The sequence below is a fragment of the Podarcis liolepis genome, assembly GCF_965112155.1.
Source record: "Podarcis liolepis genome assembly, chromosome: 11".
Lineage (NCBI taxonomy): Eukaryota > Metazoa > Chordata > Lepidosauria > Squamata > Lacertidae > Podarcis > Podarcis liolepis.
Window position 1 is genome coordinate 42385380 of NC_139565.1, and position 67443 is coordinate 42452822.

The 67443-nt window shown below is 42.6% G+C and overlaps 1 protein-coding gene across 3 annotated transcripts; it reads right to left on the reverse strand.

Moving 5' to 3' along the window:
• Positions 1-36437: 36437 nt before the first annotated feature.
• GPBP1 (GC-rich promoter binding protein 1) lies at positions 36438-58742 on the reverse strand. Of its 3 annotated transcripts, XM_083465411.1 has the most exons (15): positions 58251-58439; positions 56081-57092; positions 52569-52776; positions 52116-52459; positions 48561-48594; positions 48196-48316; positions 43882-44005; positions 42928-43151; positions 42158-42224; positions 41119-41303; positions 40605-40742; positions 40256-40405; positions 39380-39567; positions 38320-38422; positions 36438-37319 (listed from the first exon to the last, which is right to left on the reverse strand). In XM_083465411.1, the coding sequence occupies exons 6-15, from the start codon at positions 48256-48258 to the stop codon at positions 37161-37163; spliced, it is 1401 nt and encodes a 466-aa protein (XP_083321537.1). In that variant the 5' UTR covers positions 48259-48316; positions 48561-48594; positions 52116-52459; positions 52569-52776; positions 56081-57092; positions 58251-58439; the 3' UTR covers positions 36438-37160. The 3 variants fall into 3 exon arrangements, with proteins under 3 accessions (XP_083321537.1, XP_083321536.1, XP_083321535.1); XM_083465410.1 differs by lacking the exon at positions 52116-52459 and having other exon boundaries at positions 52707-52776; XM_083465409.1 differs by lacking the exons at positions 48561-48594; positions 52116-52459 and having other exon boundaries at positions 52707-52776; positions 58251-58742.
• Between the last annotated feature and the right edge of the window lie 8701 nt (positions 58743-67443).

A 67443-nucleotide genomic window follows, 5' to 3' on the forward strand; every position in this document is an offset into this window, starting at 1 on the left:
AAATAAGTGCTTAATTCAAAATCTCTCACACACACTTCCATTCAATGCCAATCTTCTCTTGCTACCCAGTTCCTTGCTACCCACTGCTGTGACCAACCAGAATGGCCAGGGACATTGAATCCCATTTCTGCTCTTCTGTTAAAGCAGAAATAAATTTCTCTGGGATTGTGAACTCCACAAACCTTAACAGAAATGCGGAAAAGACAGAACTTACAGTTGCAACAATCTTGTTATGTAAAACTAAACTACTCATTTATTTCTTCCATGACGGTAGAATTTAGAAATAATAATAATAGGAAATGCACATTGGAAATGCAGGGTGATCCTTTTACTGGAAACCCAAAATAGCTGAGCCACCTCTTACAGTGGAATCTTTCTTTCTTTCTTTTTGCTAAAGTCATTATTTTTGATTTGTTTATCGATTCTAATTCAAACCTACAATCATGACCATTTCTGAAGTTTTTAAATCCAGGCAAAGTTTCAGATTTGTTTCTGGGTTTGATGGGAATCCCATTGCATCTGTTTCATGTGGGTTGGACATTTATGCAGCATAGGATCTGGACTCTATTTGGGGATCTGGTTGGGTTTCCCCCCCCCCCCAGCACCTTCTCTCTCCACCTACCCATCAGAACAGAAGTGTTTTATTCTATTGTTTAATAACTTAATTGCTCTTCAGTCAGTTAATCTTTGCTCGGAGCACCGCGGAAGGCACTTCCAGGCGGATATTACTCATTTGGAGAGGAAAGAAAAGCAAGGAGAAGCCACTGACTTGCTTCCGCAGAAGGCTTTTATGTTCATGTATCAGAGCAATAAGCCCTTCTGGCTGTTAACTGTCCCCTCTGATTCAGTACACAGGATTAGATGTCAAGATTAAGAAAGACACTTGGTTGCTTTTATTTCAGATTGTTAAACAATAGAGTTAAAGAGCTGCTGCAAGACACACCAAGAACTATTTTTGACCCAACACTGCTCTGCTCTCAGCGTTAAAGAGCCAAGAATCTGGAAAAGAGATGTTAAATACTATCATCCAACATCTCAATCATTTCCATCCACAGCTCTCCTTCTTGTGCTATTCAATGTGAAACTGAAAGCAAAGTGCAACTCGCTTATTCCAAAGCATGGAAAGAGCAAAGCTCCTTCAGCTACAGCACCCCAGTTATGGAATGCCCTGCCTCTAAAGGTCCACCCATTCCCTACATTGCAATCTTTGGGGCAGGGGACAGGCAGGCAAAAGTACTGTTCCTTTCCAGGCATTTTCAACTGCTGGTGATTTCATGGCCTAGTTCGCATGTCACATTAAACCATAGTTAAGCTTAACTATGGTTTAAAGGGGAATGTGTGGCATGCTGGTGCAAGGAATGAAAATCGCAGCCATTCCACTCATCTTTCCACTCTTGCCGCTTCACTGCCAAGAGGTAAGCCCTCATTTGGCTTGCTCTTGTGTCTGAACCTGGAAAGACACAATGAAGGTTTGCTCTTAGAATCCAAAAAAATGGGGTTCTAACTTGAGCAGGAACCTCCAGCAGTAGAAGAGTCTCCCCACTGCGGACATTCACCGTCCAGCTCATGAAGAGCAACAGGCATAGTCATGTGGAGCCTGGAGATGATGCTGCTGAGTTGCTTTTTTCCAAAAAAAAGGTGCACTCAAAGCAACTTACAAAAAGCATCACTAAAAGCAAGTGTAAAAGCAAAAGCAAGAATGGAAACAACCTAAAAGGCTTGCCAATAATATTTGTAAAAGAGCAGGTCCAATTCACCCCTGTTAAAGGCAAGCAGAAAATGAAGAGGAGGAGGAGGAGGAGGAGGAGAAGAAGAAGAAGAAGAAGAAGAAGAAGAAGAAGAGGAGGAGGAGGAGGAGGAGGGGGGGAGGAGGAGTTTGGATTTGATATCCCACTTTATCACTACCCGAAGGAGTCTCAAAGTGGCTAACATTCTCCTTCCCTTCCTCCCCCACAACAAACACTCTGTGAGGTGAGTGAGGCTGAGAGACTTCAGAGAAGTGTGACTGGCCCAAGGTCACCCAGCAGCTGCATGTGGAAGAGTGGGGAATCAAACCCAGTTCACCAGATTACGAGTCCACCGCTCTTAACCACTGGCTCTAGGTGACCAGATAAGTTTTTTCCTGGCATCAAAAAACAGATTGTGTTGGCACCAGGCATGCCTCCCTTACTGAGCTCAGCCTTGCTTGTGCATAGTCTTCACCTTACTGTATGGTCTATTCTATATTATCTTAGAGTGAAATTCTACATGTCCCACATATAAAGGGCATTTGAAGCTAATTGCTCCCACCCACCCCCTGCAGGAATTATGGAAATTGTAATTCGTTAAAGGTGCTGGGAATTGTAGCTCTGTGAAGGGGAAACTACGGTTTCTAGGATCTACCCAGACTGAAGTCATATTGAATTCAGTGGGGCTTGCCCTGAGGTTTGTAAGGTTAGGACTGCAGTCTTAATGTTTCAATCGACATGCTATGATCCTGCTGTTAAGAACATTGCCTGTTGTCTGGTGTGTGTCAATCGTTGCATTGTTCATATTACAGTTTCTCTGATTAGTCCATGTAATGCTGATACTGGAGACATTTGAACTCTTAACTACTCCACTGTCAGTTTCTTATGGAAGCAGAACATCTTGATAAATGGACTCTTGAGCCTCTGGGATGACACCCTGACTAGTTCTGAGTTTGTTCCAAAACAGATAAACAGAAGAGGTTACTTCTGAGGTTCCTTAGTAAGCAGAGGTTACTTCCTAAGGACAAAGACAAATTACTTGGAAATATCAATGGTAGAAGGGCCCAGAGCATTTGACTGGAAGATTTATGAACTTGAGAGGGGGGAGAACATACACTGAGATATCCTTGATTAATAAATCAAGCAACATGCCAGAAATGTGGGCGGCAGCCCTGGCGGAATTTTGTTAGTTGTAGGCTGTGTTTGAAAAAAATGGAGAAAATGATGAGCTGTGAAGTTACTGCATGGTGTTTATTCTGCTCTTGTTCTGCCTTTGTGGATACAAACATGTTCTTTGTGGATGATTGGGTGCTCTTCCTGTTCCTCAATGACAGCGTGCTTTGTTGCAGCTTAGTAAGTTTCTTAGCTGATAAACTAGGATCATTGTGGCTGCTTAACACTTATGGTTGATCGGTACATGTCATCAGTGGCAATGTGCAAATGCCTTCCATATTGTTATGTTCTTGTTTCTTCCTATATAAATGCAAATGTAAGGCTGTTGTCACTCTGCAGTTTATGTGGCAAATGGCAGGCAGGCAGGTGAGCAAACAAGCGGCACAGGTGGCAGGCAGTCTTGGTGGGCCAATCAACATTGTGGAGAGGCGCTTCACAGAGCAGTTTGGCAAAGCACTCTGTGACGTGCCTCCCCCTTCTCTGTTTAATTGGCTGAAAAGAGTGTAATATAAAGTAAGGTGACTTTATAATCTTAGATCCAGAGGGAGAAGCTGAACAGGCTAGCACCACAACAGTGCAGGAAAATGAAAGTAACTACTCCGGCAAGTTGCATGGTGGTGTCTTGGATCTGACCCATAATAGAGACAACACGGGAGACAATATTGAACACTTTACCAATTTTTACATGTGCACCTAGATGTGTTTCAGATCTTCTTGGGGCTGTCAAGAGGGTTTAGGCCTCCAGCTGTTTGGGGACTACAATTCCCATCATCCCTAACCACTTGTCCTGTTAGCTAGGGATGATGGGAGTTGTAGTCTAAAAACAGTTGGAGGGCCGAGTTTGGCCATGCCTGGTTTAGGGCCTCCACAGTCATAAACCATTTTAGATTTCCAAGAGGTTGCAGTGGAATTAGGGTACAGTGGCGGCTGGGGAAAGGGGACAGACAAAAGATTTAGCAAAATCTACCTTTGTTTCCAATCTTCTTCTCCACCTTGGAGGGTCTCCTGGGACTACACCTGGCCTCTGACCTGATCCTATGCAGTTTGGAATGCTGGAGCTGGCTAGTGTTCGCTTATTTAAAATGATCTGTTGCACCAGAGCTTCAAATCCATTCTAATTGTGTGATCTGGATTTGGCAATATTCCACTGAATATCACCACATCAGATGATCACAGCATCAGATGATCACAGGAGGACCCCACATCCAGTGCCTTGAGTTCTATGGAGAAAGGGTGAGATGTACACGTTGTCATTGTAATAGTTGCAGCTCCCAGGCTGCTCCCATCATTCTCCTCCTGCACTTTACCCAATGTAAATCATCTACCACCAACCATAAAGTGTGGATCATATGCATTAAGAGAGTAGGAGCTGGCTCGATTAAATTAATATGTTTCTGTAAAGACAGGAAAATAAGCAGTTCCAGGAATAAAGGGGGGACCACTTTCATTTTTAAAAAAGGAAATAATTAATTATGATGATGCTTTTGTTCAAGGGGTATTTTTAAATCTTTTGGGGGAGACATTTTTAACTGGAGGCTAGCTTTCAGCGTCCCTGCTATGAGCAGACTAGTAACCAAAAGAGTGTTTGTGCCATCTAGCGGTTTGTGAAACAAAGATCATAGTTTCCAAGACTTTCATAGAGTTTATTATTGTTAACAAGTATAACCTGGGCATCCTCCAAGGGGTTAAAGATGGCACAAGGTGGTGGTTCTTCCCCCATTTGCATTTATCTGCACAACAACCCTGACTCAAGGTCACCCAGTGAGCTTTTCCCACCGAAAAGAAAATAAAAAACCTATTGAGCAAAAGCACCTCAAGGTGTTTTCTGCTCTGTTTAGAAGCACTCCAGGAAGTCTTCATGCAATAGGCTTGTTCACACTTTCCATTGAACCCAGGTACAAGTCGTGGGGCTCCAGTCACAGCAGTCCAAAGAATAGTGGGCAAATTCATAGAGGCGAGTTCTATCAATGGCTACTAGCCATGACGGATGGCTCTGCTCTGCATCCATGGTCAGAGGCAGCAACGTTTCTGAAACCCTGCTGCTGGAAACCTGTGGAGGGGAGAGGGCTTGTGGGCTTGGATCTGGGTGGTCACTGCGAGAACAAGATGCTGGACTAGATGGGCCATTAGATGAAGGTGATGGACTGCATGGAATTGGCAGAAATGACTGGCAGAATCCGAGACCAGGGAGAAGAGTTGGTGGAAGAAGATTGGAAGAAATTTAAAGACTATCTACAGAAATATTGTAAAATTAATGAATGTTAGAATGGTGTTGGATAGAAACTAAGTGGTCTTTAGCTGTACTGCTATAAGAGAATACGAGAAAATGGTTATTAATAGGTAAAAATTTAATGTTATAATATTTTAAAATTGAAGTTTAAGATGATTGAAGAGGGGAGGGATTTGCTGAATTAAAAATTTGAATTGGAATACAGAAATGGGAGGCGTGAGGAGGTCTGGGAAATAAGCAAATGAAAATATGTGATGGAAGGATTGAATTGTTTTTAACCATTTTTATTTTGTATTTTCCTTTTTTCTATTTTGTAATTTTTTTGAAAATCTTAATAAACATTTTTTTAAAAAATAGATGGGCCATTGTTCTCTTATGACGGCTCCACCGCCAAGTCCTGCTGTTGCCCACCAAGGCTATGGATTGTGCCATTACCTCTGAGCAGTATTACTCATCTGCATCCTGGCTGCTTTCCCCCTAGCCCACCGGTTGTAGGTAAAGAGTCCTTTTAACCTGCACCATGTTGTACATGTTAAGTATAATTGTTTAATTGACACGGAAATGGAGAATGGCTAGATGTGTATTGCTGATGTTGGGGTTTTCCACGGCAGTATACTAAGCTCTCTGAGCTTTAACTGGTTGATAATTAACTGTTGAATGTTCTTTGCTCTAAACTGAATGTGTGCCTTTGATCATGTGACAAAGGTACAGTGGACGCTTGGGTTGCGAACGTGATCCGTGCGGGATGCATGTTCGCAACCCGCAGTGTCCGCAACCCGCAGTGGCGTGTCGCACTGCGCACGCACAGGTTGTGATTTGACTCTTCTGCACATGTGCAAAGCACGATTTAGCACTTCTGTGCATGTGTGACCTCCGAAACCCAGAAGTAACCCGTTCCGGTACTTCCAGGTTTTGGCGGTCCGTAACCCAAAAAAAACACAACCTGAAGCATCTGTAACCTGAGGTATGACTGTATTTGGTTGCAAATCTGCCATTTTGGAAGAGTGGTGGCTTAGTGGGAGTAAGATGTGTCAAATGAATCTCCTGAAGAGAGACAAAACAGCTACATGCCAATGGAGCCTGTGTGAGAGAGAGCTATGTTTGTCAGCTCTGATTATAATTTATTTTATTTCTTATAAGTTGCTGAGCCTGCGCTGGACATGCTCAATATATTGTACAACGGCTTGGATGTATCATTTACTGTTGTTGTTTTTTTTGTTCTCTTTTGAAGAAAGTTCTGCAAGTAAAGTTTTGAATAATATCTACTGAGCCTAGACAGTGTTTTATTCCAAAAAGAGTCAGTTTTTATGCATTCAGTTGCTTTAAGCTGTGTAGTATTAGTATCTTCAATAGCACATAAATCCTTTTAATATCAAATAAGAATCCCTTCTGAATGTAGAAAGGCTTGAGCACTTCCACCTTTGAGTCAGCAGAATGTGTCAGCCAGTGATTAAATAGTGGGTGACATTCAGAAGAACCTACCGCTGGGCCTGGTTTTATTATTATCTTGGTGGCCTCATCCCGGACCCTAAAATATGTATTTTATCTATTTCAGATCAAGTTAATGCAGATCATACATTTAAACAGATAAGTATATCTTCTGGTAGTCATTCAGTTAGTGATTGCTCAGGGCTGGAAAGACGCTTCCTGCTGTAACCTAGATAACTGGTTCAAGTCAGTGGCGTATGTGTTTTGCTGGTGTCCGGGGCACATGCGTGCACACAAGAGGGCAGGGGGCAGAGGGCTAATGGAGCCCACCGTGCCAGGCCCAGCCCTCACAGCTGACAACACCAGAGCAACACCAGCCCCACAAAGCGGCACAGGGCAACACCTCCCAGAAAAATATGCCTGGGGCCATCACCCCAGCAGCCCCTCCACACTACGCCCCTGCTTCAAGTACATTATGTTCATTGCTGTCTCGGAGAAATTGGCATGTCATATTCAAGCACCTTTTCATTTTACCTCTGTTGGGGGTTTATTTATTAAATATACGATATCACAAGTTACACGGCTGGCAAATCTTTTCAAAATATGGTTCTGTAGGCGGTGTTTTCATACCACATTTAAAATTTCTGAATTGTATCCATTTCATTCACTCCTGATTTTTTTATTAAAAAAATTCTTTTGACTTCATTATCAAAAGCTCCTTGTGTTGAACTTTCCTTATTTTGTTGTTAATATTTGGGTTTTTTTCCTCCTCTTTGTATGCATTGTTTGTTTTCATTGCTCAATAAAAAAATGAAAAAATAAAATAGAGCGTTTGCAATGCAAATAGGCACATTGATCACATCCGATGTCGTGGGCGCTAATTAATTTGTTAGCATGATTTCCTGTGAATGGAGAAAGAGAACTGGAAAAAAAGAGAATAATCATCTGTAGGCATCCTTCCCACATGAAATTCTGATGTTTATGCAGTGTCTCCGGAAGATGAGGTTGCTTTGAATCTTGCCTGAATGCACAGAGGGAATCCACATCAGAAGAGACATATGCTTTCATGGTGACTGGCCTGCTTATGAACTTTCCTGAATATGTAATTACTAGCAGGAAGGTTGTTCCAAAGAGCTTGAAACCCGAAAAGACACAGCTCAAAGCACTGACTGCCTGGGCTTGAACTATATCTGGATTAGCCTTATTGTTTTTGGTTAATTGAAACATTGCACTGATGAAGGCAGAGATAGCCAAGAAGATTACCTCCAGATGTTGTTGGACTACAACTCCCATCATCCCTGACCATAGGCGAAGGTCACAGGGGTCACCACAGCAAATCCAATTAAATGACAATTGGGGGAAAGTTACAGATAGGTAGCCGTGTTGGTCTGCCGTGTTGGTCTTTAAGGTGCTACTGGAAGGAATTTTTTTATTTTGAATTGGGGGAAAGGAAGACAAATAGAGCCTAGAAGAAGTAGTAGAGAGATGAACAAGCTCAATGTAATGCTAATGCTGCGGGTGTAAAAGAAATAAAAAATAAAAACAGCAGGGGCACAATGGGAGTCTAGGGTTTTCCCCAGATACTTCTCCATTGCAAATCAATTGTACCTAACAGTTGTTGTGCAGCTCTGCCTGGAAAATTTGAATCAGATCATTAATGAGCAGCTTTATATAACATTTGGCTTTCTAACTGTTTGATCAGGTAAGATTCCATTTTGCTCCAAGCGAAATGCCTGAGTTCATTTGCAATTCAAACTCACATATTCATTGCCATCAGCAAAGCAGGAAACACCCACTGGGGAACAAGTGCTGGGTTGCAAGAACAGCCACACAACGAAAGAGCAAAGAAACTCCCAATTTGGCACATGTATAACAAATCTGACTGTGAGGCAGTTGCTCAAGGCATGGGGAAGGTTCCTTCTTTACAATGAATGGTTGTCTGCTGCAGTGGTTTTCAGCCAGTGTGCCGTGGCACCCTGGGGTGCCTTGAATGATGGTCAGGGGTGCCACAGGCAACACAGACCTCTGTCCCTCTTTCCTCCCTCTCTCCTCTGTTGCCCTCTTGTGTCTCTGCCTGCCAAAGGCTTGCACAGCTGTTTGTTGCAGCAGCCCTGGGTACAAGCTCCCCAGGCGAATGGTGTCTCTGGGGCTGGCCAGGGGGCGCTGGTTGTCAGGAGCTGAGGTGGCCTCAGAGTAAGCAAGCAAGTGGGTGAGGGAGCCCAGCCAGCCAGTCCTATAGCCCTTGCTGTTGGGCTTGGATAGATACGTCCCAGGCCCCTGTGGGGCAATGGGAGGAGGCACCTCTGTTTGGGACAGGGGAGTGCAACTCAGAGACCAGGGACAACAGCAGCAGTTGCCTGGAGGACTCCCAGAGCCAGTGTGGTGTAGTGGTTAAGAGCGGTAGTCTCGTAATCTGGTGAACTGGGTTCGCGTCTCCACTCCTCCACATGCAGCTGCTGGGTGACCTTGGGCCAGTCGCACTTCTTTGAAGTCTCTCAGCCCCACTCACCTCACAGATTGTTTGTTGTGGGGGAGGAAGGGAAAGGAGAATGTTAGCCACTTTGAGACTCCTTCAGGTAGTGATAAAGCGGGATATCAAATCCAAACTCTTCTCTTCTTCTTCTTCTTCTTCTTCTTCTTCTTCTTCTTCTTCTTCTTCTTCTTCTTAATGCGAGGGGAGAGAAGAGGCTGAGAGAAAACACCACAAGCGAGGTGTTCGAAAAAGTTTGAGAGGCTGCTGGCTCTGCAGGCAAGGGGTGACATAACTGGGCTCCTGAGCCCCGCAAGGGTGCCACAGAAAGATTGTAGCTGGTCAAGGGAGCCATAGACTCAAAAAGGTTGAAAATCTCTGGTCTACTGGAAGGGCTTTCAGTGTTCTATGGAGTCCTCTATTTGCAGGGGTTTCTATTCTAAGTCTGGTTTAAAGATTGCAAACCCTAAGAAGCAAGAATGGGGGAGGGTGTGTGAATAGTCCTACCTTCTGCTCACCAGCCTAAGCAGGCACACAGGAGATCACCTGCTCACAATTTTCCACACTCTGGTGAAATGCAGTATTTGTTTGTTTATTAACAAGGTTGATATAATAATAATAATAATAATAATAATAATAATAATAATAATAATAATAACAACAACAACAACAACAATAATAATAATAATAATAATTTATTTATACCCCGCCCATCTGGCTGAGTTTCCCCAGCCACTCTGGGCGGCACCCAATCAGTGTTAAAAACAGTACAGCGTTACATATTAAAAACTTCCCCGAACAGGGCTGCCTTAAGATGTCTTCTGAATGTCAGGTAATTATTTATCTCTTTGACATCTGATGGGAGGGCATTCCACAGGGCGGGCACCACTACCGAGAAGGCCCTCTGTCTGGTTCCCTGTAGCCTCACTTTTCGCAATGAGGGAACCGCCAGAAGGCCCTCAGCGCTGGATCTCAGTGTCCGGGCTGAATGATGGGGGTGGACCAAGGCCGTTTAGGGCTTTAAAGGTCAGCACCAACACTTTGAATCGTGCTCGGAAACGTACTGGGAGCCAATGCAGATCTCTCAGAACCGGTGTTATGTGGTCCCGGCGGCCACTCCCAGTCACCAGTCTAGCTGCTGCATTCTGGATTAATTGCAGTTTCCGGGTCACCTTCAAAGGTAGCCCCACGTAGAGTGCGTTGCAGTAGTCCAAGCGTGAGATAACTAGAGCATGCACCACTCTGGCGAGACAGTTTGCGGGCAGGTAGGGTCTTAGCCTGCGTACCAGGTGGAGCTGGTAGACAGCTGCCCTGGACACAGAGTTAACCTGCGCCTCCATGGACAGCTGTGAGTCCAAAATGACTCCCAGGCTGTGCACCTGGTCCTTCAGGGGCACAGTTACCCCATTCAAGACCAGGGAATCCCCCACACCAACCCGCTCCCTGTCTCCCAAAAACAGTACTTCTGTCTTGTCAGGATTCAACCTCAATCTGTTAGCCACCATCCATATATATACCACTTACCTTTTTTTAATTAAAAAAAAAACCAACCTCAAGCTCTCAACTCAACTCAAGCTCTATGCAGTATACATAAAGCAATATAAAATAATCATAAAATCCAACTTTAAAAAAGACATAATAATTTTTGGTCAAAATATGCATAGAATCAACAGTTTAAGGAAAACAAATATAAGTAATAAAATGGCACATCTGGGTAGGCTTCACTAAACAAAACAGTGTTTAGCAGGTATCGAAAACTGTACAGAGGTGCCTGCCTCTTATTAATGCATTATTTTCCCATTTAAATTACAGTCATTATTTCTAGATGTGCATCTATGATGTTGTTGGTTTGGTGTGGAGTCAGTCTGGGTGATGCCCTGAGTGCCCTCCAGTTCTTGGAGTCCTGTACCTAGTGAGGTGGGAGAACAATGGAGACTGTTGTGTGTGAGTGAGCTGGGAGATGGCTGGGAGCTGGACAGAGACATGCTTGCTTTGTGCTGGATCCAAAGCTTCACCTAATGAAGAAACAAGATTTGGTTGGTGTGTGTGTGTGTGTGTGTGTGTGTGTGTGTGTGTTGCAGGGTATTAATGCTGTGAAACCTTCCATGTTAGGCTCAGGTTGTATATAAAGGTAAATGGACCCCTGACCATTAGGTCCAGTCGTGGCCGGCTCTGGGGTTGCAGCGCTCATCTCGCTTTATTGGCCGAGGGAGCCGGCATACAGCTTCCGGGTCATGTGGCCAGCATGACTAAGCTGCTTCTGGCGAACCAGAGCAGCACACGGAAACACCGTTTGCCTTCCCGCCGGAGCGGTACCTATTTATCTACTTGCACTTTGACGTGCTTTCGAACTGCTAGGTTGGCAGGAGCAGGGACCGAGCAACGGGAGCTCACCCCGTCACGGGGATTCGAACCGCCGACCTTCTGATCAGCAAGTCCTAGGCTCTGTGGTTTACCCCACAGCACCACCCGCGTCCCCAGGTTGTATATATGTGTGAATAAAACCATATAGCCTGACACAACCACCTCTGCCGACCTTCATTCCAAGAAAAGAGAAGGTAAGCACCTGAAACTTCTGGATTCTTTCACCGCTCAGAGAGTGGGGTGCCACGTAACAATATCTATAAATTAGCACATAAATTTGCAAATTTCATGCAAATCTGTGTATCTCTCTTTCTTTTTTTGTTGCTCTTTTTGAGGAGGGGCACTGCCTAAGCAGCCCCCTAAGGCATGGTCCAAAAGAAACAGAAGAGGCACCCTCCTGTTTGTGGGGTTGGGCATCGGGGTAACAGAGGAACGTTCAGGACTTGAAAGAACAGTTGTAAACAAGATGAAACTCCCTGCAGCTGCTTCTCAGGTTTAATCCACTGCTGGTCTGCAGGCTGCTTTGAGTGGATTTGATGTTTGCCTGTGGAGGGTGCTTGACGTGGGTGTGAGGCAGATAAACACAGCTGACGAATGACATTTGGGTCTGCTTCCCAGCTACACAGGAAGCTCCTCACTCACCGAAACCCAGGCTCCTTTTAAAAAAGCCTACGTATAACTACTATATTTAGATGGGGAGATAGTTTGATTGTAATGTTGTAACAGATGTCTTTTTTTTTGTGCACTCCATTAGGAAGCCCTTGCACTAAGTCAGATGATCGCGCCATCAATCTCAATACTGTCTACATGAATTGCTCTTCAAGTTTCAGGCAGCAGTCCTTCCAAACTATACCTGGAGATGCCAAGGATTGAACCTTCCGCATGCAAGGCAGCGGCTCTGCCACTGAGCTTCAAAGTAAGTCTCTGTCCAGTTTCTGGTGATCCCGCTTCCTCTTCCCTCCCTGTCTCCCTGGACCACAGCCCACCCCATTGAAGAGCAGTGGTGGGGCTGACATACAGAAGGTGCTTTTCTGGGGAAGAAGAGGAGGAGGAGGAGTTCAGATTTGATATCCCACTTTATCACTACCCTAAGGAGTCTCAAAGCGGCTAACATTCTCCTTTCCCTTCCTCCCCCACAACAAACACTCTGTGAGGTGAGTGGGGCTGAGAGACTTCAAAGAAGTGTGACTAGTCCAAGGTCACCCAGCAGCTGCATGCGGAGGAGCAGAGACGCGAACCCGGTCCCCCAGATTACGAGTTCACTGCTCTTAACCACTACACCACACTGGGGACTTACACCAGACCTTCTCTGGATATAAGACCATATGTTTAGAAAAGCATAATTTCTGCTTGAGTACTTTTTTCTGTAAATGGGTTTTCTATTCTGGGTTGTAGTCCCATTCTCAGAGTAGACCTGTTGAAATTTAGGAACATGACTAAAGTAAGACCATTAATTTCAATGGGGCTACTCTGTATAGGACATAGTTGAATACAACCCTTGGTTGTGGCTTAATTTATTGATTGTTAGTTCTAGCTCCATGTATCCTCATTCCTTGATGCTGCTTTTAGTCAGGTGGCTATGTTTTTAATGATGGTTTATTGTCCATTTTATACTTATAAGCAGCTTTGAGCAATCCCTTTGGAGGGGAAAAAGAAGTATACATTTTCATATATTAAGATGAAAATAATTTAACAGAAAATAGGTTTTAAAACACAAATTCAAATATATTTCTAATTGCATATTTTTGTGCAAACTTTTTAAATATGAAAATTGGACAGGACTGGTAGATGAATGAAACATGTGAAAGTGCCATGGAGATGAGAAATGCTAATTTTTCCACATCCTTAGTTGTGTAGTTTAATGCCGCATTATGCCATACATTAAAGAGGTCTGCTTTAAATGAATGGCTTCTCCCAAAGAATAATGGGAGCTGTAGATTGTTAAGGGTGCTGAGCGTTGTTAGGAGACCCCTGTTCCCCTCCCAGAGCTACAATTCCCAGAATTCCCTGTGAAGAGGGATTGATGGTTAAGTCATTCTGAGAATGGTAGTACAACAACAACAACAACAACAACAACAACAACAACAACAACTCCTACTCTGTTATAACAGCATTAAAAGGCCATGGACATTCCCATCTAGCTCAAGGATTCCCTAAAGATGTAAGTGGACTTTGGACCATGTGCAGGAAAGGGAAGATCTCCCAGGTTGGGAAGCTGGGAAACAAAAGGGAAGCTCCCAGGTGAAAGCTTGGAGGATCCACCTCTTTCTGTGTGAGACAAGGGTTAAGATCCACCTGTAGGTTGCATTGCATTGCATTGCACTGCACTGCACTGTATTGTATTGTGAAAAGCCTAATAAAATATTTTTTTAAAAGAAGTAAGTGGGCTTCCACAGATAGTACAGGGTTGCAGTCTGATGCTGTAACCCATTTGTTTTAAAATGTTGCTAACTCTAACAGCTGTAGACCAGCAGCTTAAAATGTGCCTGCAACCAAGTCTTCAGGTTCTAAACCTGAAGAGAAATTGAAAAAAGATCCCAAAATGTCTTCTCGCTGGAGTTGTTAGACCTTTGCAGGGAAAGCCCAGGAAATGAGGGTCACCGCTTAGGGTCAGAACATCTCGCAAAGCTATAACAGGACCCAAACCACAAAGCTCAACCTTTGCCTGATGTGAAAGGCTGTTGCTAATTAAAAGTCCTGTGAACCCTCCAGCATAAAACAACATTAACATTTCAGAAGAACCCCATTATAGGGTGACCCAGCAAGAAAGCCTTGATGACAACTGGCACAAAGGATGAATCAAAGATGTTGAAATCTTCTCGCTCTCTTCTCAGCCTAATGGCATTTCTCTCAGCTAATAAAGATGGTGGGATTTCAAAGTAATAACTTTTCCTGCTAAACAAAACAATATGTCAGATGGCTGTGATTGCTGCTTCCTGCTTCGCTTCTTTTTTACCACTTCAAACGTCACGCTAGATCAGAGTTATTTTGTGGTCTGGAGATATTTATTCACTGCTTTCCTCCCTTAAAATGTTTTAAACTCTTCAGTTAAGTGATAGGAATAATATCCTAGACATAATTCTATAGACCAGGGGAAGCCAATGTGGTGTTCTCTGTATGCTCTTAGGCTACAGTTCCCATTGGCCTCTGACACCATAGCCAATGGTCATAAGAACATAAAAAAAGAGTCTGCTGGATCAGGCCAGTGGTCCAACTCGTCCAGGATCCTGTTCTCACAGTGGCCAACCGTTGATGCCTGTGGGAAACCAACAAGCAAGATTCAGGCACAATAGCATCACTGTGTGCATGATGGGAGTTGTAGTTCAATGACATCTGGAGAGAACCATATTGGCTACTCTTGGTATAAACCATTGGTGGCCAACTGCTTAGGGTCCAGACGCTCCCAGCTAACTTCCAAAAGTCTTGGAAGTTCCGAGGTTTCACTAAGAAGACTCTGGGACCTCAAGCTGAAGAACCTGGCAGGTCTCCTGCCCATCAGAACACCCAAGGTCATCTCTAAAGTCCATCACAGCAGAGGCTTCTAGAGCAAACTCACCAATGAATACTATTTACATTTCCAACCTGGAATAGAGATGAGCTAGATACCATCAGGACAAGGGTCAAATGTTGCCCCTAGGCTGCCAGGAGTTACTGTAGACTAATGTTCTGCCTCCTTTGTTTGAGGCAGTATTCCTCTGAATAAAAAGGTAAAGGTAAAGGACCACTGGACGGTTAAGTCCAGTCAAAGGTGACTATGGGGTTGCGGCACTCATCTCGCTTTCAGGCCGAGGGAGCTGGTGTTTGTCCACAGACAGCTTTCCCGGTCGTGTGGCCAGCATGACTAAACCGCTTCTGGTGCAACAGAACACCATGATGGAAACCAGAGCACACAGAAACGCTGTTTACTTTCCCACCTCAGTGGTACCTATTTATCTACTCACACTGGTGTGCTTTCAAACTGCTAGGTTGGCAGGAGCTGGGACAGAGCAACGGGAGCTCACCCCATTGCGGGGATTCGAACCGCCAACCTTCTGATCTGCAAGCCCAAGAGGCTCAGCGGTTTAGACCACAGCGCCACCCGCATCCCTCATGCCTCTGAATACCAGCTGCTGAAAACCCCAGGAGAGGAGTGTGCTGCTGCAATCAGGTCCTGCTTGCAAGCTTCCCATAGGCATCTGATTGGCCACTTTTAGATGAGGATGCTAGACCAGATGGGCCATGGGGTCTATTCTTTTGTTCATGTGTACATATTGTCGTTATGCTATTCTATCCCATTCATTTCACCACAAAGGAAACACAATGAAAATTGGGGGGGCAGTAATCATATCATTTGCAGACTGAAAGCAACAGCAGCAGCAAATACCAGTCTTATTCCCTAGATTGACTTATGTTCGGGACATGGGATGAATAAGCAAATGTCAGCAATTTCCACCCGTTTCTGTTTTCGTAAAAATTCTCCTTCGTTTTTAATGGTGAGCCATGGGGACTACAGGTCAGAGTATTACTTGGGTAGCAAAAGGTGATTCTTTCCACCCAGGTTGGCCATAAAGGCTTCTTGGTCAGGACCTTGCCTGGACAACAACAATAGTAAGGTAACAGTAAAGGTAAAGGACCCCTGGATGGTGAAGTCCAGTCAAAGGCAACTATGGGGTTGCAGTGCTCATCTAACTTTCAGGCTGAGAGAGCCACCATTTATCCACAGACAGCTTTCCGGGTCATGTGGCCAGCATGACTAAACCACTTCTGGCACAACAGGACACTGTGACAGAAACCAGAGCGCAGGGAAACGCCGTTTACCTTCTCACCGCAGTGGTACCTAGTTATCTATTTGCACTGGCATGCTTTCAAACTGCTAGGTTGGCAGGAGGTAGGAGAAAGCAACGGGAGCTCACCCCATCACAGGGATTCAAACTGCCAAGCTTCTGATCGGCAAGCCCAAGAGGCTCAGTGGTTTAGACCACAGCACCACCAATAGTCACTGCATCTGACCGACTAGCTCCTGGTTGGACTCTACCTATGGCAAGGCCTTTAATGACAGCAAGGGCTTAACAAGTGCAACCACATATTGACTCAAGGCTGGAGATCACAAAGACCACTGATCGTGGGAGTTATGCCATTTTCCACTTCCAGTCAAGACAAATAATGCATACATCAGAAAGCATATGTTAAGTGCTTTGATTATTATTATTTTATTGTACACCACTGTTTTCAGGTTTATAAATGTAACAAATAAAATAAGTCAAATCCTTATCCCCCCCAAAAAAAATCCCCACCTGTTCCTGGCACAAATCTTTTCCAGAAGTTCAGGAAGCAAATGCTTCATCCTTCAGAAAGAAAGTCAATTCCAAAATAAATTTAAAAGATCACATTAAAAGGAGAGGCATAATAAGGTACAGAAATCAATAATGTCATTAATATGTGAAGCACCATCATTGTCTTATTCGCTGCAGAAGTTCACGCTTCATTATCGTTCTGCAGAAGCCTTGGCACACAGTGCTAGCACAATTCCAGATCGCAAGGGTACTTAGCGAGATTAAATTAGAAAGTGCATTATGTAGTGCCCTTTGGGAAGTCTGGCTGAGATATTTCGAACATGATTTAAGGCTGAAACGGTTTCTTCCAGTAACTCACGTGACTCCTTCCCTCATCTGCTTTTTTCTGTGATTCCAAAGGGGAGGGAGGTTCATGTGAACATATGAACTGCCTGATTAGGGAATCAGACTAGCGAAGAACATAAGAAGGTAAGAAGAACCGTGCTGGACTGGACCAGTGGACCATCTAGTCAAGCACCCTGATCTCACAGTGGCCAATGGGAAGCCCAAAAGCAGGACATGAGCACAACAGCATTCTGTCCACGTGTGATTCCCAGCAACTGGCCTTCATAGGCATACTGCCTCCAACAGTGAAGATGCAATCTAGCCATTGTAGCTAGCAGCCACTGACTGCCTTATCACCATGTTATGTGGTGCCATCAGAAAATGCCTTCTCTCCCTTTTAAAGCTGTGCTTGGTTCCAGCTTGGTGCTTCTGCCCTGCTTCCCTTCATCCACACCAATTTTTACTACTGCAGAGCTGTTGAGGAACAAGTGTAATCTTTGTTACTGTTTGGTAACCCTATCCACTGCACAGTATCGGTTGCCAGACCGAATTGGACAGTTGTCAGAATTCTCCATCTGCCCTTTATTGTGTAATTCAGTGGTGTTCTTGACTACTATGGTGTTAAAGATGTGGGAGATTGCAGTCAAACATAATTATGCACAGCTGCTGCTTAGTGCATGAAGGGGTAAAGGACCACAGAGTTGTATTAATAGAGAGACTCAGTTAGGTCACTCCCCCTTCTTCTCCAGAGAGGAAGTAAAGCATTTCTACTTCCTTTTTCTCTCTCTGCATCATGTAATCTACCAAGGAGGACATGTGCAGGCTTGCTCCCAAATTTATAGCATGTGTCTGGGACTTCTTTCTGTATTTTCTACTCAAGAGTATTTTGCCTGCATTATTCTTGGTGCTGAATGGAACAATGCATGCCTGAGATCTTGAATCTGTAAGTAAAACATTTTAAACTTACTTAACTATGTTTTCTGCTCATTACAAGAGGGTTAGTAAGAGGTCAGCTACTATGTTCATTTGAACAGGATAAAAAGGTTTAACAACCTATATTCCTAATGCTGTACTGCTGCACTAGTTGTGAGTTAAACTCTCCTGGGGTTCTCTGTGTGCTAGCCCTGGGTTTTGAATCCAGTCACCCAGCCTATTCTTTTGTTGTTAACCCACACACATGAGTCCACAGAGATTCATATATTTAATTCCCCTCACATAGAAGACTGTTTGACTGTCACGCAACAACAAAATGAATGAATGCCTGATCAGCCGAAGTATTTAATATCAGCTGGAAAGGCCCTGTTTTGGGGGTCCTTGTTAAGTGTGTCCCATGGGGAAACCACACAAAGCAAATCCTTCGCTCTAGTTATCTGACTATCCCCAGCACTGGTGTCTCTTATATTTCAATTAAAAGCTTACTTATTTTTGCAGGTCTTTGGCACGTTAACGTGAACAACATTACCTGCGAAATGTATTGCTAGTGGTTTATTGTATTTCTATGTATATGATGTTTTATGATGTTAACTGTGATTGTTTTACTTTCTTTTAAACTTCCTTGGGCTCTTATGAGAGGAAGGCTGGGATATAAGGAAAATGAATAAAGAAATAGTCCAGGGAGTTGGGTCAAAATTTATTTGATCTACAGCAGCACAAAATCAAACAAGGCAGTCAGACAACAGTTGAACGGAAAGTTCATTACTTCCTAGCCCATCCAGAAGTTCATAGTCCTGTTAGTAACATGGAGTTCTCTTGCCATATTGCCTTAACTACTGGTACATTTACAAGCCATAAACATTCCAGATCCTTAATTTAGGGTCTAATTAAGAGTCCATATAATAACAATCCAGCTACCTTGCAATATATCGCTGGTAGTTCCCATTATCAGGACTGCCATTAAACAATGGTCACATAAAGAAGACTCAGCAAGGACTTCATTAGCAGGACATCTAAATCAGCACGAGAAACTGTAAGCACTCTTGGCAAGCAAGAAGAATCCATTCCAGACATCGATATTTGCTTATGCTTAATTATCAATCTCTCTTGAAGCTGGACATTGCTTTGGAACACCTTCCTGATATCTCGGATGTGTGGGGACTGCGCTGAAGAAAATGAACTCAGTATGTGTTCATGAGTGTTTGTAATCATGGATCTGAAAGACAACAAAGGCTCTGATCCTCACATTCCCCCATTATTGGATAACTGGGAGTGAAAGAGAGATACCACTCATCTGTCTGGCCAAAGACTTCTAAGGCTCCTTGTAACATCAGAGCAGCTAAAGTTTCCCAATAGCAACCAGAGGAGCTATGCATTCTCTGCTTGCACAGATCTACTCTGACATCAGAGCAGGTTAGACATTCACTGCCAAATGGCATCCACACCCCTTGGGTTGTGAATACGTATGTTATTCCATTCTATGTATCAGATGGAGCTCTGAGTAACGTGTCCCATCTGTTCAACGATATCCGCTTGCACAATGGGACTTTTCCCATTAAATCTCCTTAAATCTGTTGTAGGGGCTCCTAAACCCTCTAGAGAAGATTTGGGAAGGCCCCACAAAACATGGTAGCAGGGAGAGGAGGGAAGCCCATTGCACAAGCGGAAATCCTTGCAGTGACAGAACACATTAGTTGGATACCGATTTACTGTTATCATCATCATCATCATTATTATTATTACTGTTGTTATTTGAGCTTTTCAGAATGTTGACACTCAAACATGTGTAAATTATAAGACCAGTGATTGTCCACAGTCACTGTTGCTGCTGTTGTCGTTGTCGTCATCAATAAGATACTTCTACTGCATTTGTCGCTTGGCTTCTGTTGCTCCCAAGAGTCTACCCACAGCATGTGAAATGGCCTTATTAACCAAGCATTGGCAAGATGTCCCAGAGGTATTGTGGCTTATTAAGCAATGACTGCAAATCGAAGGAAGGACAAAAGACAAGAAATACTTACATACACAGCCGCTCCAGGGAAGGAAAAGCTTGCTGAGTCTTTCCAAGAGCATCTGTTCCTTAAGAGAGCCATAGGCCAAGATATATACAGTAGGTGCTTTCTATTGTTGTTGCTGCAGACCCTCTGAGTGTCCCTATTTTCCAGGGACAGCCCCGGATTTACAGAAGCCATCCTGGTTTCTAATCTGATTCCTACTTTCCCTTAAAGGTAAGGGTAAAGGTACCCCTGCCCATACGGGCCAGTCTTGCCAGACTCTAGGGTTGTGCGCCCATCTCACTCTATAGGCCGGGAGCCAGCGCTGTCTGCAGACACTTCTGGGTCACATGGCCAGCGTGACAAGCTGCATCTGGTGAGCCAGCGCAGCACACGGAATGCCGTTTACCTTCCCGCTGGTAAGCGGTCCCTATTTATCTACTTGCACCCGGAGGTGCTTTCGAACTGCTAGGTTGGCAGGCGCTGGGACCGAACGACGGGAACGCACCCCGCCGCGGGGATTCGAACCGCCGACCATGCGATCGGCAAGTCCTAGGTGCTGAGATTTTACCCACAGCGCCACCTGCTTTCCCTTAGGACGTCCCTATTTTCATCAGAGAAGCATTGGAGGGTATGGAGGGTATGCAACCCCCAAACCAAGGCGATAAGACACAACCTTTATAAGACATCTGAAGGCAGCCCTGTATAGGTAAGTTTTGTAATGTTTAATGTTTTATTATGTTTTTATATACATTGGAAGCCATCCAGAGTGGCTGGGGCAATCCAATCAGATGGGTGGGGTATAAATAACAAAAATTATTATTATTATTGTTATTGTTATTATTATTAATTGAATAGGCTGCCCCTATTTTCACCGGAGAAATGTTGTGGGGTATCTTTGTTGTTGCTGCTGCTGCTGTTGCTGTTATTTCCCAGATCTTTACCCTAAGGTTACAATAATTTAAAATACAACATTAAAAGCAGTTTAAAACAACTTGCAATCACAAAAATAGGGTAAATATACATCTTGGCATACTGAGTGAAGAACCAAAAATGCATGTTAGCATATGAACATAAGAAGCTGCCTTGTAGCAAGTCAGACCCCCTAGCCCACCTAACTCAGGTACTGCCAATGTGGACAGACAGCAGCTCTGCAGGGTTCAGATAGGGGACAATTCCCAGTTCTATCTTCTTCTAACTTGCTAGCTAGCTGGCTAGCCAGATAACTGGATAGCCAGATTGCTGGATGCAGAATAAACAGGAATATGTACACAGCCTGAAATAAAGACACATCCCTTCTCCATTTGCCTATGGCTGGGACCATTACTCGGAGTAAGGCTGAAGCCCACCTTAGGAAACTGAGTTGTCATGAAAGGGCAGCAGATTGCCAGTTTTCTCATTCACTACTATATTTTTTCCGCCATGGGGAGGGGATCCCATTTGGATTCTCTGCCTCAGGCTCTGACATTAAACTGCCATTGTGGGGCGGGGAGTCATTATGTTAATGAGGCCTGTGATTATCTCTGAAAGGAAGCCAGCCCAACCTGACGAGAAAAGGCGGGTGAGTCAGTCGTAGCTGGGAGAAGTTTGCACCTGCGGATCCCAACCACGTCAAGGCAGCGACCCTAAGCCTTAATAAGTGTCAACAGAGTGAAGGGAGGAGATTATGGGGTTTGTGTCTTCCCAAAGAAAGTGCAGTGCTGTTGAATGGATGGGAAGCAGTAAGCAGTTGTTAACCAAGATTGCCCAACTTTGACGGTAATTTTGAACAAAACTAGGCTGGGCCATTGAAACACGAGCCTTTATTTTTTGAAAAGAGCAAGGCATCAATACTATTCATTCACCTTGCCCAAGGTCTTGTTGCCCAAAGTGGAGCCAAAGTCAAAAGTATGACTTGAATATTAACAGAAATTCACACAAATTCACACAAAAATGCGTGCAAATTTTCGTACAACCCTTTTTGAAAAGCAGGGAACTGATGGGGGAAATGTGAACTAAGGTTCATACACAGCATACATTTAAAGCACTTAACATCTTTCAACTGGGAACTGTGGTTTATTAAATGTGCTGGGAATTGTAGCTCTGTGGGGGCAAAGGTCTGACTCCCATCCTGCTTTTGTGGTGGGGACGCGGGTGGCGCTGTGGGTAAAACCTCAGTGCCTAGGACTTGCTGATCGTAAGGTCGGCGGTTCGAATCCCCGCGGAGGGGTGAGCTCCCGTCGTTCGGTCCCAGCTCCTGCCCACCTAGCAGTTCGAAAGCACCCCTAAGTGCAAGTAGATAAATAGGTACCGCTTTATAGCGGGAAGGTAAACGGTGTTTCCGTGTGCGGCACGGGTGCTGGCTCACCAATGCAGCTTTGTCACGCTGGCCACGTGGCCCGGAAGTGTCTCCGGACAGCGCCGGCCTCTTGAGTGAGATGAGCGCACAACCCTAGAGTCGGTCACGACTGGCCCGTACGGGCAGGTGTACCTTTACCTTACCTTTATTAGCTGTGCTTTAAAGGCTGGGCTGGGCTGGGCTGAATCCCAAGCCAGAATTAAGATTGCCGGAAGAAATATCAACAACCTCAGATATGCAGATGACACAACCTTGATGGCAGAAAATGAGGAGGAAATAAAGAACCTTTTAATGAGGGTGAAAGAGGAGAGCGCAAAATATGGTCTGAAGTTCAACATCAAAAAAACGAAGATCATGGCCACTGGTCCCATCACCTCCTGGCAAATAGAAGGGGAAGAAATGGAGGCAGTGAGAGATTTTACTTTCTTGGGCTCCATGATCACTGCAGATGGTGACAGCAGCCACAAAATTAAAAGACGCCTGCTTCTTGGGAGAAAAGCAATGACAAACCTAGACAGCATCCTAAAAAGCAGAAACATCACCTTGCCAACAAAGGTCCGTATAGTTAAAGCTATGGTTTTCCCTGTGGTGATGTATGGAAGTAAGAGCTGGACCATAAAGAAGGCTGATCGCTGAAGAATGGATGCTTTTGAACTATGGTGCTGGAGGAGACTCTTGAGAGTCCCATGGACTGCAAGAAGATCAAACCTATCCATTCTTAAGGAAATCAGCCCTGAGTGCTCACTAGAAGGACAGATCATGAAGCTTTGGCCACCTCATGAGAAGAGAAGACTCCTTGGAAAAGACCCTGATGTTGGGAAAGATGGAGGGCACAAGGAGAAGGGGACGACAGAGGATGAGATGGTTGGACAGTGTTCTCAAAGCTACGAACATGAGCTTGACCAAACTGTGGGAGGCAGTGGAAGACAGAAGTGCCTGGCGTGCTCTGGTCCATGGGGTCACGAAGAGTCAGACACGACTAAACAACAGGTGTGCTTTAAATGTATAGTGCGTATGCAGCCTAAGAACTAACAAATGAGAGAAACTAAAATTGTCAAATGTGTCCATCCCCACCAGAAATGAATTCTAATACTGGAAAGGCAAATGAAAGGCAGCCTGGATTTGTTTTCACACTGCAAAAATGAACATAGAAACAACAATTTAAAAAAAAAAACAGAAGGAAAAGATGTGTTCTTGAGCCAACTGAGCTCAAGCGTTAACATGAATTGTGAACAGTTAGGTCGCTAGTTCCGCCTATTAAAGCACTCAGCCCCAAAGTCATTCTTCTGAGATCGTCTTCAAAGAAGGACTTTTAATGCATCTTGAAGCAGATGGTCTGTGGTTAATGCTTCCTGTATCGAAAATGATTTAAGCATGATTGCAGAAGAGCAGCATCTGAAAGCTGCCGGAAAGCAAATATTAATTATAACCATAAGAACTGTGCCATTCACTAGGGCCCCAAATCGTTAACAAACGAATGTAGATGTTTAGAAGAAGCTAAGCGTGGACGGGCTCTGTGGCATTTGTGTATCTTTAAAGTGGGGCTTGCTTAGCCATCTGTGATTAATTCTTCTGGGATCACAGCCATCCTTATTTTCCCATTCTGTTATCTGGTCTTAACAAATTAATGAAGTGTTAACAAAATATTCAGCTGAATGGGGAGAATATGAACTACTGTTTATAGAGATAAACGTCTTTCTATCTTGAGTCTATTGTTTTTCTAGTCCACCATTGGGGTGGGAAAAGTCTGATGAAGGTAAGCAAGGAGCAAGGATAAGATGCAGTAAAGAAAACTGCAGCAGCTGGATAACTTGTGCAAACAATCTATTTAAATCCCTGGGCTTTTTTGCATGGTTCAGATATAACAGAGAACTATAGATGTAGAACATATTGAGCATTACTAAGTTAGGTTTATTAATTTCAATGGGTGTACAGTGGTACCTCAGGTTAAGTACTTAATTCGTTCCAGAGGTCTGTTCTTAACCTGAAACTGTTCTTAACCTGAAGCACCACTTTAGCTATTGGGGCCTCCTGCTGTCACCACGCCGCTGGAGCATGATTTCTGTTCTCATCCTGAAGCAAAGTTCTTAACCCGAGGTACTATTTCTGGGTTAGGGGAGTCTGTAACCTGAAGGGTTTGTAACCAGAAGCGTATGTAACCTGAGGTACCATTGTACTGTAAGTGAAATTTAGTTGAGTCCTACATCCGTGAATGAGTCTTGGAGCCATTGCACTAGGGACTCTTCCCTGCCCCCATCCTTGCTTTCCTATATTTTGTCCCCCGATGGATGAAAAAAATACTTCGGGAAGGGATATTTTTAGTTAAAAAATGACACAAACGGTCTGCATTAAGCACCTTGCCTCCAGCTGTTCTTCTTCCACTGAGATTTATGGGGTTTTTTTAACAACAGAGAAATGAATCACAGAACTCTTTTTAATGCCTAACCTGAGCTACAGAACAATTTACATATCTGAGGTGCATGAACTAAAAGATACAATCATCCAAAAGCTGTAGAATTAATTCCAGTCCATGACAGGCCTGCTTCACTGAGATTACCATTTCTAATGAGAATTCCCCCCCCCCCCTTAATGGCACATTAGAGATTATGTTCCACCATTTAAAATTAATTGATGCATTCATTTATTTAAAAATGCAGTGCTGATAATCAACAACAGGCAAACAGTTTTGCAGTCAATGCCAGCCAGAATTAAAACGTGTGTTTGGTCTTTAAACTACAGATGCAACCATTCTAATTTAAATTCTCGGGTATAAAATTAAGAATGCATTTAATTACTTTTAGTAGCAAGCAGATGGTCATCAGTGACAGGTTACAAGGTAGGGGGAGAAAAAGAGGGTGCATAGATTTTGCTTTTCGTTCTTTACTGTGCAGCAACTAGGGATGAACCAATCTAGCAATTTCTGTTTCTCTCAGTTTCTCTTTTTCCAATCTTATAATCAGTTCTCCACATTTCTACTGCAATTTCAATTTTCTTTAAAAAAAAAACTCATGAAAATCCATCAGCATTTTAATGTGAATTTATCATAATAAAGACATATTTGTATGCCGTTCTAATATACACATTTTGGAAGCAACATCTCATAACATAATGCGCTTTGATTTTCACTGATCTATGCCGTCTTATGCACATCTTGAATGTATGCATTTTTGAATATGTGCATTTTTGTATGTACACAGTATTTGGTTGGAGAACTGCATTGCAAATTCACAAGAGTGCAAATTTTGAAAGATTGCTGTGTTTCTGTTTGCGTATTAGTTCAAGAAGTGTGAATTAGGTAGTTTCTCATTAAAATGCATATGGCATTGAATTCATCCCCCTGCCTAGCAACAACTCGTGGGAGGAGAGTAATCCTGAACAAGAGGCCCATTTTGTGGATCACTCGTGCTCACACATTGAAAGTGCCTTGGTCACCCTGGTTGATGTCATTTGTTAGGTGAGCGATAGGGGCAGTGTGACCTTGCCTATTCCCCGTGATCTCTTGGGAACTTTGGATACTGTTGACCATGGTGTCTTCCTGGAGAGTCTCTGGGAATTCAGTGTTGGGTTAACTGTGCTTCACTGGTTCCTTTCCTACCTCCAGGGCCATTTCCATAGAGTAATTATGGGATGTCTGCAGACAAACGCTGGCTCCCTCGGCCAATAAAGCAAGATGAGCGCCGCAACCCCAGAGTCGGTCACAACTGGACCTAATGGTCAGGGGTCCCTTTACCTTTACCATTCAGGGCAATGGTAGTTGTCCTGTGGTGTCCCACAGAGTTCAGTATTGTCCCCCATGATATTTAACATCTATATGAAGCTGCAGGGGGTTCTCATCAGGAGTTTTCGAGTGAAGTCTCATCAGTATGCAGATAGGGGGGAATCAATATCCAGATGAAATCCTGCTCTGTCTCTCTGTTCCATCTGAATCGGAAGAGGCAGTTGAGGCATTAGGCCAGCAGCCTCCTCACCTCTCAATTTTCTCTGACTGTGGGAGTTACTTCTTTTTTTAAAAAAATATATGTGCATTGTCTCTTTTTTCAAGTTGCCTTCGCATATGGTATAAGGTTGGGAAGAAAAGGGGGGGAATGGTGAGTGGGGTGGGGTGATAATGCTTCTATTCTTCTGCTTAGTGTATGTGTGGGGTTTTGTGTCAGCGTCACTTGTGTGGGTTGTCTCCTGCTCGCTTGTTTATTTCTTTGGTGATGAGGGAGGTTGGGAGTGGCCTAGGATTTGGTTGGTTGTCTTTGGTTGGCTGTAGTGGGATTTGTTTATGTGTGTGAGGCGGTGGGTTTTTTTGGATCGGGTTAGCCATATTGATTCGCATGCTGTTGGGGGGTTCTTGTTGTTGTCTTGTTGTATGAGATGAATGGGAACCATACCAGAGTGATGGTGCCTTCTTTTATTTGTTGTGGGAGTTACTTCTGACTCAAGGGGCATAAATCATAAGTTCCATTGTTTTCACTGAGCCATTGTTGTGCAATTTTAGCCAGAGCATTTGCTTTTTAATGATCTTGCCATTTACGCTAGTGTAAATAACCTTTTCTCAGCCTGAGGGCCACATTCCCTTCTAGGAAATCTTCCAAGGGCCACATACTAGTGGTGGACAGGGCCAGAGGCAAAAGTAGGCAGAAATTTTTACGGGTAAGCAGTAAGCTGATCTCTACACCCTTCTACCATTTTGTGACAAACTTTCACCTACTTTCTATCTACAGTGGTACCTCTGGTTAAGAACTTAATTCGTTCTGGAGGTCCGTTCTTAACTTGAAACTGTTCTTAACCTGAAGCACCACTTTAGCTAATGGGGCCTCCCGCTGCCATCGTGCCCCCTCCACGCGATTTCTGTTCTCATCCTGAAGCAAAGTTCTTACTATTTCTGGGTTAGCGGAGTCTGTAACCTGAAGTGTCTGTAACCCTAGGTACCACTGTATTCATTCTCTGCCTGCAGATATCGTTAAATTTCTTTTCCTAATTTAGAAACAGTGAAGCCTCGGCCTTTTTAAATTTTATTTTTAACCCAGACTTACATATAACTCTAACGGGTCTTGCAGAGAGTCAACATGGGGCCAGTTCAGGGACGGTTTCATGTCACGTGTAAACACTTCAAACACATGTAAAGAAGGTTAATCCAAAGCAAAGCAAGCCACGTCCAGCATCTGTCTGCTGCCTCGACATATGGTTGTCACATACTGAATAAATGCACATGGCAAGAAACAGGCCGGCCGGCCAGACCAAAAGAGCATCCTGAAAGGGAGAGAGCAAACATGAGCAGATTTGAAAAGGGGGTTATGACAGCTAACTCTGCACTTCCAGATGTGCAGATTAAAAGATGGTGCAATTTGCATATGTAAAACTGTTTTCAACTTGAGTGTCATTAAAGAAGTTCTGTTAAATTATAATATTTTAGGAGGACCTGCAATGAATAATCAAGCGCATTTACAGAGCAATGGTCACTGTTTTGTAAAAAGAAATAACATAGAATTATAGAAGGGATCCTGAGTGTTGTCTAGTCCAAAGCTCTGCAATGCGGGAACCATATTTTTGTATAAACTATCAGGAATCATTTTTTGTATCATGCAAATATTTAAATCAACATTTTTTAGTGCAGGGTTTGCTGTACTAGTTCAGAGAAGCCTGCTAATTTTGGCAGCTCATGGCCCATTCAACGGCTTATATCCATCCTGGCTTTTGGTACAACTGCATTGTTTAGACAGGAGGCTGAAAAGCTGTAAATAATAATAATTTTAAAAAAAAACCAGGAGAGGAGGTTACCATTGCCGCTGCATAATATCCATTACTTTCTCTTATAAAATCAGATATCTCTTAGCCAACACCAGCCATCAATATTGTGCAGTGATTTCCAGAGAGTTAGCTGTGTTAGACTGCAATGCATGTTAGCATTTGCTCAGATTCCAGTGCATTCCCATCACTGGTGTTTGAAGCTGACTACACAGGACATTAGCCACAATCCTATGTACCCTATCATTCCTTGAGAAATACTCCTGTGTGGTATCTTTTCCCTCCAACCAGCTTCCATGCAATCTGAAAGTGCAAGCAATGTTCAATGGTTCAGCTGGCATGTAGACAGTTCATCTAGCTTTTGTGCATGTGCAAATGGTGGTATCATTGAATAGGAGTTCAGGGGGGTTGCAGGTAAGGGGAAACAAACCAGACAATATGCACCAGGTGAAGACATTCCATCTCCTCTCTGGTGTGGGCAGCAAGCCTCTAATGTATACAGTGGTACCTCGGGTTAAGAACTTAATTCGTTCTGGAGGTCCGCTTTTAACCTGAAACTTCTTAACCTGAAGACCACTTTAGCTAATGGGGCCTCCCGCTGCTGCCGCACCGCGCTGCGCCGCAGCTGCGCAATTTCTGTTCTCATCCTGAACAAAGTTCTTAACCCGAGGTCCTATTTCTGGGTCTGTAACCTGAAGCGTCTGTAACCTGAGGTACCACTGTACATAGCCTCAGTCTGTTGCACATCAGGCATTAAAGCACATTTTTACCCAACCCAAGCTCAAATAATCCTGGGAACCGTGGCTTGTTGAGGGTGCTGGGAATTGTAGCTCCGACCTGCCACAAAGCTAGCGTAGATACTCTGCCCCAAATACGCGAGCCACTTCTGCTGGCCTACACATGAAGTAGACCGAGCTGCACCACTTCAGGCTACAAGTGAGGAACACCATTTTTGAATGCAAACTTTGGGGTTCTCGGAGCCTGAACAATGGAAATATTAGCCAGGGTGTTCATCTTATTTCCCAGCAACAGTAAAAAAAAAAGGCTTTGATGGGGCGCAGGGAAGGGGGGTGCACAAAGTGGTGATTCATGGGTATAGATGTTTAAAGCATCCTTTGCTAACCTGGTGCATTCCAGATGTTTTGGTCACCAGGTTGGCAAAGACTGAACTAGGGTGGCCTTGAAGTTTGTAGCCTCTGAGGCTGCCTGAGAGAGCAAGAGATGAAAAGGAAAAGGAAAAGGAAGAAAAATTCATTCTTTCAAGGAGCTAAAATCTCATTCTTTCAAGGAGCTAAAATCCTTGTGAGCATGTGTACAGTTTGAACCTAACAATCTCACACATGTCTACACAGTCAGAACTCCCACTGAGCTCAACAGGGCTGACTTCCAAGTAAGCGATACAGCGCTGCTGCCTTAGTCAGCAGATGGGTTTCTTTTTCTTTTTAAGCTAAGCCTGTCATCAAATGCTAGTATTTGGTCCAGTTAGTCCTTTAATGCAATCACCCCCGACAGAGTGCTTTGTATCAGCATCCTGTTTGCACAGATCGTAAAGGAAGCAGGCTGCTCTGTAATGAGGAGGAAGAACGTCACCAGAGTATTAGTGTTTTGTTTTGTTTTCATGGCCTCTGTTGCTTATGTTGCTTTTTAAAGAGCTTCTGGCTGCAACCTGGTCGTTTGTCATCAGACGAGATAGTAAATGCCATTTAGAGCAAAAGAGATATTCCTTTGCCACAGCAGGGTTCACAGGTGGGAGATTTTATTTCCATCAGCCATGTGTTTTTCACACATGGGTTGTTCTGGTCATGTGCTGCACTGCATTTTGCTATCAGACTAGAACAGAGTGGTTCTGGGTGCCTCCAATTCAAGTAACGTCAGTTGCACTGTAGCCCCTCTGAAATTAATGGAAGTAATTTAGCTGCTGCAACTAAATTCCCATAGATTGTGGCTGCATGCACACCATACATTTAAAGCACTTTACTTTCCCTCAAAGTATCCTGGGAGTGGTAGTTAAGGGTGCAGGAAATTGTAGTTCTGTGATGGGTAAACTACAGTTTGCAGAATTCTTGGGGAGAAAGCAATGGTGCTTATGCAGCTGATTTAAGCCAAACATATTTGGGCCAAAAGGCATAAAGTTGAGTTTTTATACAATGGGTATGTAAAAGCAACCCCAGATTGTTGTAGAGTTTTTACTATTGTGTACATTTTTTGCAAGCAATTTCCCCTAATGTAATGCATTTCTGCAGGTCATTTTCACTAATATATGCATTTTAGTAAACATCTTTTTGCTGGAGAACTGCATCATAAAATCCAAAATGTGGATCTTGAAGGATGGCTGTGTTTTGGTCCTGAGAGTAAGCCTTATTGACCTCAACAGAACTTTCTTCTGAGTAAACAACTTACTACAGAATCAGATATCAGAATCTGCTTCTTTATTGCATAAGACCTTATTCTTATTCTTATTATTATTTTGCATTAAAGGGACTTTCAACTGCGTCAAAGCAATGATTTCTAGTAAAGTTTACAACTGCCCAGAGATATTGTATCAACAATGGACAGCTTAAACTAAACACAAATGAGCCAAACTCAAGAGCTGGGAGGGTGGGGGGAGGTGAAATGGCTTTTAATGTTGTGTGATTACAGACTCTGCCATAGGACCATCTATGAATCACCTTGCTTTGAAGTATAAACAGGATATAGCTCTTTCAACCACTGCACTGTTTACTAAAACGCCTACAAGTAAACTGTGCAGTGGTTTAAGGTTAACTTAGGCAAAGCAATCATTCTAATTATACCAGTTTTGCATCTGCTTGCACCAGCATTCAGAGTTCAGAGCTGATGCCTACAGTTGTTCCAGCTTCACCCAAGTATTTCTGTGCAAGAGAAAACTGTTCAGTGTTGCTTCTTGAAATAACACCGTTTGGAGAGTTCTCGCCATGCACAAGCCATACACAAACAGCTCATCATATGGGTCTGGTGGTTTGTGATTCCACACCAAGAATTAGCAGAACTGTACATGCATGCCTTGCTCCATGGTGTTGGTGGCAGAATGCCTTTGACTACCAGTCGCTGGAGATCAAGGTGGAGATTGCACTATTGTGTTTAGATTCATGAGCATCTTGGTGGCCACTGTGAGAACAGACTGCTGGACTAGATAGGCTCTTGGCTTAATCCATCACACCATTTCTTATGTTCTTATGCTGCAAGATTGCTGCAGAAGTTTCTCCCAAAGAACTCACAAAACATTTAGATCCTGACATGAATTTCAGACACTTGAAAAGGCTGGCTTGAAACATTTCCCCAAGCTTCTTTTTATGACATCCTTTGGCCATCTTCTTCCAAAGCATAAGCAATGAAGAGTGATTACAACTGAGGGTATAAATCTCAGCAATAAGCGGGGCGGGGAGAGAAAGTAGAGCAGAAGAAATATTATGAGACAAGAAGAAATTTGGCTAAAGAGATTGACAGGAACGTCAGCACTTCAAAATCTAAACTGCAAGTGTGTGTGTTAGAAATAAACCAAGTTCTCAAATAGGCACAAAGGCAACCAAAATACTTCCTGGATATAATTTCTGTGAAGAGGCTACTACTGCACTGACATCTTCTGGCCGTTTTGGGCTCAGCAGGAAAATCCGTAACTGACTGAACCATCTATTTTAACCTGTTGTGGGGTTGGGCATAGAACAGTGTTATTTATGTCAGTCTTTCAAGAACTTGTGGGATTCTTATCTAAAAGAGAGCGGTGTTGCGGCATTATTATTATTTATTTGTGAAGCCCACAAGCCATGTTTGACCACAGGGATCAGGAACCTCAGGCCCAGAGCTCAAATAGGCCTCTTTATTTATCCCTCAAGACTCTTGCCAGACACACACCTCGCCAGCCCTGCTTCACACCCTTCCTGAGTGCTTTTGCCTGGATGGAGGACAGAGGGCTGTGTGGAAGTGCATATAGAGACTCACTTAAACTTATATTTGTTGCTCTGCCCACCACTGTGGCATGTGGCCCCTAGAAGGAAGAAATGTGGCCCTCCAGCTGAACGGGGCTCCCCACCCGATTCACCATATTGTAGCCTCAGCTTCTGAGTTACGTCCCAAGAATTTTCTTCATCTGGCCTTTACGGTGTATTCTCTCAGTCACCAATACCAACCCTGCAACCGGCTGACAAAACAGTGGGACGAAGAACAATTTGAACAACAGCAGCTGAACCAGCAGAGGCTGGTCTGTTAGGACATGTGCAGCACTACCCCACCAAGCCCAGTCTGCCCCCAGCCTGCTTCTCTCCTGATATGCTTCCTACCGGTCTAGGGGGAGGTATTGGCTGTCGGCTTCCTTCTCCTTTGTCTCAGCATCATCCTTGTAGAATTCAGCAGGAAGGAGGACAAAACCAAAATTAGTTGGCTCCACGTATTATTGGCCTTTCTGTCCTCCCGGTCCCAATGGGCAGCAGCCTCCATTGGCAGCTGGTACTGTACAGTCATACAGAATCAGAGCCAGGTCTGCCAAGAGCCAGAATAAAAACACATTTTACAGAACAACTTCAGCACCACCTGGTGGTTAGCGAGACTCATTCACCATCAACTAGTGCATCTTGCAAAGGTACACATGGGCTGCAAAAGGGAACCTGTATCATTTAGAAATGGAATATTGAGATAAAAGCTGGATTGTTGCTTCTGTAGTGCTTACAGCGTACCTGGCACCAGACTATATTCAATGTGCGGTTAGAGTTATGCCATGGGAGCATCGCTCCTGGTTCATGATATAAACACGCATACACCCACACCATTCCTACAACTGGTGGTCCTGCCAACCTAGCAGTTTGAAAGCATGCCAGTGCAAGTAGATAAATAGGAACTGCTGTGTCAGGAAAGTAAATGGCATTTCCATGCGCTCTTGGTTCCATCACAGTGTTCCGTTGCGCCAGAAGCAGTTTAGGCATGCTGGCCACATGACCCGGAAAGCTGGCCACATGTGGACAAACACTGGTTCCCTCAGCTTGAAAGCAAGATGAGCGCCGCAACCCCATAGTTGCCTTTGACTGACTTCACCATCCAGGGGTCCTTTACCTTTACCTTTTACAACTGGCTGGCAAAACAGAGAGACAAAAAAACCGAGCCAAAGTTTTGTCATCCCAGTAACAGAAGAAACCCCGCAAGAAATCATGAAAGTGCAAGCTTCCTGCACACCCGGCATTTTAGGAGGGTAGAATCATAGAATCATAGAGTTGGAAGAGACCACAAGGGCCATCGAGTCCAACCCCCTGCCAAGCAGGAAACACCATCAGAGCACTCCTGACATATGGTTGTCAAGCCTCTGCTTAAAGACCTCCAAAGAAGGAGACTCCACCACACTCCTTGGCAGCAAATTCCACTGTCGAACAGCTCTTACTTGATTGAGAAAATGTAGCCACTCATGCTTAGTGCAATTCAAGCAGCCTAATGGGACATCTCCCTATGCCCCCCACCGCCCAATTCTTCCTCTGCCTGCCTACACCTATAAGGCTGCATTACATGAACCTGTCTCTCCTGTGCAGTGGGGTGGAGATAACCCATGTTTTGATCTGAAACATATCCAGTTTTAGTTTAGCACAATGAAGTAATACACTTCACAGCATCCACACTAAGGGTAAAGGTGTTCAGTGTGTTCTACTTAAGTTTCACTTTGCTCCTTCCCCTTCTGGAAACTCTTGATTAGGAGAGACTAGACTATTAGGCAGCATTCAACTTAGACTAGTGCAATAACTCTTGGCTGCACAAGGTAACTTTGCCACCCTCTCCTCTCCCCACTGGAGATGCGGGTGGCGCCGTGGGTTAAACCAGAGCCTGGGGCTTGCCGATCAGGTCGGCAGTTCAAATCCCTGCAATGGAGTGAGCTCCCGTTGCTGTCCCAGCTCCTGCCAACCTAGCAGTTCGAAAGCATGTCAAAGTAAATAAATAGGTACCGCTCCGGCGGGAAGGTAAACGGCGTTTCTGTGCATTGCTCTGGTTCGACAGAAGTGGCTTAGTCATGCTGGCCACATGACCCGGAAGCTGTATGCCAGCTCCCTTGTCCAATAAAGCAAGATGAGCACTGAACCCAAGTCATCCGCAACTGGACCTAATGGTCAGGGGTCCCTTTACCTTTACCTCTCCACTGAGTCATAGTCTGCTCCGGAGGATTGGGGGCACCCATGGGCTAGCTATGCTCTAGCTGAGTACTACCAGTGATTACTTACACCAGGTAAGTACCGTATTTTTCTCTCTATAACACGCAGATTTTTTTCTCCTAAAAAGGAAGGGGAAATGTCTGTACGTGTTATTGAGTGAATGTGTGGTCCCTGAAGCCGACAGTCCGGAGTGGAGGGGCAAAAATCAGGCAAAAATCAAATTGCGCGTCTAGGAGAAGGGAAACCTGAAAAGAGGAAGCTGCTGCTTTCCTGCATTCTGCCTCAGGGTATTACTGCCCACCCTTCTCTGTTTCGTTGCTGTGTTTGCTCAAACGGAACAAAGAGCAGGGAAAGCCCCTCCCCTCCAGGCAACCAGAGGGGAAAGCAGAACGTCCTTCCTTCTAATTCCTCTCCGTGCTCCAGCCGGAAAACATGCAGGTGGGGGAGAGAGAGAGCTGGTTGGCTTCGGTGGGTGGGTGGGGGGGAACTTTTGCCTTCCTTTCCTCCCTCCCGTTTATACCCCTCTCCTGCATTCTTAGCCAGCTGCTTCTCTGCACACCCCTCCCGTGCTCCTTGTCCCTTCTGTGTTTTTCCTTCCCTCCCCACTTAAAATGTGGTTAAAAAGCATGGATCCACATGGATCCTCAGGATTTTTGCACTGGGTCACCCCAAATTCACCATCAGAGCACATAGCATGTCCATGGCTACAGCCTGCCCCCCAAAAATCATGCACCTACTGTTGCCTGGGGCTGCAATGGTGCAAAAATGTGGTTAAAAAGCATGGATCCACATGGATCCTCAGGATCTTTGCATTGGTTCACCCCCAAATTCACCACCAGAGAACATAGCATGTCCATGGCTACAGCCTGTCCCCCCCCCAAAAAAATCACGCGCCCACTGTTGTCTGGGGCTGCAATGGTGCAAAAACGTGGTTACAAAGCATGGATCCACATGGATCCTCAGGATCTTTGCATTGGGTCAGCCCAAATTCACCATCAGATCACATGTCTGTGGCCACAGCATGAAGCACAAAAATGATACATCCACTGTTTCATTCAGAAAGTTTTTTCCCTTGTTTTCCTCCTCTAAAAACGATGTGCGTGTTATGGTCAGGTGCGTGTTATAGAGCGAAAAATACGGTATCTCTAGCTCAAGATAAAATCCTATCAAAACGAATGTAGTAGTAGGTGCGTCATACTGAATTAGAGGCGCATGGTGAAGTTCACTTGTAAAACAGTCCAATATTTACAGCCTGGCTCTTCCCAAGTGAATACAAACCAAATCAGTTTCCAAAGATTGTCCAAAACAACGCCTTTAAAGCACAATTGGTAAGATGGCATGGGGTGTAAGCACATCCATCTGAGAAGTCCAAAGGAACACTCTAAGAAGCATCAGATCTAGGTGTTTTGTCAACAATCCTGCTTTAAAACTAGTTAGTCAACACTGAACTTGAAAACCTACATAGTTAAAAACTAACTTTAATGAAATGATTGTCTTCATTTTTGTGAAAATATTAATTTACTGCCATCAGGCTTCAATAAAGGTGTTCAGGTCCCAAACAGCCCTTGATTTTGTAAACCACCACCAAGCCATGTCTGTTTTAATAGTTAACTAAAACTCTGGATATTGTCCATTTTCTTAATGACACTACTTTTGAGGATTACTGTCATATTGAGAAGTGTATTTTAATATTCCAGTAACTCTTTCTGGTCATTCTAAAAGCAATTCTTATATTTGCCCAGGTACCATCCAGAGCATAAGCACATCATTTTCTTTCGCAATGCTTGTAACTCCAAATATAAGTCAGCTATAAGGTGCCAGACTAATCCTGCTTCAAGTTAAAATCTGAAATTGGGAAAGAAAAAATAACTAGATATTCTATCGTAGTAAGGTTGTAGAGGACTCTGCACCTATCTTTGTTGGAACCTGCCCAAGAGTGGCTGGGGAAACCTAGCCAGATGGACGTGGTATAAATTGTTGTTGTTGTTGTTATCATCTGCATAGAATAAGATTATTGTGAATATGGCCACTGCCAAATTCCATACAATTATTTAACCATGTGTACATTAAATAAGATTTCATATTCAATACCTTAAGAAAAAAAATCCTCCTTATTGTGCAGAAATACAAACCAGAAGTTAGAATTAATTCTCAGAAGTGTGAAGGCAGCAACCCTGAATAATTAAAAGAACCACAAGATATACACAAGTATCTTCAATGTTATCTTCCAATATATTAAGTGAAGACGTTTTATTTTGCATGTGTTAAGATGGATCCAGTCAGAGAAATAAGCTTTCTGCATCTGAATAATTTATCAAAATAATGTTTATTTTCCCCACAAAGAATCAGCACTCATTGTGGAGGATCCAGATTCCTGGGTCTTGCAGCATCCAAATAAAGCTTTTGATTTACACCAGTTCTGTGAAGTTTAGAATTGAAGCAAGTCTTTTCATAATTACTGTAGTACAAACTGCTAGAGAATTACTTGTATGTGGAACAATTACAACAGTTCAGGAAATGGATGTCTTAGTGCACTTATGTCTTATTTTTTTTGTTTAGCAAACATGCTATATTGTCTATTGTCTGTGCACAAAGTGAAAACTGTAGATTCCCACTGTAGAAGAAATCCGTCTCAGTAAGCAACACACTGTGTCAAGCTGCCCTTTTCTCCCTTAGACCTGCAGTCTTAAGACAAAAACTTTGCCAAACATTACATAATCTTTTTATTATTATTAAATGAGAAAATCTCATTCTCTTACATTGTCACATTGCTCGTCAGAGAAATGCTGCAGTGATGAAGAAAGTCAATGTTGGGGCAAAGTCCTCATTTCTACAACATTCATTTACAGAAATTATAGTCATGTTCAACACAGCTCATCAATACAACATTCTTAGGTTCCTTCACGAGGAGTCCAAAAGATCCTTCCTCTAAGGGGGGCATGTCACTATGTAAAATTATAGTTCTCCCCTCTTTTGAACGATTCATTCTCAAACTGCACAAGATGCAAGGCAGACATCCTCTAGAAATCTTCACACATCATCATCATCTGATGTGTCACTGCTGCTTGTCTCCGTGTCTTCATTCTCAATTGTTGGTTTGAAAGTGCTGTTTTTCCAGGGACTGAATTTGAAGTCACAGATGAGGCCATTTTTTAGAATACCATTTTTCCTAAGGCCATTTTTTTGTAACTGAAATTTAAAGCACAAATCAATTTAGCTATCTGAAAATGGCAGATTGAAAAGCATTTATTTTTGTACAAGGTGTTAAGCATGTGTATTTCACGTCTGGCAACAAAAATTAACTTTGCAAGATTCAACAATGGCATTAGTACTATGTTTTGTAGATGCTTGCATTTCCAGGTTTCTTTTGGTTTTTTTAGTAACAAACATGAAAATAAGCATGTAATTAGATTCCTGTCATTAGATCTCAAGTCAAAGTATGAGGTTAAAGAGAGCCATGAACATAGATGTAAATCCCTAGTTACGATTCCATTTCCCATAAACTGAGTATGGTTTACATACTGTTTACATATATACAGTAAGTGGTCTCTACTGCCACATCCCTGATTCTATATAGCTGAACTGGATAAAGGGGGGAGGCTACTTTAATATGAATACACAAAACTTTCTGCAGCCATTAGTAAGCTGACACCCATTTCAAACCCAATTCAAATAGTTCAAACATCCCTTTCAAATAGGGGTCTATGGTCTTATAGGAATTACCTAGTTTCTAGATACCCATCTTCCCCTCCTGTATCTCTGAACCAGTAGATTTACAAAATATTTCCTCAGACTAAATATTGAAAATTCCCCCTGCAATATTCAAGGCTCAAATCTAAGGGATGGAACAGGATGCAAAAAGTTTAAATAAGAGGTCAACCAACAGTAAGAAACTTCTTGCCCTTGTAATTTAAAACACTCACCAATGTGTATCTAACAAACAGGCTCTTATAGGAAAACAAGATTCCCATTGCCACCATAAATAGTTGTGCAGGCAGCACAAAAATATGGAGGCTTATATGAACTATCGACTCTCTCAGGCATTAAGAAGGTACTAGTTGATCATTTTAACACTGAGATGCTTCAATATGGAATGTAAGAAAGATGTCCATCTTCTATCCCACTCAATAGAATATTTCACTTGAAACATAAGAAACTCAAGTTATGTAGGGCTAGCTTTCGCTCTCACCTGTTCACTAATGACCTGAAATTCCCTCATTTCATCCTCAGTTAGCGGAGCACAGGTCTCATCGTTTTCACTGTCTTCCTGCCAACCCATCTCCTTTAACAATCTATACAAAAGAAATAAAAATGTGGACATTTATAAAAAGATCAGCAACTTTCATTCTCCAGACCCAATCTAATTGCTCTGAAGGGTGCAATTTAATTCTTCTGGCCAGCTCTCACAACCTTGCATTCTTAAGACTTTTTGGAGAAAGTGATTGAAAAAGCAAAAGGTTTGCTTCACTTTCCTGTCCATTTTTTCTTCATGCCTCTCTTCTTCCCATTCGAGAAAGAACAGTACAGAAAGAACATCAATACATGAGAAAACCCAGTGCACGACAGGGGTCTATACATGGATGCTTATCTAATGTATTTCTAACCCATTCTTTAGGATACAACAGAGGCAAATGTTCAACTTAAAACAATATAAATAAAACAGCACTTCCAAGGACCATACAGCTGAATGACAATAACTATTTATGTGCAGTATGTGAAATACTGAATCAAAACTATCAAGTTAATTCCTATTGTTAGCCAACTTAACCTTGTATACAAGGGGTGGGAAACCTTCAGTCCTCAAGTCAAATTTGGCCAGGCAAGGGGCTAAATTTTGTCCATGATACTATTTTCCCCAAACCAGAGACACCTGCCCTACACCTGTCATTATGTGACATCAGGTGTGGGGCAGGTGGAAGTATGGCTTAATCAGCTGCGCTGTTGTTCCCCTGAGAAACTTGATAGCCTAGCTGATCCTTGCAGAAAACCAAGATGAAGTCACTGCCCATCAGCTGATGTGCGCTGAGTTCAAGCCTACTGGATCAACTGCATGATTGAGTTCCACTGGGAATTGATGTCAGTCGACCGACAGGTTGTCCCGCCTACCTGTCAAAAGTTGGCCTATGGACAGACAAGGTTCTGCTCCACCAGGTCAAAACGTTTCCCTGCTGCTGCTGTATACCTATCCTTCCAGCAAGCAGTATTTTTCAACAGGTTAAAACCATGTCAATAATTGGAAAAATACATACCGATGCTCTGCTTCAAGTGAGCTTGAAAGGACATCGGTCTGCGGAAATGTTGAAGACCGAATGATCTGCTGAGACATCATTATATCATTTCTATTTTCTTGAGGAATTTCATTTTCAAAGTTTCGGTTTATGTCCCTCTCTTCGTGACCATTGTTGCTGTTATGTAAATTAAATTCATCATCATCATCCTGTTAAAGAAGTCACATATTTGAGTAAATTCCAAAAAGATTTGTTCATGATTTGCATGAATATAAAGACGCAACAAGCCTACATATTGCATCCCACTGGAAGTTAAGCCCTTAGAAGAGTACTGCTAGAGCTTGTCCAGCATTCCATTTTCCACAGAAGCCAATAGATGTCTCTGAGGAACCCACAAACAAGACATGAGTGCAATGGAACTCTGCTGCTGTTGCTCCCACCCAAGCAAGTGTCTTTCAGGGGCACACTGCCTCCAATTCTGGGGAGAGCATATAGACATTGTGACTAATGAGACTGTTATCTCTGAATTGTGAAGTACAAAATACCTATGTTTACTTTTGGGTGTGATACAGGACTGATTAAAACAGCTGAATTTTAAGCTACATAGGATAGCGTCAGTAAATTCTGATGACCAACATATGCTAAGCTCACTATGGAAAATATTCCTTAGATTCCCAATGGAAGACAATCCTTATCTACATTTTACGTTGCTCTTTATGATCAACACCGCATCACAAGTCTTAAAGAAGACACTAGCAATCCCACCCACCACTGAACCCATTGACTATACACAATTTTGGCTTTATGCACTATCCTCAGAACGCAGCCCCCATGTAAGCTGAAAGTCTGTAGTAAAAAATGAAACACACATGACCCTCTGTACAAAATTTGTAGTACCTTCTCTTGCCCATCATGCTCCTCTTCCACTCGATCCCGTTTCAGTGTCTTCAAGAATTCACTCTTCTTATCAGTGCGCATTCGAGTCAATTTGGTTAAGCGAGGCTGGCCAAGTTTATCAACTGGAGATGAGGAATTTGATCGATTACACTATGGTGGAGAAACACACAATACTGAGATGAAGAAAAACTTCATGGCAATGTTTCATTTTGTTCAGCTGCCATTATTTCTGTTTTATTTAAATATAGTTTCAGGTTTCCATTTAATTCTCAAAAATCACAAGTTCATGAAACATAGCTTCTCAAAACTAGAAATACCCCAAATAAAAAAATAACCAATTTTTCTGTACCTCTTTCACTGAATTCTGTGATCCAACAGCCTTAGCAGTAGATTTGAAAGCACTAAAGTTTCCAATACCGTATGGAGAATCATGAGGAAATGGAGGGCCAAGTTTGTTGTCTTTTGTTTGGCTTTTCCACTGTGTTGTCTAAATAAATCAAAATGATGAACAATTTTTGACCAGGTTAATAAACTAAATTCTTTACATTATTTAATGTTTATGACAAGAACCTGAACATGTTTATATAGCACCATCAGTCTACATGACAATATATGAAAAAAAATTAATTAAAGAGAGGGGTTGGCCACTTCCTTGAGAAGCTTAGAATCTAAATTTTGACAAAGAGAAAGAGAAGGCAATGAGAAACAGAGAGAGGTAACAAGAGATAAAGGAGTAAACAGGGTTGAATTTATTTTGGTTTAATATGTGTCTTACATGTAATGCTTTAACACAGAAAATGAAAAACATTACAAAACAATCTGCAATCCCCTCCTCCAAGACACATTACTTATACGCATCTTACCTTTGCAGGTGGAATGACAGGTTTGGGAACTAAACCTTTATAGACACTTGTACCAGTTCCATTCTTGACTGACTGTGAATGAATATTTCCTGCTACAGGGAATCCAGATATCTGTAAATCTTTCGTACTGCCTTTCTTTATAACCAGCATTCGTGGAGATCTAGATTTTGGGTTCAGAGGATATTCTGCAAAGAAACAAAAGTTTCATCTTATATATTGTGTTGATATTTTTTAATTCAGGAGGAAAACACTGAAGAGGCTCAGGTGATACAGTTCTCCTTATACTCTGTAGATCATCATAGCAAAACAAGTGTTTATGTTTATAACCAGGTACCATGGAACTGAAAGAAGCCGTCTGACCTAAGAAGAGACAGTATTTAAAACAGTCCAACAGCTTTAGGCACAGAACATCATCTTGACCCCACCAAAAAAGACTGCCAGCAGGACATGAAACAAAACAGAATGATTTTTAAAAAAGAGGGAGGCATCAGCATACTTGAAGGAACCCCAAAGTCTTTGTGAAATACAAAAAAAAATTAAATACAAAACCTTAGGTGAGGAAAAAACCCAAAACATGGCCCAAGAATAACCAAGCATGCTTAGTAGCCATGTGATGCTGTATGATAGTTAGAAAATAAAAACAGAATGGAGCATGGAATGGACTATCCTGGGAGGAGGGCACAGCTGGCTGACACCTAATTCTTATTAGGTGACATGCATATATTGTAACTGCTGCAGGCCCCACTTGCATCAGAAATTTTCTCTAACAATGCACAGCCATCATGGTTTCAGGAACACAAACACGTGATGGCTATCTTTAGTGCAAGAATGTGAATATGCATACATTATAACTCCTTATGAGCAGCACAGCCACATTATTCTGATAGTTTTCAATGCTCAATAAATGCATCACAAAAATCAAACAGCATCACAAAGTATAGCTGACTTAAGGTGCAACAATAAAGATCACTTCAAAGGCATTTTTTAACAAAATGACACTCAAAAAGCTTTACTGTAATTTAAAGCCCAGTGCTCTTACCCCAAACACCAGCAGCTAATGATTTATTCTGGTTTGGTTCTCTCTCATATTCAGGATTCAGGGATGGCTGAAAAGAAGGGGGGAAAGAAAATACAGTTTGATTTAAGATCTGCTGGAAAATATCCAAACATGCCAGATCATAAATATTACAATTTAGAGAGATGATTCAGATCTGGCAAATGATGTTTACCAGTGAGGGTGCTGAATCTTATTTCAACATCACTCAATGAAACTTACATCTAACAAAATGAAATCTACATAAAACCACCAATAGAGATCACCCAAGGGTTTGGGGTTCAAAGTCATCACTATGCAATATCCAATGCTATCTTTACTTTCCATCTCACTCCAGGGAGGCTTTAAGCAGGGTCTGGGAACAGAATCCCACTGGCAGACCACATCTTGATGTCACCTACACCACACAGGCTGGCAAGGCCACTCACTTGTTAATCATCTGGAACCACCCTGAAATCATAACTCAAGACAGGCTGAAAATTAAGATCCCTGCTGAAAGTAGAGCTCAGCACTTGTTGAAAGTCCCTGCTTTCACTAGATTGGCTGTACTAAGAAGTTCCCAAATGGGAACTCCCTACTGTAGCTGATCACAGTGGGGGCTTGCTCTCAGCACCTATCAGCACTGACACCCAATTCCCATTGTCAAGTAAAGGTCAGGAGTGCACTTCTACCAATGGAGGTCTTGATTAAAGCTCAATGAAAGCACATAAATGATTCACTTCTGCGAGTGAATGAATTCATTATGATTAACTTACAAAATCTTCGGCTTCAAATTGTTTGGGTTCTTCCTTGTCTTCCTTTTTCAGAGTCTCACTTTCCGGTGCATTTTTTTCATGCAACCCTTGGCTTTTTCCAGACTGAAAGCTACTGGCGCGAGCACGTGAACCTCCGCTATGATATCCCACTCTGTGGTGTGTGTTTTCAGTGCCATTTCTACCTTGTGAACGCCAGCCATTTCTCTCCTTTCTTCCCAAATGCCCTTGGATTTTAAAATGGCAAAGTTACAAGCAGTTTCCAAAAAAATTACTTTGCAGAAAAAATTTGAAATGTAGCATGCTAAAAATAACTGAAGTTTGGTGGAACTGTAAATTAGGAACTGAAATAATTGAAATGATTGATATTAAAAATTAGAATAAGATCCCATGGTTAGTCACTCGGAAAATCTAAGAGGGGTAGTGTCGAAAAAAGACAAAAGTATGTTGTGTAATAAGTGAACTGCAGCAGAAGTATTAATTTCAAAAGAATAAACAGAAGTTATCACCCATAAAAGAATGGAAATAGGCAATCCAGCACAGGATTTTAATGTATAAATTTTCTTTAAACTTTTAGAGAAGGGACAATGAACATGCAAAAAAACTCATCGCAACTTTGAAAAAGTTTGTTTTTTCTTGGTGTAGTAATACACAATATACAAATACTGGAAAGTAAATTTGGGGTAGTAATTTTACAAAATACATCCAAGTGTTGCTCACCCTCCTATAGCTATACTACAGAGGATAAAGCACAATCTATGGCTCTTCATCCAAAGAGGAGTTCTGTAGTTGTGCTGCATGGAGTTTTCACTTTATCCAATACAGTCACCCATATTGATTTCAGCTTACACAGTGAACTGTTCAGAGGGTTTATGAACTAGGAGCAGCTCAACACTTAAAAAACAGTAAAAATAAAATAGGGTTACACTGTATCTAGAGGATTAAACACATACAAACCTCCATTTGAACGACCACTACTAGGATCAAATCCATCAGAAGAATTGTGTCGCCTACGGTTAACTTCATAACGATTCTCTGTCCATGAAAAGTTGTCGGAATGCTTCTCAAAATTCAGTGATGACTAAAAGTAAACACAAATATTAAGTGAGGTCTACAACAGCAAAACTAAATAAATCATCTTCAGCTACTGTGTTGGCATGCAAGAGTGCAAAGGTTTGGTGTTTAAACACTTTTTAGTTTTTCTAAATCTGAAGCCACTAAAATCATCCCCAATATTATTATTATTATTTATTGAATTTATATACCACCCTATACCCAGGGGTCTCAGGGCGGCTTTAAGAATAAAATCAAAATATAAAACCACAAAATACATAATCAAAATAAAAACAATAACCCAATACCCCCCCCCCACAAAAAAGCCACATTTTAAAAGAGCAAGAGTAAAGGGGAGATAAAGTCATAAACGTCCAGAGCAACTGACAAGCAGCACTCTGCCATTTTACCTGCGTTCTGTGGCTGCGAGGTATAACTGTCATGAAATATATTAGATGAGCAGCAGATTGGTTTCCTAGGTGAGCAAGTTTGAAAGCCAAGGCTCCACTATCAAAAAGGTCCTACCATATAGCCTCACCTACACAGTGGTGATGAGACACAGTACAGGGTCACTAACTTATTACCTCACCTGGCAAGCTAGAGAATCTTTTGAAACAACTGGGTCTGAAACTGTAAAGGCTTTTAAAGGTAATGACAAAATTTAATTTACCTCTAAAAGAAACTGTGAGCCAGGGCAAATTAAACAGTAGCAGAGTCATACTGCTATAGCACCATTCTTTGCTATCACTGTACAAAGCTATACAGTGGTACCTTGGTTTACGAATTAATCCGTTCCAGAAGTCCATTCTTAGATGAAAGCGTTCTTAAACCACGACGTGCTTTCCCATAGCAGTGGGGGACTCAACTTACAAATGGAACACACTCAACAGGAAGCGAAACATGTTCTTATTCCAAGGCAAAGTTCACAAACCAAAACACCTACTTCCAGGTTTGCAGCATTCTTAATTCAATTTGTTCATAAACTAAGCTGTTCTTAAACGAAGGTACCACTGTATTGGCCAGCTAAAACTGCCAACTATTTGTAACTTCCTGCATTTTCATCCTCATGACCACCTATTCTTTGAGGTATGTCCTATACAGGCGTACCTTGGAAGCTGAATGGAAGCCGTTCCGGAAGTCCGTTAAACTTCCAAAATGTTTGACTTCCAAGGCACGGCTTCCAATTGGCTGCAGGAGCTTCCTGCAGCCAATCAGAAGCTGCGAAAGCCCCGTCGGACATTCAGCTTCCAAAAGAACGTTGGCAAACCAGAACACCCACTTCCGGGTTTGCGGCGTTCAGGACCCAAAATGTTCAACTGCTAAGGCATTCGTCAACCAAGGTACAACTGTTCAAGTCACTGAAAGATCTGCTACCTTGTGTTACTATTTCAATACAAGTTTTAAGAAATCTTGCACCTAAGTGCAAACATGCAGTCTGCAATTTCAGCACATGGTGGAGCTAGTGTTCCATCAAGCATGCTGATATTGCAAAGTGAGTTGTTAAAAGTTTGGTTGATTTATGACCTTTCAAGCTATTATTGATCTTTACCCTATTGCAAGGTAGAAAACAAGTTGATACCAAAGAACAGGGGAAGAGAAGTATTACATCTTGCAAACAGAATCTGGTGGCATTTTCACTTAAAGGTTTACAAAGCAAGATCTTTTCTGGGTTTTGTTGGGGGGTTGGTTCTTTACACACCACCAGAAAGTCATTTTTAGCTTAAACTACTCTACACATTATTGGCATCACAATGTATTTCCAGTTTGCTTTTCCCATTCCCTCATGAGGTTTTAAATGAATGTTAAGATAAGGTCAATGAGAAACAAATGAGCACTACAAAACATATATTTACATTGACCAGTCACTTTAGTGACACAGCCCCCAGCCCTGATTTGCGTGGGGGTTGCATTCCAGGTCATTGGGTGCAATGGCCACTTCCAGGTTGCCACAATGTGTGTGTGTGTGTGGTTGCGCATCAATTGGACAAACAAAAATCGCCCGTTGCCTGTACTATAATAATGCAGCTGATGTTGCTTTGCAGTCACACCAAATACCAAGAACTCATGTCCAGAACAAGTCAGAGTGATTAAAAACAATACATTACATTCAAAGCCACTCACACATCAGACTTCACTTCCTCTCCTTCCTGTTACAGGCCCCTCAAATTTGCTCCAGAGGGTCCTGAACCCTTAAGCCAATTTGAGGGTGCAGATAGACGGCTGCAGGAGGGAGGAAAGGAAGATAGAAATCCCATTGCATGAGTGGAGCTCCACTTGTACGAGGTTGGATTCTGTCCAATGTGATAAACACCAGATTTAAGATGTACATTTACTTTTCAAATAAGTCCCATATTTCAGTAAATGTGCATAGGTTCAGGCTCCAATAAATGTCAATAAATGAAGGCTAGGCAAAATTATTTCTCTACAGGTCATCCATGCTGCTTGATTTGTAGAGTTTGATTATTCATAGTTAGAGAATTTAATCATTTTCAATCACATGTAAATGGCAAGCATAAAGCAGGACAAGAACTTAGTGAGCTTTGTCTCTAAATGGATGTCAGATCCACTGCAAAGTCCACATTAACACAACATATGGCTTGTTCTTTTAAACCATGGTGATCTTTTGGGGGCATTTGACCGGTCAAATACCATATTTTTCCATGTCCCCCATGTATAACACGAGTCCTATTTTTGGGGACTCCAAATAAAGAAATCTCCCATATGCACTGTTCATGTATAAGATGACCCCCCCCTCATTTTAAACTTGAAAAATAGGGGGGAAATATAGTCTTATACATGGAAAAATACGGTAATTATCAAGTATTTTTCCAGCAAAACACTATGGGTAAGATCCAGAGACAATTGAGTGGAACTCTGTTCACACATCAGTTTTTCTGGCTCCTCCCAAGACCCAAATGCTGTGACTGAAGATTGATAGACCCCCTGGAACAGAGTGGAATGGGACAAAGGAGTCAGGAAAGGGAAACTGGACAAATCAGGCAGATCTACTTTGTTCAAGGGGAAGCACTTTTCCACTTGTGCAAAAAAAAATATCTCTGGATCCAAGCCGATGAGATAAACAGGGTTGACACTTATGCCAACTACACACACACACACCACAAAACCCCAAATTACATAGCTGTTACTGCGAAACAATGATGTAAAAAGAGCAATAAATTATTGGGCAGATCTGAGCATTACATGAATGGACTTCTGCTAACAGAATGGGTCTTTGCCTTCCCAAAATCTGCTCCAGAGTTGCCCAACCCTCTAGAGCAGGTTTTGAGGATGTGTGGAGAGCTGCAGGGGTGAAAGCGAGGAAGGTAAAGTTCATTGAATGTGCACATGGACATGGTTGGATATGACCCTTTAAAAAACTTTTTAAACCAGTCCTTCCTCCAGAGAACTTACGGTGGCAAACATACATAAGCTGAAAACTATTCAAAACAATAAGCACCACAATGCAATTTGGGGAGGCAAGAAGGTAAGCTCTGCAGAGTGGTATTCCTACTGCTGTAAAATAATGGCCAATTTACAATGTTTTACCTGTTTAAAACATAATTCTATTAGCATGCTTGTATCATAATAATGTTTCATTTAAACTAGGCTATTTTTACAAAGAGAGGCATACACCAATAGGATTTTAAACAAAAAAAACCAGAAAAATCTGGAACATACGGTCAGCACCAGCTGACCACTTTTCTTGCCTGTTTGCTTGCTTGCTTATTTTAAATGAATTTTACAGTCAAAAGGAGGTGAGCCAGGCATGCACTTTTGGTGATTATTCCCAAGTTAATTGTGGTGTTTACTATTAGGGCAGCAGAGGCAAATTACATTTGATTGCTGCAGTCAACCGCCCTGAGACCTACGGGCATAGGGCAGTATACAAATTTAATAAATAGTAATAACTATCATGGTGGCATGATCTGTTTAAATTGCGAAATTTAGGCTCCCTTTTGGAAAAGTTTTTCTTTGAGATTTTTGTTCTAATATCTCTTGAATATATAAACCAATGAAAAGCATGGGGTTGGGGGGTGGAGGAGAGAAGGGTTGGAGTCATTACATCATTAAGTCCAAGATCTAACAGTAGCTGCACTACTGCACTAACAGTAGCTGAGTCTGGTATACTAATGAATGGTTTACACAACCTCTGCTAATTTCAAAAGTGAAAGAAAGATAAGTGGGTGCTGATACTCATAATGAACTGTAAGAACAGACCTTTGATGATGATGGTGGAGTAGGAAAATTAAGCCAGGCTGGAGCAAAGTCATGCTGCGCCATTTAGGTCCAGTCTCTCCAAATCAGTGAAAACAAGGCTTCAACACCTCATGGCAAATACCTATCAGAGAAGTGAAATGTAGGATATATATTTTTAATCATGTATCTTGCAATAAGACTTTAATATCCCCAAAGAAACTTAAAAGAACCACAATAACATTCAAGAATCACAGCTAACACAAACACAAATTTAAAAAGCTATTCACCAAGTGTACTTGGAAAAGCACTGAAATAAACTGGGAGTCAGTGAACATTTTAACACCAGCAATGTTAATGTCTAAGACTGCAATTCTAACCACACTTACCTGGGAAAGTCCCACTTAATTCAGCAGGACTTGCCTGTAAGGAGACAAAGTTAGGATTGCTCTGTACGTTCCGTAAGAAGCCACTGCTTCTGTGTGCCTTCCTCCTTGCTTTTCACCTCCTGGTGCTGTGATTGCTACTACAAATTCAGAAGCAGGCAGAAACAGTTCCTCCTGCCACTCTTTATAGCAATCCATGGCAGCAACACCAGATTTCAACATCAGCCACAGACGAGGAAAGTGGCCAGTAGCCGCAGCAGCTGGCCTGTGGATCTGGATCCTGGGCCCTGAGACTGACAGGTGAAGGATCTAGCAGAGCTGGAAGACCACTGCAGCCTGTTCTGGGAATCCCTCTATGAGCTACCTATCCATCACCTCCCAATACACTGTATTTTGGATTGCCACTTATCTATAGTCAAGCAAACTGCAGTGTGAGATTATTACATTTTTAATATATGGGCAGATATATTTTGAGCTTAGCCTGCCTGCTAGGTTAAAGGCAGAAAGACTGAAGAAAGGCATGCTCTCTACCACAAAAGGCATGTCACAAGTCAGTTTTGCAGCAACTCAATGAAGAATATTTCCTTCTGTCATAGGAAAATGAGGATTTTCAAATGACAGTACCAATTCCTGACTACCACAGAGTAAGTGCTTGGTATTACCCTCATCTATATATACATACCTGGCATTTAACAGTTTTCTGAATCTTTAAATACTGTATGTATTCCGACTTCCATTTTTATGTGACCCTCAATACTGAACAAAGTTGCTCGGCCCTTTTACAGGCTACAATGATCTTAACTGCTGAGCAACAGTATGTGACAGTTCCTTTTCAGTTCAGTTCATATTCAGTTGCTGAATATCTGATAGCCATCTTCATCTTCAGCACTTCATAAATTATGGATTTCATGTATAATATGGAAGTTTTACAAGGAGTTTCTCTGGCCAACTGACAAAAAGTAAAATCTGCACTCATTTTCAGTATGCCACTATCTCACACCTCGCTCTGCCAAGGCCAAGCTCATGTAGTAGTTTTAATACAAGCATAGGCTAAAATGCACCCCAGTATACAGTCATTTGACAACCAGGTTGCTTCCCACCCTTCATATTCTTAAGGGCAGTCACTGCATCCGGTCCCTTCTGCAAGCTTTCCATTCACAGAAAATCAAGTCTGGGTCTAACGTAGTATAAACAAAAACAGTTTTAAATTGTTTTTTGGTTGCTTTTATTTCTAGTTTGAAATAAAACAGTCCTCATCATTAGAAACTGTAAACTCTAGGGAGAGTGAGCATATCAGGTTACAATCAAAGCTGACAACCCAATAAAATGTCGCCTAAGTTTAATTTTATTCCACATCAATCCATACAATCATGGGTGCAGTCATTTAAACTGCATCTCGCAGTTGAAGGTCACCACTTTCTGGAAAATGCTACAGCTCAGTCATGTCATCATACCAGCTACACTACACAATTCAAAAGCAAGAGTGGATGGGGTTTTCTATTAAGTATCTATCTAATGGCATGGAGATGTTGTTAGTGGAGCGCAGGGGCCCTAACATCTTGTAAGCAGCAAGTTATATTTGATGTGTTTCCAAGTCTATGTTGAAAAGCACTTAAAAGCTGTTAATGACTGCATGAGTTAATTTCTATAACTATTTACTGAATTTTTATGCCCTTCAGATTTCAGGGCAGTTTACAAAAATATAAAAAACTATTTCTAATCAGAAGAATAGGGTGAGCCCATATTACACGTACGTGTGTGTGTGTGTGTGTGTGTGTGTGTGAGAGAGAGAGAGAGAGAGAGAGATTTCAGGATATAGAGTACCCAGGTACTTATCACCCTGAATTGACTACTTTCAACAGTTATGTTACTAAGAATTAAGAAGAAATGCATCGCCATCAAGTCTTAGGGGTTGCATAAGAAAGGAAATGCAGTTCAAAGAAATAGCAGAGAACACTAGAGCAATGGAGAGCCTGTCTTATGACCATACCACGTACACTTAATTTGCTCCAGGGCTAGAACAAGGTGAAACAGCCCTGAAAAGATATCCAAAGTAGAAAAAGAATCATAATTATTCCACTCTTCAGACTTGTGCGCCTCATTTGCACCACACAGTAAGCCTCACCATGGCGTGATAGGATTGTGCAAATGTGCAGGACCATGGAGCTAAGCCAAGGTTGGCACCAGTATTTTGTTTATGGACACCTCACAGGCTACAGACTTGCACTCTCTAGCACTTGTTGTGCAGCAGTTGTCATTTGCAGTGTCTTCATCATGATTAGCAGCAGGGCTCACTTATAAGCATACCAGGCATATATACAAGACTGGCCAAATTGTTTAGTTTCAAAACTGCTTTTTTGGTTTTTTTTTGTCCGTAAGAAACAAGAATGCACTTATATAAATATCATAGCTCCTTGGATGTGCTAAATTTAGTTATAGTAGGAGTTTCACATTTCCCAAGTATAAAGCAATTAATCATAACATTTTTAATTATTGATCCACAACTACACCATCCTAGAATGAACAACAGTCATCTCATCACTGTACTGCATACAAAGATCCTTACAATGCCTAACATTTCTAAAATACCATTTGCAATGTTAGGAGCCGCATATACTGTGAAGTGCTGGATGACCAATTTATCATGTATGCACTCAATTCGGGCCAAAGAGAACCTGCAGGAACTAACTACAAACCCCTATGGAGAATGATTTTGGAACACTGAAAACCCGAAAGTGCCTCAGTTTTCGAACACGCCTCAGAATTCGAACAGGAAATGCAGCTTCCATTTTGAGGCTTCCGCTTTCAGTTTTTGTTTTTTGAACATTTCGGAACTTGAACAGACTTCCGGAACTGATTACATTTGAAAACCGAGGTACCACTGTATAGGGCCAATCTCACCTTTCTTAAGTGGAAATTCCACAACTGGAATGCTTTGTGCCATGCTTCCACCAACTTTTATTCTTTAGGTGGTGGTACATAAAACAAAGTCTCAGAAGACTATATTCTACAAGTGGGTTCACAAAGGAGGAGGTGGCCTTTCAAACCCTGGCCTCACGTCATTTACTGTTTTATAGGTCAACATTAGCTCATTGAATTGAGCCCAGAAACAAATTGGAAACTATCTAACTAAAGCAACACAGCCTACAAAATACACACCAGAAAACAATTGTTTTTACATACATTGGGATTCTAATAGTGTAAAAGCAATCACATGAACTCACTGAGTGCAATGGGACTTACTTCCAGGAAAGTGGGCTAAGACAGATAACTTGCATGGAATTGTTTCTACACAATACAAAAGTTTCAGTTGCATAATCAGAAACTATCATTCTATGACTTCTATCAGGATTTGTCATCATTGTAAGATGCGGCACACATTCTGAGGCACACTTTTTAATGCTTCTGTGGAAGGAAAATTACAGAATATCCTGTTCAGGAACAAGATACAATCTATGTAGCTGGTTCCACTTCAAGCTGCAATTAAAATTAAAGACCTACACAGTAAGAAACTGCATACATTATATACATACTGTACTATATAATTCAAATTCTTACTTTTGATGCCTGAATTAAGTCTGAAATTCTTGCTAATCATTTTAGCATGCACAGGTATGAAGATTTCCTTCACTTCTGTACAGAAATTGTACAAAAACTCTATTGATGTCAACATTTTAGACCTCTTGCCAAAGATCCACAGAATCGTCAGGGGATTTCTGCAAGCTCTTTTAGGAAAGATGGGGAATGTCTGCACTGAGCTCTCAACCAAGCATGCTGTACAAGGAAAGGGGAGATTCACTGTCATATAGGCAGACACAAAGAAAAAGCTAACTAAATAGAATTTTCAAAGATAAGTAGTCCAAGTCAAAATATCAACAGAGATCAAAAGAATTGTTTATTCACTGAAGAATCTTCACTCCCAGGCTTCACTTCAATCTCTGATTTAAGGTTTTAAATTGTCAAATATCAAAGTCAAAATATCAACAGAGATCAAAAGAATTGTTTATTCACTGAAGAATCTTCACTCCCAGGCTTCACTTCAATCTCTGATTTAAGGTTTTAAATTGTCAAATTTGGGGGGAAGATTAACATATGTAAATATGCTGGAGTTTAAGGTGATTTGAATAGTGCCAAATATCAGTCACTTACTTTGTAACTAGGTTGTTTTGTCCATCTTATATATTTTTTGAGGCAGCACTGGATTCTGTTGAAAATAAACCTGCAGGAAATTTAAAATGTTATAATTAAACACAACTGTATTCTCATTGCCCTAATGAAGCTATCCAAGTTTTACTTCTAATAAAGTACAGAGCAAGATAAATTTAGAAGTAGTTAATCTACTGTGTTGACTCAAGTATTCTGCTGGAGAATAAATTAAAACGGAGGATCTAAACAGCCAACTAAAACAGAACATTCTGTAGCCAAGCTAAAGCTTAAGAGACCAATCCTATTTGGTATAGAGAAACCTTTTGCCCATCCTATCATGTATAGAGTGACACCAAGCCCTTGGTCCAGTGCAGACCAGCCACCACCATTACTGCATAAGCACTAAGGCACCCAACATCATCTAAAGGGGTTTCACATCTTTAGCACAACCATACTGCATAAATGCACTAGCAAAAATGTATTTTAAATCCCAAACCAGTGGGATTGCTGTGGACCCTAGAAGGTGTTTGAAGTATTTTGAAATATATATTTTAGCATGCCTGAACAATTTCATAAATTGCAGTATGCTCTTGAATGTCTTTGCTTTCTGCACCCCTCAACAATTATTGGGGAAGTTGTCTTAGACCATTTCAGTATTCCAGCATCTTCATTAAAAAAACAACAACTAACAGTGTCTGAGCCTGTGTCTACTCATAAGCAAGTTCTACTGAATCCCATGGTACTTAGTTCCAGTAAGAGGGGCTAGATTACTGCCTAACATAGCAGGGTTCCGATTTATCCCAATTGAAATGAGCAAGAAAATGAAACTATCAAATGTGTGTTTAGTAACAAGCCACTGCAAAGTACAGTAGTCACACTTTAAGCACATTTAACTTGTGTTTATTTCAACCATACACCACATAAGTGCAAGTGAAATCCAAGCAAGGAAAAGAGATTAAAAGTTCTTTTCACGCTGGGTCCACATGGGTTACCCAGCAAAGAGAGTTTTCAAGCACTCCACCTTGCTTGCTAAGCAAGGCCTGCTGAGTATGCCAGCTCCAGGAGTACTAGGAATTCTTTGTCTCTCTCCTCCACCCTCCCCATCTGCTATCCATTTGGGTTTGGGTATATGCGGAACCACTGGAACCAAACCTCTGCATAAGATGCAACCCTACTGTACTGCAAAGGCTCATTTGACCCTGGGGTAAATATTATTCAGCATGGTGGCTCTCAAACACTGGAGTACAACTGATACCAGTCTAAGACCACATGGCTAATTATCTGGAATAATAGGAGGGCACTATTTAGGCTAACCCTGTTCAAGGGGGTGAATTCTTCTTCAAGCTGGGCTTTATCTTAGCATAAAGAACTATTTAACTATACAAGTTAAATAGATTGGTTTCTATTTTATTTTCTCTCCTGTTATGAGTCCAGTATTTCTCCTGTGCATATTAAGTTTCTGTTTTACTTTCTCTTCTGTTTTCTCCACTCTAACTTCCAAAGAGGATTGCTTCTAATTCATGAGTTGTATCCTTTCCACTGTCACTTGTCACTGGCTTGTCAACAAAATTAACAAATGCTCAGCTATAGATCACCAGACACCAGCAGTTGCTTGGCATAAACAACTCTCTGTATGTGTTTTTTCTGGAGATGAAATATAACAACGAATAATCAAAAATATTAAGTTGATGTTGGCCCAGTTTGAATGTTAGCAGTAAATCATGGTCTAAAACAAACCACATCTCACCACAAACAGTGTGCTAGCACACATGGATCAAGTGTGCCTGCCCCTCTCTTCTTGTGCATATCATAAGGAAGCAAACCAAGCTTAGCATTTCCAAAACAAACTAGAAGCTAGAAGCAAAGAACAAACCTTGGCTTCTTGAGTTAAATGAACCACAAGTGCTGTAGTTTATGGATTACTATTAACCAGGCCAACATGGGGGCCAATGCACCTCATTTTTGTGGTAGACTACATCTTTGGAAAGTGGCACCAAAATCATTTCAGAATCATATACAGTGGAACCCTCAGTTGTCTAACGTAATCCGTTCCGGAAGACCGTTCGACTTCCAAAACTTTTGACAACCGAGGCACAATTGCCGGTTGGCAAAATCCATTGAAAAAGTGGGGAAACGCGCCTCAGAAGCCATTTGACTTCCAAGGCGTGTTCGAAAACGGAAGCATTCCGAATCGTTTTACTTCCGAAGCATTCGACAACCAAGGTTCCACTGTATATATTGGCAGCTAGGGCTTTAAAAATGCTTTCTGTAAAATATCAAAACAAATTGTGTACAAGGTTAATGGGCATTTAGAGGCAAAAGGAGCAAAGCATCACACATCTGCACTGGGGGACAGCATATGCCAGTATCCTCTTGTAAAAAAAATTATTGATATCAGGTGAAGATCTGAGTAGGATCAGGGTTCCATTTTAATAATCTAAAATTGTTCCAAGTGGCTATGGACTATCATATTATTGTTTATTTAATTTCTATACCGCCCTTCATCCAAGGATCACAGGGCAGTTTACAACATATAAATGTATACCGTAATAACATACATAACATAGTATGTACATACCTTGATACCATAGTAACAAATAAAAACAATAATCCCACTCGAACATACAGTTTAAAAGGCCATAGACAGGGTAGTTAAATAAAGGCCTGTCTAATTAAACAAAGGCCTGGGAGAAAGGGAATGCTTTTGCCTGGTGCCTTAAGATGAGGGCACCAGGCAGGTCTCCCTGGGAAGAGCATTCCACGTTCACAGAAGTGTTTCTATACCAACACTACTATATCTGCTACATACGCATAAGAGACTGAACAGAATGAGAATTCTATCTAGACAGCTCACAATCAATTTTATATTTAGTGGCCAGTTGCAATCCTCTTGTGCCAAGCTTTAATACAGCTATCCTGAATTAAGCTAACCAGTTTTCTGGTTCAGACCTTACATGAAACTAAGATATTAGTACTAAAATCAGGTGGGGGGTGTAGAGGAGAAAGACAAATAAGGCTTAATCCTGGTCCAAAACTATCATCACAGCACTATCAAGATGCCTGGCACTGACCTAATGATCACTTCTGCACATGGTTCAAATCCTAAATAGGATGCAAGTCCATTTAAGTTCAATCAGATTCATTTTCAAGTAGTCATGAATCAGCTGAAACTTCAAATTTAAGTAGTAAGTCTAAGCTTCCTTAGAATCCAAGCAAGTTCTGATATAGTTAAAAAAGATTTTCATGTGTTAACATGCCTCTCAAACTTTTGATAAAGAAAAATATTAACAGACGCAAAACAAAAAAGGAACATCTTCAACAGTTTACCTCACTTACAATTAATATTTGTAACAATTGTAGTTTCAGGCAATACTTACAAAATCCAAGAGAACTGCACAGATTGGCATTAACTCTCCGTGATTTGCGTTTTCCAGTTTGCTTCCCTTGCAGTAATGATCCGAGTTCCTTAAAGATACTACATCCGTAGCTATGCAATACAAGGGCTGATTATTGGAAATCAGCTACCCATTCTTCACATTTAAGGACTCCAAAAAGTTATTTTCAAAAAAGTCAGACAAGTCTGGTTTTAACAGCCTGTCTTATCTTCTGACACTTCTTCACTTTCCTATTCCGCATATATCTTACTATCATAAACATCAGTTCCAAAAGAAATAAATACACCTTTTATGACATAAAGAATAGAACTGAGAAGTCAAAGTCTGCATTCAATATGAAGTTCATTTCTAAGAGTCGATTCAGACATCCACACACAGCAGCTATCTGGATATTCCCATATTGCTTCTTCAGAACACAAAAAAACCCACTAAAAAATGAAAAATAAAGCTCTTTGTCTCTTCATTTAGGAAACAGACATCATTGTAAAAAGTAATTCCAAATTGCCTAAAAAATGAAAGCAGTATTTGCCATAAATTCTACATCAATATTAGAAAAATTGGGAGCTACATTTAATATAATCTTCTAGACTTAGTTGACAAATCAAGTCAATCTCTGTTTTGACTGAAATGTTTGAACTAGAAAGCAAAAACAGTTCTTGAAAGTAGCATGCAGAACTTAAGAAGTTTATACAATTATCCATTCCATATGGAGAAAAATGAGTCCAAGATGATATCCTGAATTTAAGGGGAAGCAGGAGAAGAATCTCAAAAGTTCATAAACCGGGTTCTGCAGGCTTCAGAAGTGTTTGAAGTGGAAAAGCAACTGAACAGGTTATAATCCCAATTCCCTTTTTAGTCAACGTTTTCGCTTTCAATCGAAGCAGACTCTGCAGGTCAGCATCCAGCTACCTTTTTTTCACAGGCTGAGGCAACAGGTTGCAAAATATCCAAGATCATGTTCAGAATCCAGATCACCTAGAAGTGGGGTAGGAGGCTGGGAAAAAGAGACAAGACATACTGCAATTAATGTTCCTTTCTCGAGACATCTAGGAAATCTGCAACATTATGAATCTGCTCTCTTGAGAATAATGAACACCATGTACTTGTGAACAAGGAAGCCTTAAAATAAGGACATGCAACGAAATCCACGCGGATTGCGCTGGAAACATATGCTGGAGTCAGCAGCGAAAAGGGGAGGGGAGGAGGTCCTACTCCAGGGTGAAACGGCGGTTGGCGTAAGAGTACTATCATGGGAGGCAGGCGCGAAGAAAACCGGAAGAATTAAAAACTCCCACCAAGCACGTTCTTTGGCCTTATTTCGTACCAAAAAGGAAAAAAAGAAAGAATAAAGATAAAAGCTACAACGAACCAACCGAACAAAAGGAAGATCGGTGAAACGGGAAGACTTGCAGCTGCAACCCCTAGGCATAGTTAGTCGGGAGAAGTCCCCACTCCGCGCCGCTGGGCTTACTTCCGAGTAAACACACGATAGGACCACCCCCCTCGAGGTGCCAATCTCGGATCCGGGACCCGAGGAAAGTATGAGGGGCGCGAGGAGGAAAGGCGTCCGCGGCTCTTCGAGCGTCTAACCTACGGGAGTGCGCACGCGTTTCCTGCCCAGGTTTCGCTCTCCCTCCTCCTCCTCCCGTCCCATTTCATGGCCAGGTAAAGTCGGGGACGAGTCCTCCCGCTGGAGGTTGTCATATTTACACCCTCGCTCGCTTGCTCGCAATCCGCCCGCAGGGGGTTCGAAGCTGCTGCCTCCAACTGCCGCCCCTCGACCAAGCCGGGGCCCAACAGAGCTGGTGTCCCGTTTATTCCCCCCCCCCACCGTTGGAAGAGGAAGGGAGACGGAGAAAGGACCGAGAGGCCACATGCCCAGGGCTCGATGCAGGCCGGGGGGCGGGGGGAAGAGACCGAACTACGCTCCGGCCGAGGATCCTTCGCAGCTGCGGAGCCTCAGAGCCCCGTTTCTCCTGCCTCTTCTCCCCCGGGGACGGGCCCGCTCGCCTGCCTGGCTCCGGAACCCCACGCTCCGCACACGCAAACATTGTTTCCTCCGCCACCTCTTCCCTCAGACCGACCGACCGGCGAGGGGGTGGCATGGAGGAAGGATGAGGCGGCGGCGGCGCCGGCGTAACGCGGCTCTAACCTGCCAGCCAAGTCCCGGCCAAGCACAGCAGCTCCTGCGGGGTCCCGGATTTGAAAGCTCCTTTTTGCCGCCGCTTCTCCCCCGCCGCGCGCACAACTCCTCGCTCCAGTCAGTCAGTCAGCCCCAAAATGGCGCCGCTCCGAGCCGCAGCAGCGATGCCCTGCGCCCAAGCCTCGCGAGAGTTCGCCGCCAACAGCCGCCACGAGCAGCTAGACGAGGCTGGGCTTGTGTTGGGGGCGGGAGGGAGCGCGCGAGCGCCCGACGTTCTACGACGCTGTGTACATGTGCGAGGGAGGGAGGGAGAGGGAGAAGATTCTGGCTTGTGCGAAGCGGAGAACTCCAACGACAAGACACATACGACAGAACGCGCGCGGAGGTTTTAAGGGCCCCCCGAAAGGAGAGGTTTCGTGGAACCCCCGCTCCACGCCTCGCGCTCCTATAAACGCCACCTTTCTCCTCCTCCCAACAACCTTCGCTTGCGCGGCGCTACTTCGGCTGAAGGCGCACCAGCCCGCGAGCAGCGCCCCCCTCGCGTGACGTCACTCGGAACAATCCCGAACGTTCGGAGAGCGGCGAAAGGGGGAATCCCCTCAGCGAGCGCGCTGCTTTTTCAAGTTGGAGGGAGGAGGGAATCCCCGGCTGCCGGCTTCTGCAGCGCGGCGAGCGAGAGGAAGCCAGCGGCGGCTAAAGTGGATGTCGTTTCCCACCCTCCGCGACAGCGGCTGTATATTGCATAAGACAAAACGCGCCCGATCCCCGGCGTTTTATTTGGGGATTTATTTATTTTTTGCCATAACTGGTGTTTTTGTTTTTTTAAAAAAAATATGTTTAATCTGCTGGCTCCCAGTTTATTATACTGCATTTTGCACTTCGGTGGATATGTTTTTGTAAGCCGCCTTGAAATATTATTTTTATTTAAAAAAAAAAAATAGACTGATGGCGTGCTTCGCCAGCCTCCCTTCCCACAGCGTTCATTGTCTGGCTCTGACAGAAGGAGCGTTGTGACTCATTATTCTGCGTCATGCTATACCGAAAACATTTGTTTGTTTTTAAAACACCATACCCTGCCATTGATTAAATAGTAATAAGGCAGCTTTATTACAGAACACTAAAATAGATTGGCCATCGTTTTAAAAACAAAAACAAACCGCAGAACAGCAAATCCTATTCTACAAAGACAGCAAGTCAGAGTTACCCACCCATAGGTGCACCAAAGCGCACGTGGGTCACACGGATTCACTTTTGTGCCCATTTATCCATGCATGAGCACTTTCAATTCAATCTCAGTGTTTCCCATGCACACTGGGGGGGGGGATCTCAAAAAAAAAATTGCAAAAAGAAAGATGTAGGTACTGTTGAGCAGGTGAAGAGTACATTTGCTTCACTATTGGTTTGCTTCACTGAGTTTCCCTTTACCTCAAGACATTAGGGCAGTGGTTCCCAATTAGGTAAATACTGCAGACCCCCTGTTTTCAAAAGCCAAGCAATGGACCCCTCTACTTTTGAACATTGTAATACCTCCATGGTAGTTGTGGTTATGTGAACGGTGCCATGGACACCCTAGGTGGGTTATGCGGATCCCCCTGGGTCCACGGACCACCAATTGGGAACCACTGCATTAGGGGAAAGGACCCAGGCAGGACTCTGGAGGCAAAAGTCCAGCTCCCCACTTAGCATCATGAGCAGTAAGAGCTCAAATGCAACATGGCTGGTTTATCACAGTAACACAGGGGCCCCTCCATAAAACAGTTCTATCCCGAATCTCAAATTGTCTATCTACATTGTTGTTGTTGTTAAAGTCCCATTATCTCATTTTCCTACAAAGCACGGAGTAAGCAGTTTGAAGCAGAAAGACAGCCTTGCACGGAATGTCACTATAGCAACAGTGGTGCACAACACTCAGTGTACTATCCAGGTTACTTACATGTGCAATAGTGGGGTGAAAGTCCTAGGACATCAGTCAGATTTCATTCAGAATTACAGTTGTCTTTAATTCGATTAGGTGGTGGATACACACACACACACACACACACAGTGAGAAAGAACACTTTCTTTTTGTTTTTTAAAAAGGTGCCAGTATTCCTATCTTTATAAAAGTGCTGTGGGTGCCAGCACAAAGTGATTAGCCTGGGCAGCAAAAAAAGGTGAAAGTACTCCATACCAATGAATACCATCACAAAAAGCACTACACACATGTAGAATGATTGCTCTTTTTTTCTTTATTTTCAGTTTCCATTGGCTTTGTCAAGGGATGTGTGACCTTTCTATCACTCTTTGCATTCTTGGCAAACAATAATTCCTTCATCATGAGCACCGTGCAAACAACACAGATGCGTTCTTGACATCTTATTTTCCACCCGGTTTCCTAAAAACAGAACCAACAGACCTGTCTCAGAAGAACTCCATCACTGTCAAATACTATAAAGTCAACAACATTCTTTGTCAGCTAGGAAAGCAGCATGTCAACAGTATGAGTCAAGATGTGGCCAAATATGGCCCATTCAGTCATGCCAAATGAAATCAAAAGCATGGATGAGGTTGTGGCTCTTCCAGTCATTTTTATAATCATGGATCACAACTTAATATTCATCCCGTGGAGCCCAAAGGCATGTAATATCATTTTGTTCCTGCAAGCAATTACATGTGTGGCCAAGCTCCAAAAGCCATATGAGAGATTTGTATAAGCCCCAAGGCTTCCAAAGTTTTCTTTTTTATAACACCCTCCTCTGTTGTTGGAATTTTTTAAAAAGAGGTTCGTATACTGGAAACCCTAAAGAAACCCAAAAGAAACTTAAGCATAATACATAACTATATTTCAATTTTCCCCCTTTCATGCTCATGTGGTCTATAAGACGCCTGAGCATGATTATGAACCAAGAGCACCCCAAAACCTTCTTTCTTATAACACCCTCCTGTGTCACCCTAAAAAACAGAGCATCAAAAATAGCAAGAAATAATGCAATAAAAATAGAACATTACTGAAGATATGATGCATGTACAGAAGTGTTTGGAGGATTCATGCAAATGAGATAGAGTCCAGCCTATAGCACTGATTTTTAAAGTTATTAACAGTGCAATCATATGCAGGTTTACTTAGAAGTGTGACTGACTGTAAATCCAATAATTCAATAAAGCATTGTGTCACTGTTTGCAGGCGGAAATTTGAATTCCCTGGGAGAAAGCCAACTAGCACAGGGGCTCACCTCAGTTTTAGACATACAAAAGCATCTATCAATCACCACTAATTTGGTAGGTTCTCCAGTTCAAGACTTTATATGGCTCACATCAATAGGCCTTTATTTTGTTTTTCTTACAAGCTGAATGGATTCTCCATGGTCTAACATAAATGAATGCAAATGAGAGTTTCACTCTGTACAATTAAGGGCCGGTTTATACAGCCAGCAGAATCAAGTGGTAAAGCTTTTTCTGAACACCCCTATTTCTGGCTGCATATAGGGGTGCATATCATATTTATCAATGGGTGGTGATGAAACATGTACAAAATACAAGATCAGGCTGATGGCAAAGCAGAACTCTTATTCCTGACATCCCAGTTTGCTGGGGGAAGGGATATATATCTTTTGTATTATCTAGGGTAAAAATGTTAATGTATCGCTGATCCAGTGTTTGGAAGAAAGCCAGCTGCTATCTGAAAGATGACTGACTACAGTACTTGGAACTGGAATCTGAAATTGAGAATTATATGGTTAGCTAAAGCCATATTTAAGTACATACACAGTCTATCAACTGCCAATCTATGAACTGCAACGATATGCTTTGCCACGTCAGTTTAATTTAATTGATAACTCATAGTTCATTGTTCATAATATTCAATTATTCACACTTACCTTTAATGCTTGAAAATTAGTCAAGAAGAGTTAAGATTTATGGCCAAAGATTCAAACATCAGAACACTGGACATGATGGGATTTCCCCTTCTTCAACTTCCATCTGCAGCTTTTGCCCCAGTCCACTTCAGATAGTCCCCTGACCTTCCAGAGCAGATTTTTGGACATGCAGGTTTGCACAAGCAGACATCGGTTGCACAAGTGGGACACCATAATTAGGTGTTTGGTTATTTCCCCAAACTGCATCTCTATGGAGTTAGGATGCTTCCAGACTGTCACTATTTTGGGGTGGGATTCAATCACATATTGGCAAATTCAGGCTGGTGATTATAGTTGATTGGAAATCTCGCACAACAAACCTACTTCCCCCAAAGATCTGATTTTCTGAGAAAATGTGCTGGAAATGCAGGATAATACTTGCTTTAACGCAATGTAATCGGACCTCTCAGCAAACTGATTCAATATGAATGTTCAGTAAATAGCCAATGTCATCCAGTCTCCCGGGGAAACAAATCAGAATGGATGTTCCACAATCAGGTTCACCTGGAAGAACCCTCAGTTTGGTACAGTATTGTTATAGGGCTGGTAGGTTGATTTGGGTGATGTATTTGCGTTTCAGCCAAGCCTGTGATTTTTGTACCTGTTGTTGTTGTTGTTTAGTCGTTTAGTTGTGTCCAACTCTTCGTGACCCCATGGACCAGAGCACGCCAGGCACTCCTGTCTTCCACTGCCTCCCGCAGTTTGGTCAGACTCATGTTTGTAGCTTCAAGAACACTGTCCAACCATCTCATCCTCTGCCGTCCCCTTCTCCTTGTGCCCTCTATCTTTCCCAACATCAGGGTCTTTTCCAGGGAGTCTTCTCTTCTCATGAGGTGGCCAAAGTATTGGAGCCTCAGCTTCACCATCTGTCCTTCCAGTGAGCACTCAGGGATAATTTCCTTAAGAATGAATGCATTTGATCTTCTTGCAGTCCATGGGACTCTCAAGAGTCTCCTCCAGCACCATAATTCAAGAGCATCAATTCTTCGGCGATCAGCCTTCTTTATGGTCCAGCTCTCACTTCCATACATCACTACTGGGAAAACCATGGCTTTAACTATATGGACCTTTGTTGGCAAGGTGATGTCTCTGCTTTTTAAGATGCTGTCTAGGTTTGCCATCGACTTTCTCCCAAGGAGCAGACGTCTTTTAATTTCGTGGCTGCTGTCACCATCTGCAGTGATCATGGAGCCCAAGAAAGTAAAATCTCTCACTGCCTCCATTTCTTCCCCTTTTATTTGCCAGGAGGTAATGGGACCAGTGGCCGTGATCTTAGTTTTTTTGATGTTGAGCTTCAGACCATATTTCGCGCTCTCCTCTTTCACCCTCATTAAAAGGTTCTTTAATTCCTCCTCACTTTCTGCCATCAAGGTTGTGTCATCTGCATATCTGAGGACTGAGGTTGTTGGTATTTCTTCCGGCGATCTTAATTCCGGCTTGGGATTCATCCAGCCCAGCATTTCACATGATGAATTCTGCATATACCTACAAGTTTGTGATTTGTAGTAAAAGGGATTGTTACATAATGGAGTGTTGCTCTTTATTGGTTCAAGGTCCACACAAGTTTCACACATTCAGTTCCTTGGCTGGCTGACAGCATCTCCAACTTTCAATTTGCACCTCCACATTTGAAGATGGATGGAGTATTGCTATTCTTCCTGAGCGATGCATGATTCACACATGTTCCCCTGCACAGATCTGTTTGACGTTCCCCTCCCCTCCAGCTCTCATGCTGTACATATAATGAGTCACTTAGCTCAGGTTCGTTTTTGGTCACACGTTCTCCCAAGCAGCTGCCACATTGATTTACACCTGGTTAAAATCCATCACCTAGGGAAACAAGAGATTTGCCTCTTCATAATTGATGGCTTCAAAATGCACAATTTTTAACCAGCAGAAGCCTGGGGATTTACCTTTAAAGTGCCAATATTTAAGAGCTCAGCCAGTTTTACCCTATTTTTCAAGACAGATGACAATGGGTGGTTCCACAGAGCAGTTGATTGTGGAGTCAACATGCATGCAAGTTTTACTTAGCAACCACACTACCCTTCACCAAACTGGTGCCCTCTAGATCTTTTGGACCACCACTCTCATCAGTCCCAGCCAGTACCTGCAATTCTTCACAGGGTGGGGATGTGGTTTAAAGGTCTGGTGTGGTCACAGCCTCCTCCTTTTCAGCCGTAGTTCATCTGAGCCGGCCTTGTAACACCACTAAACCAAAAAGTAGTAGTTTGCTAAACAACGCTGTAGTGGTAGCACCAGCTCAGTGTTTCTCTGCTTTTTTTTTTTTTACTGATTCATATTTTACCTTTAAAAGTGTGTTGCTCTTTAGAACGAATATATGACATTTCTGCAGATCCACAAGCACTCGCCACCTGCTCCTTACTCAGCAAACAGAAAGTTAACTCCCATCCTTGAATTTCAAAACATTTCCACCCACATAAACCACAAGTGTTTAGACTCTACACACAAATGGAATGTGAAGTAGTTAGACAACTGCTATACCTGGAGGGCCCAGGTTTGGGGCCTGTGGATGGACAGAAAGCAATAGCCCTGCACTCTAGCTCCCACAATTCCCTGGGGTCTCAGTGTTAGAATTCCTGCTCCGTGATGGGATGCTCCAGTCATGGGATTGTTGTCTTTCACATGACGGTGTATGTTTTGACTCCACAGGGTGGGAAGTGATGGAGATAGGATATTTGTGTTACTGTGTTCCGTGAAGTGGGACTATTGTCCTTTGCTTTTTCTCTTTGCTGTCTGGTGCTAGAGAGAGAGGGAGCCATGTTGCAGTGCTCCGTGTGTGTTTATATGTACATAAAGTAGATTAGCCAAAATGCTGAGTTGCTGAGGTCTGTTACACAAGCTGCAAAGACTCTGCAGATCCCTAAGTGCGCCGATGTCTGTTGGCATTGGTCACTGTGATGTTTGGGCTGAAGAAATCTTTTGAAGCTCCCGAACGATCGACCAGGAGGGAGAGAACATGCCAGTCGGGCATGTGTCTCTGCCAGGGTCCTACTCTAGTGTAGGATGAGCTCCTCACACTCAGATGAAGATTGGTAAACATGCTTTGGCCTTGTACGCATCAGGGTGTTAACGCACCAATGGGGTTCATAAAACTGATTCCCCCCACCATGTCTCTTATTTCCTTTTGCCAGTGGCTCCCAGCCACTTCAACATTCAGTTTCCCTTTATTTGCTTGAAAGAGGTTCTCCTGTTTCATTATTCCTGAATAGGTTCAACAGCATAGGCAAACTCGGCCCTCCAGATGTTTTGGGACTACAAGTCCCATCATCCCTGACCGCTGGTCCTGTTAGCTAGGGATGATGGGAGTTGTGGTCCCAAAACATCTGGAGGGCCGAGTTTGCCTATGCCTGGTGTAACTTCTCAGGAAAGCATCCAGGCACTCAGTCTGGTTTTTGCATGCCTGTGGCATAGACAGCCATGTTTCCTACTTTACAGAGAACAACCGTCTGTTTGACAATCTCCAGGGGCTATCTAGTGCAAGTCCAGTTTAAAGATGAACAACTATAAGAAGAAAGAGCAGGGTCTTTGAAGTGCCCAGCAAGTGATGGCACCTTGAGAGCAGATGATGGAGAAATATAGGTTACCGTCTGGCCACATGTACTGTATTTCTAGTTAAGATGCAATAACTACTTCAAAATGTGTATCTATATATAAAAATTAGCATATGCATTTTTTGTGCAAATCCCCTCCCCTCCAACATTTCCCTTGTGAAAATAGGGACGTCCTGTTGCATCCCCTCCATTTCTCTGCTGAAAAGAAGGACATCTTATTTCATCCCCTTGTACATTTCTTTGCTGAAAATAGGAACATCCGAAGGTAAAGCAAGACGGCTCCTATAACTCCAGGATTGTCCCTGGGAAATCAAGACACTTGGAGGGTCTGAAATCCTTTGCAAGGATGCATTTGCTCTTTCCTATCAATCTTTTCTAGCAAAGTGGCTTAAATATATTTATATAAATATATAAATCATTCAAATGGGGGGACACGGCTGAAGCAGTGACCTATTTAAAGTTAGCTAGTACATTCATGACGTATCAGAGGCAAGGTTTAAACCAGTCCATTTACCATTGCCATCTATAATATCAAACTGGCTTGGTTACTTGTACATTACATGCACTAATTTGGTATAACCAGCGCCTGGCCGTTGGGTCATCTATCTATCCTGGTGTGCTGCATGTCCGCACAGCAACTGGGGGCAACAGTACAGCTAAGCACAAGATCCAAGGTGGAATGTTGACATAAGGATTGCCTTGCTGGCTCGGACCAAGGTCCAGCGTTCCATTTCCAACTAGTGGCCAACCTGATGCAGGAGATTTCCTATGCCAAGTTGTACCACACCTTATTTTCTTGATTGACAAAGTTTATGCAGCACGTTTCAGACACACTTCCACAACAGTCTACATAAAAAAAAAACAGAATAAGGAATGCAAATTACAAATATAGTTTAATAAGAATAATTTTATTATTTACATGCTGCTCATCTGACGGGCTTGTCCCAGCCACTCTGGGCAGCTCCCAACAGAATATTAAAAACACAATAAAACATCAAACATTAAAAACTTCCCTATACAGGGCTGCCTTCAGATATTAACTGCCCCCCCAAGCTTATTAAAACCACTGCAGCTGGAAAGCAATGTAAGCTTTAAAAGCATTTTTGCCTGATGCCAAAAATAAAATAAATAGCAGTGCCAGAAGTGTTCTGAACTGCGGGCCCAAGGGAGTGCTCGTAGGAGTGGGTGGGTGCAGGGATACCAAAGAAGGATGCGAAAAACATCAGAATTGCCAATTCTAGTGCTTTATTAAGAAGGTGCAGACTTGCAGCAAAGTAGCCTTTGCAGACGCACAACAGACACTGCACCAGGAAGATTGTTTGTCCACACCCAAGCAAACATACAAATATTCTTTATACAGAAAACAGCTATTTATGTCATTTCCCCTGCCTAGGTGAGGGCATAGGTGGCAAATACCCAAATCTTACAGATAGTTCCCATTTCTGGGCTCAGAGCCCAGCACCCCCACCTCAGATAAGGATAACACCAAAGCAAGCCAATTAGCTTACATCAAAGAAAGTGGATATAAACATCTGTGAGCTCATTGCTGCAAAAACTAACAGTTAATTGTGGGGTTATCTTGACTACCAAGATGGTTGTTAGCAAAGCTTTTGAAACAGTTCACCTTTAGCTCAACACAAGTAGTGAGTATTCATTGAGAGGGAATTCCACAGAATTCCTTCTACAGGGAATTCTGGGGAGCACAACGACCACAGGGAAGGCTCTCTCTCC

What these genes read in the sequence shown, in the direction of transcription:
- GPBP1 (XM_083465409.1), bottom strand. Translation starts at nt 48,258, where the DNA reads ATGGCGCAGCATGACTTTGCTCCAGCCTGGCTTAATTTTCCTACTCCA. An exon ending in AATTTGAAGCCGAAGATTTT is followed by an intron (nt 42,225 to 42,927) that starts GTAAGTTAATCA and finishes CCTTCTTTTCAG; the next exon opens with CCATCCCTGAATCCTGAATA. An exon ending in AGCATGATGGGCAAGAGAAG is followed by an intron (nt 39,568 to 40,255) that starts GTACTACAAATT and finishes CTTCTTTAACAG; the next exon opens with GATGATGATGATGAATTTAA.